Here is a 60,948-nt window from a genome sequence, read left to right on the forward strand (position 1 = left end):
ACTCTTGGAGGTGCATCCAGGGGTGGTATACGTTGATAACCCGGATTAAGGGTTTAAAGATTTGCGCAACCGAGCGCAGTCTTCGCTCGTGGAAGCGGGAGTTCTTCTACATCTCCGCTCGCGCCATCCCCCTTGCCATGAAATTCAAGAATGGGCAAGCACTTCCCAGCCTTCACGCCTCCAACTACCAGGAGGCGGAATGGTTTGCGAAGATATCCCGAGTCCAATCTCCGGTTTACCGGTTTGCGGAGTCCGGGATGGTGATGCTGGGGATGAGCCGGGTGTGGAAGGCTGCGGATGCGCAAAAGATCCCAATCGTCCTCGAATACGGTTCGAACTCTGTTCCTTACGGTATGCTTTGTTTCTTTTTGTTGATTTAGAATCTCTTCTAACTTTTTTCCTGTTTATTTCAGAGGGGAACGACTTGCAGTCGCTCATGTACCCGCGGGAGGCTGACGGTCCCGCTCGGATGGGTACTCGCGCTCTAGACGAGAACGAGTTGCCCATCCTAGAACAAACGGCGGATCGGTTCGTGGAGGTCTACCCGCTAGGCCACGAGATCCTTAGCGCCAGGCGGCCAGGTAAGGCGCTATTCGACCCTCGACCCCTCAATGTTGAAACCTCTGCTGGAATTCCTCTAATCGTATGTTCTGATGAGGAATCCGCAGATGGTCCTCCGTTGGTGCGGAAGAAGAAGGCTGCCGGCGGGAAGGGGAAGGAGAAGGTGGCCTCCACTGCCGATCCGGTGCCTCGGTCTGACTCGGAGACCGAGAGCGAAGAGGTGGCGGGGAATCCCGGTGGTGATAAGACCACCATTCCGGAAGCTGTGACAACTGTCACCGAAGAGCCCAGGATGACAATGGTGAGCGGCGTGAAGAGGCCGGCTCCATCGGGTTCATCCCCGCCCGTCCGCACTTTCAGGCTCAAGAAAACCCGTAAGTACAACTTTAGCTTTTATCTTCATAGCTTAATATCATTTAATACTTATCTTCTTTGTGCAGGCGTGGATGTTGACGCATTCCAGGGTGGAGCGCAGAGGAGTACCTCCCCGCCAATGACGGTAGGCCCGGTCAGCCTATCTGAGGCGACGACCCAGGCGGCTGCGCCTGCGCCTGCTTCCACTGGTTCAGTTGCTCACTCCGTTGAGCCGACTGTTCCAGTTGTGATGACGTCACCGCCGGCCGTCAGTGCGATATTTACCGCATCTTTTACTGAGCCGGCGGTTACTTTTGCTGCGGATTCCGCGGCGGCGACCGCGGCGGCTTCTACCATGCCTCCGTCATCGGCAACGACGGCCGATCCGTCAGGTATGCATGGGGCTTTTCGCCAACCTCTGCCTCCTTCCCATCTGCCTGACCTCTTGGATGGATTTCCCTTGGGTTCAGGTGATGGGTTTGGCGGCTATCGGCCTGTTATTGACCCTACAGGTGCGTAGGGTTCTTTTGGCCCATTTTATATTTTTTTATATTTTTTTTTATCATCTTTTCCTAACTGTTTTTTGTTTTTTGCAGTGTCGGATTCCAATGAAGTGTATGTTCCACGATGGAACATTCGCCGAGGAACAACCCTTCGCACCCCTGTGGAGTGCGTGGAGTGGGCTCGTCACGCTGCTCCCAGTGGTGCGTTGGGGGAAGCCATGGCTAGCTACCAGGAGGGTAGGCTAACCAATGAGCTTCGGGTTCTCCTGGCCCGGATGCAGCCGCGCGTCGAGCTGCTTTGTCGTGAAAACGACAAGTTAAAAGCAGCTCGCATTAAAGAAGTGGCTCAGGCGCGGGCTGTCCGGGAGGAGAACCAAAGGCTTACCGCAGCTGCTGCGGAAAAGGAGAAGGCCTTCAAGGCCCTCGAGGTTGAAGTTCAGGCCCGGCTCGAGGCCCGTTCCAAGGCTGCCCAAGCTGTTAATGAACAGCTTCGGCTGGCTAAGGAAACTGCAAGGAACGCAACCGAGAGGGCCACCAAGGCTGAAGCTGTTGCTGAGCCTCTACGCGTGGAGAATGAAGAGCTTAAAGCCAAATTAGAGGCTCTCCAGCAGGCTCATGATGCCTTGGCGATGGAAGACGCCAAAAAGCTCCAGGAGATCTTGGACCAGAGGGGGGTGCTTGACCATACTGAGCGGAAGCTAAAGGGCGTCGAAGAGGCTGCGGCTAAAGAAGTGTTGCTTGCCAACCTCAACAAGAGTGAAGCCGAACGCGCCCGTAACGAGGCTCAAGCTGCCCTCCAAGAAGCTCTGGTTGCCAAGGAATGGCTTCTTCGAGAAGCGTTGTCTCAGGTATGCTTTTCATGTCTTTACGCTTTTCTTTGTAAATAGAAAAGGTTCTGATACTTGAATATTTTCTTGTAGGTTGTGCATCGGGTCTTCACGGAGACGTCTTATGACGATGCTATGAGCGCAGCCCTCAACGCTTCTCATGAGGATGGGGAAAAGGCCGGCTTCCTGCTTGGTCTAGGGTTCGTTGAGAAAGGCATCCCGCCTTCCAACTTCCCTTTGTATAATGTTGATACTGAAGCTATTTACGACCAAGCAGTGAATCAGTACGCCGCCTTTCCGCATCCGGTGGTGGAGAAGGTGAATCAAGTTGCTGCTGCTGATGATGGGCTAGCTATCCTTAAAGCTTTCCTTGAACCGCCACGTTCTACTGATGGTGCGGGTCCAAGTGGAAGTGGCCCTGAAGCCTGATCCTGAAGATCCCTTCCCACTGCTAGGATAGATTTAGCTTGTATAGATTTATTTTCTTGTAGGCGGGTAGTTACCCGGCCATTCTTGTAATGAATCATTGTGAAATATAAATCTTTTTGCGGGTAAGACCGCTACTTTTATTGGAATCCTTGCTTTGTAAACGTTATATGACTTGCATACTTTAGTTTAAATTAGCAATTTTCCAAGTGTTTAGAATAAGTTAACCTTTGAACGTGGTAGATAATAGGTTGAAGTTTTGCTTCCTCTTTCGTGATTGTGCGGGTAGGACCGTCACTTGCACTTAGTAGGATGGCTAAACTTTACCTATATCTGACCTGCGTGTAGGTTTTCCTCATCTTTTTTGAAATTTCTAAGTGTTTAGGATAAGTTAACCTTTGAACGTGGTAGATAATAGGTTGAAGTTTTGCTTCCTCTTTCGTGATTGTGCGGGTAGGACCGTCACTTGCACTTAGTAGGATGGCTAAACTTTACCTATATCTGACCTGCGTGTAGGTTTTCCTCATCCTTTAGTTAGAAATTCTGTTTTGAATAAGTTAACCGTTCGACACGCGGTTGTCAATAGGTTAGTGTTCAGTTTCCTCTCATGATTCATGCGGATAGACCGGCACTTTCATTTAGTAGGATGACTGAACTTTTCCCCTTCAACTGACCTGCGTGAATGTTTGCCATTTTTTGGGTTTATGCGGGTTTTGCCGCCTTCCCCACGCAACGACTTTCCACGTAATTATGCGGTGAAAACCGGCATATCCGTGTTGAATAAATTAACCGTTCGACGCGTGGTTGTTAATAGGTTAGTGTTCAGTTTCCTCTCATGATTCATGCGGATAGACCGGCACTTTCATTAAGTAGGATGACTGAACTTTTCCCCTTCAACTGACCTGCGTGAAGGTTTGCCGTTTTTTGGGTTTATGCGGGTTTTGCCGCCTTCCCCACGCAACGACTTTCCACGTAATTATGCGGTGAAACCGGCATATCCGTGTTGAATAAATTAACCGTTCGACGCGTGGTTGTTAATAGGTTAGTGTTCAGTTTCCTCTCATGATTCATGCGGATAGACCGGCACTTTCATTTAGTAGAATGACTGAACTTTTCCCCTTCAACTGACCTGCGTGAAGGTTTGCCGTTTTTTGGGTTTATGCGGGTTTTGCCGCCTTCCCCATGCAACGACTCACACTTATGTATGCGATGAAAACCGACATCAGTGTTCATAAAGTACAAATGTAAAATCATCAGCGTCGATGTTCTAAGGAGAATCATTTCCATTAGAAGTGGCTCTGGGCCTTTTCTTTACAAATTTGGAATTGATCTACATGCAAACTGTGTAAGTGAGCTCCCTTCTATGTTGTTGGGATGGGAGTGCCATCGAGCCGATATGCACCTGGTTCGGGATCTCGTTCTTTACGTAGCATGTAGTCTCCACATTGAAGCTGGAAATTTTATTCGTGTTTTCCCCAGCTGGGGTTCTACACGGGTCAGCCTGCTCAGCATTCATTGCGCCACGAGGTGCGCGAGCGTCCCATCTCTGACAAATGCTTCGACCATGTCCTTTACGTCTATGCATTCTTCAGTGTTGTGGCCTTTGGTCCTGTGAAAGTCACAGTATTTGCTCCGATCAGCATTGTGACGATGTCGGATTATTGGAGGCTTTGGCCATGGGAGCTCCTCAGTGGCGAATATCTCGGTGACGCTTTTGGTGAGTGGCGTCCATCTGGAGTTCTGGTTCGACCGTACATTATCCCTTCCGCCTAACCGATGTTGCAAGCCGGATGAGGTGTCAAAGTTTACCCTTGACTGCCAAATGCCTAGCTTCCGCTTTTTGTTTAATCGGGCGGTAAAGACGTTGTCTTCTCTTGTTCTCTGGGTGTAGAGGTTTGTGCTCTGTGGGAGATCTCTACCCAGTTGCCTCTCAGTTTCCGCAAAGCGTTTAGCTGCTGTCATGATGGCATCCCATGTGGATGGCATGCCATCTTTACCCGGTAAGGTGCGGATGAGCTCTGGGTCGTTGGCGCCCTGAATAAAAGCAGCGCGAACAAGATCTTCGCTAATGTTACCCAGACTTAGCTTCTTCGAGTTGAAGCGAGTGATGAAGTCTGGCAAAGATTCATCTTTCTCTCGAATGCATTTGAGGATTGTCCAATGCTCCTCGGTATACTTTCGTTGTTGGCTGAAGTGTTGGCTAAACTTCTGTTGGAAGTCTGCCCAGTCGTAGATGTGGTTGACCGGTAGACGATCGAACCACGCTCTAGCTGGCCCAACAAGCGTCATTTGGAACATGTAACACCACGTAGGTTCCGTCCAATTGCTGACGGTTGCCCCCGCTATGAATCTGTTCAAATGATCATCTGGGTCAGATATACCATCATAAGTGCCGATGTTGGACATCTGTTTGGCACTTTTTGGGGCGATTGCTTCCGCAATGTCCCTTGCAAATTTGGACGTTCCCGCATTTGCAACAGTTGGTCTGAATGTGTTGGAGAAGTCACGTGGACTTCCACCTGTGTTTTTTGGATTGAAGGCTTCTCCAAAACGCCTTCTCGGTTGGGAGTTTTTTTCCTTACGCTTCCCTTTTGCCCTATGGCGAGGGTTCGCGTCGGTGTCGGATTCCTCCGAGTCATCGTCCAAGTATTCTTCGAATTCGTCAGCCTGTTGGACGGAACGCAAGCGTTCGTCCAACTCAGCTTGGAATTCCCTCTGACGTGCCTCCGCCCATGCCTTAACTTCATCGAGTGTTTGGCGGGGGAGTTTTGTTCGTTTCTCTAACTGGGTATCGGTGAATCCCAGTGAGCGATTATTTACTGCACTTGCCCCAGCTTGGGTAACTGGGGTAGTGTTCGTAAAATTTACTTCACTTGCCCCGGCTTGGGTAACCGGGGTAGTGTTTGTAAAGACTGTGTAGCCGGTATTCCCCCCAGTAGCTGGGGTTGTGGTTACCGGAATTTCTTTAACCATCTTTCCAGAAGTTTGAAAAAACTGAAAAGAAATGTTCTAGCTTTATGCACGGATGGCGCCAATGAAGAAACACTAACCGGACCCCGAGCAGATTACGGGTAACCTGGGGGTTAGATAGATGTTTCCCACAAGGGGTTAGACCCGGTAAAGATGGTTCTTCTGATAACCTGCAAAACAGACACCGTGAGCTTGTCACTGAGAAGGGGGGGGGGGTTCCTCCTTGTGACCACCCTCCGGCGTGAGAATCAGACTAGATTGCTCTTTAAATATAAATGTATATTAAGAGATTGCTAGAGCAGATATCAGGTATATTATGATGATAATATGATAGGATATGATAAGATCAGATGATAATACCATTTGGGGTATTTATAGCCGAAGGTAGGTTTCCAAGGAGGTGTGGCCGGCTGCAATAGTATTCCTGTTCCACCAACAGTGGCCTACGCACATGCCCTGCTGGTAGTTGGTGGGTAGGCAGCGGCTGATAGTGACCAGGCCTGCTGTGTACTATTCCTTTTCCACCAACTGCCGGCTATGCACGTGGTATGACAGGAGTTGGTGAGTAGGCAGCGGCTAATAGTGACATACAGTACAGGAGTATGCTGCTCGCCATACTGTTGTCAATAAGCTGTCGTATCTTTAGTCAGATCTTTTGCCCATACCTCGTCAGGTACAGTACAGAAGATCTTCCCGTATCGTACGGACTGGCTTATGGGCGGGAGTATTCCCCCTCCCGCCTTTGTGCGGGATTGACCCCGGCTTTGCTCATTCCTTCAGGTGACACTGAGTGATTCAGAGCTAAGTGCCTTGTGCGTGTAGCCTTGCTGCGCGGGTGGCCTTCCCTGATGGCTTGTATCCGCAGCTGCGGGAACAGGCAGAGTCCTTCACCATTGGGAGGCATTTCCTGCGGGAACAGCTTGCGTACTGCGCGTAAGGACGTCACGTCCCTGAGCATGGTTGGTCCTGCTGATCCAGTTGGTTTCTGCGCAGACGTCCCTCTTCAAGGTGAGTCTTGCGGGTCCAACTGGGCTCTGCTGGGACCTACCTCTTCATGAGGAGAATGAAGAGGATAATACTTTGTCTTGGGATAATTATTAGAGCACACTCAGTTATGTTGACTGTTAGTTTGTTAGTATTATATTATAGTTAGTTCATATTAGTTAGGCTCCTATAATAGGAGGCCATGGCCATGCTTCTATTCATTATCATTGATCGATCATAATAAAGCTTCTTACACATAGTTTTACATACACATACCTGAGTTATTTTACAAACCAATGTATAATCATCTTGATCTGTTTGTTTGTCTACTTGTACCTGACGCATATCCCTTCCATACAAAAAACAAGACTGATATGACTGCCCCAAATCCGAATCCACATAATACGGATTGCCATTCATTTTTATTATCAAATTCTCGGGAATTCGGTGCATAGTTTGGTACGAGTACAATTAAAGGAGCACAAGATCTGCTCAAAGGAAACCCGCATAATCTGTTGTTACCTAAATAGGAAGCATTCTCAAAAGTCTGAAATTGGTTACCCTTTGGGATTTGTCCTTTCAACTGATTGTATGACAAATTAAGGGTAGAAAGAAATGGAAGGCGTGCAAGTTCATGTGGGATCTCTCCGGTTAAATTGTTTGACGACATGTCTAATGATTCCAGTTGATTCAAATCTCCCAGAGATGATGGGATAAAGCCTGTGAGCTCATTATGTGATATGTTTAGAGCATACAGTGCTTTGAGTCGCCCAATTGTGTGCGTTATTTCTCCCGAAAATTTGTTATCTGAGATATCAATGGATATGAAAATTGTCAAGATACTAACTAACTCCATATCGACTCCTTTGGCTGTGACTGTAACTGTATTTTGATAGTAATAATCACTAAGCTGCAATACAGGGAAGCTGAGTGGCGTCTTACTTCCTTTGTGCTCCTCGGTCATCATAGCACGCCATTGCCAGAAAAAGTCTGCTGGAACGGTACCATTAAAACTGTTGTGAGATATATCTAGAATCTGAAGCTTTGACCATTTGTTGGTTTGGTTTTGACCACAATGGATGGAGCCATGGAACCTGTTGGATCGCAGAACAAGGACACGCAAATTGGTGTTGTTACCCAAACGACATGGATAAGTGTCATTAATCATGTTGCTCCCGAGGTTTAACACGTGTAACATTTTGCAATTGATAAGAGATGATGGAATCTCCCCAACCAAAGAGTTCCCATGCAGGTCTAGAGTGTTCAACTCACAGTCGCTAGGAAATCTTCCGCCGATTTGACCAGTAAGACTATTGTTTGCCAAGTTTAGTACACCAAGACTGCTAGCTAGTTCAATCAAACAATTTGGTATGCTTCCGTGTAACTTATTGTTTGACATATCAAGAACTATTAATTGCTTAGCATTGCATATGGTGTCAGGGATCACCCCAGTAACTGCATTAGTAGAAACCGAAAAGTAAAATGCTTGGTGGAGGTTTCCCCCAAGGCTTTCTGGGAGTGATGAATTGAAAAGATTGTTTGAATAGTCGATGTATATGGCGTATTGTGGGGGAATTGGGATCACCCCTCCAAGATGATTCGAATGCAAGTCAAGTATCATAATGTTGTGAAAACTATAAGGCTCTTCAAGGCCGGTTAACCTGTTATGAGAAAGATTCATATATGAAATATACTCGTTCTGATACCCAACTTCCCATATCCATGTTGGTATTTCCCCTTCCATTTTGTTGTTGGAAAGATCAAGAGTTCGCAATCTTGATTTCTTTCTTAGATTAGGAAACTTTAAAAGATTGCAAGAAGCCAACTTCAAGGTCACGATGTTTGGAAGATGATTCATGAGAGTGGCATTATCACCCATTATGATCGACAAGTTATTGAATGAAAGATCCAGAGTCGTTAGATTACTCAAACGATCTTGAAAGTCCGCTATTCTTATGGTCCCACCCAGGTTATTATATGATAATACCAAGACATTCAATTTTCCAAGTTCAAAGATAGATCTTGGAATTTCCCCTTCCAATTTGTTACTACTTAAATCAAGTGTATTCAATGAAGATAACGACGGATTACTGAAATTAGCAAGTGAACCATCGAAATTATTATTGTATAGCAGTATTTGTTGCAGTTTTGGCAAAGAGAACAAAGATGAAGGAATCATACCCGATAAACTGTTATGTGACAAATCGACATGGGTAAGATTCTTACATGTTTGAAATGACGGAATTTGCCCAATAAAGTTGTTTAAGGACAAATCTATGTACTCCAGTTGGGTTAGAACTTGTACAGCTTTCGGTATTTGTCCACTGAAATTACTCTCTGAAAGGTCAATTGTTGCTAAATTCTTTAGATTTCCAATAGATTCTGGTATACCACCAAGAAAATTCGTGCTGCTGAGCAATAATCTTTTAAGTGATCCATTAATTGGAAAATCGGGTAAGAAACAAGAAAGATTCTTATTAACCGATAAATCAAGAAATTGTAACTTCTGCAACTGAAGGACCTTACTGGGAAATGGTCCTAGCAAGTGACAAGAACCAAGATTCAAAACTGTCAGATTCTTTAAACTTGCAAAGAAATCAGGAACTGGTGCACTTAGGTTGTTTAGAGCTAGACGAATTACAGAAAGTGACTGTAATTTCTCAAGGGAATCATCTAATGGGCCTGAAAGTTGACAGTTTGACAAGCTTAATACCTCCAAATTACGTAAAGAGGAAGATAAACTCCGGCCCCAGTCTGATTTTTGTGATGATATATTCATGTTATCAAGATAAAGCCCTGTTAACCTTGTAAAGTTTTTAACAAGTGTATCCAGATTCGGGTTTTCAAGTCTTAGTGAAAGATTTCCGTATGAGAACAACGAAGAAAGATCAAGAATTTTCAATCTTGTCAGCTGCGATAACTCTCCAGGAATCTGACCCGAAAAAAATGAATTCGAAAGGTTTAAATACTTTAAACTTGCAAAACTGCCAAATCTTGAAGAAATCTGAGAGAAACTGAAGTTATTTGCAGCAAGATTCATGCTTTCAAGATTCTCTAAATCGAAGAGATTACTAGAATCATCGATTCCACCCGATACCATTTCGTTGCTCAAGTCTAGGCCGATAACCTGTCCGCTGATGCTGCAAGTTACACCTCCCCACGTGCAACAATCTGTGATATTTGGGTTCCAAGTAACAAGTTTTGTTGAAAGAGAAGAATTAAACTGAAGTGTCTTCTTTAATTGGATCAAAACTGAGTGTTGGTTGGTTTGACACTTTGCCGAAACCAGCATCGTATCAAGCCCAAAAAATATGAGGTAAAAGTACATCAAGTAGCTCAGAAAGCAGAGTCTGGTTCCCATTATAAGCCAGAATTTCTATACAAGAATGATTATTATTATAAAATGCAAAAAAGAAAGCGCTTTTTCTTTCTTTTTAGTTACTTGCGCAAATGTTGATTATATTATGTCTTTCATTTTTTTATCAAATATATATCTATATTATTCTATTTTCTTTTTCTATAATGTGTACATAATCATTCAACCTTGGGGGGCTTGGCTGAGTAGACTCACTAGTTGACTTTGGCGTTTACTTGGAAGTATCCCAGCTGGGTGCCTTGAGCAACATAATAAAAAAATATAATAAAAAATAAAAAGAAAGAAAGAAAAAAAAAACAATTGAAAAATCCTAGCTTTTACATTGTTGAGTGGTTGTATTGAAAAGTCCTAACTTTTAAGTAATTGAAAAGTCCAGACATGAAAAACAAGAACTTACCTAGTAATGAGCTTAATAGAATTGTGTGAATGAAAGTGTTCATACCAGAGTTGGTAAGTGGAGCGGATCCAGTTTCTGCCCACATGTTATTGGTTAGTGGCTCCACAACAGGCCCAATTTTGCTAGCCCATTTGATGCTATTTACACTACAAGCCCAATGCATGTTTATGTGTGGATAGCCCTGTATATTTTTTGTTGGCTTTTCAATTGTTTGGTTCAACACATCCTATAATAATGTTAATCTTTCTTATGTTGATTGCCTCATCATAAATATTATTTTCTAAAACTAACCTTAGTATTAAAAAAGAGTATTTAACGTGTCTGCCTTTTCAGCCATTGAAAAAGCTTAAGTCAACAAATTTATCCAAAATAAAGTTAAAATTAAAGATTTTGCATCAGACTTGGGCCAAGAGGTGTTCTACAAACCACAATTTGGCATATGCTTTGTTTAAAAGTAAAGATAAGTTTATTACAACCCAATGTAGAAAGTTTATGGTTTGGAAATCTTGCTATTTGGTTTTAGTACTGATTCCTAACATCTTAAAGTTATAAATATTGCCTTTTGATATTTCATCTTTCTCTGTCTCATTTGTTCCAACAGATCGAAGAAAAAAGTTTTTTCACATAGCTGCCTTTTGGTATTTTAATCCCATCCCCTCATATTCTATATATATCAATATGCTTTCTTCTATAAACTTTTATTAGAATTTAGTTGCAAATATCCAATGTGTTTAAACCGGATATGTTATAATATTTGTGGATGTTGTTAGTTTGATCAGATACAATGGGAAGCAAACCGGTTCACTTGAAAGTATTCGTCGACAAGAAGAAGAAAAAAGTGATATTTGCTGAAGCGGAACAAGACTTTGTAGAAATTCTCTTTAGTTTTCTCACTTTGCCTCTTGGAACAATTGCAAGACTCTCAAGCAAGCATGAAGGCACAAAGGATATTAAAGTTGGAAGCTTGGATTCTCTTTATGAAAGCGTTGAAAATCTAAATAATAAGCATTTCACAAACGAGCATTGCAAGATCGCACTTGTTAATCCAAACAGTTCTTTGATTTCTCTTTGCCAGAAGCTGAAAGTAAATCTAAACATCATGAACATGAAGCCGGCTGATGCGCGTGTCAGCGATACTCCTAGTGATTTGGTGTTTTTCAGGAAAAACGCATCGTTCATCATCACTGATGATCTTAATGTAATACCTGTCATGCTCGACTCAAGCGTCACACTCCTTAAATTTCTCGGTGTCGAATACATTGATGTGCTGGAAGAAAAAATCATTGACTTTGGCTTAGAAGAGGTATGGTTTTTGTTCCACTACAACAAGTATATGTTTTTATATAATAATTTTTGTATAAGTGACACGTCAGCCTCATCCAAGCGAGGTACAAAATAACCGTTCTAATTAATGTTCTATAATCGATCATTTCAGTTTTCAAGTCTACTCAAATGGTCGTTGGTGACAAATACTCCTTTAACAAATATGGTTCTTGGGGGAAGCAAGCCATGTTCTTGCTTCTTCTCATGTTCATCTTGCATCAAAACTTCTACAACAAGTAACTTACCTTTAATTGCACGTTACTCTTCTCAACGGCAAACGGTGAAACTACTGATACAGAAATCAAAGAAGAAGGTTTTATGTGCACAAGCAGACAACTTTTTTGTTGAATTGCTCTTTAGCTTCCTAACAATCCCGTTAGGCCATGCAAAGCGTTTAACAATGAATAACTCGTCTTCAACGGGCATAGATAATATGTATAATAGTATTTCAAGTTTGGGAGATGGAAATTACTTGAAATCGGAGGAAATCAAGAGCTTGTTACTTTGCCCAAAGCTCGCATCAAATTATCTACGTGTGACTGATCTACTGCCGGTTTATGACAAAGATACAAAACAAGGTAATTTTCTTAAGGCACAAGCTACTTTCATAGTGTCGGATGATCTTGAAGTAACCATCTCGCCGTCTATATCCACTATTTCAAAGTACAACACACTTGGCATTCCTGTTGGTGATATTGAGATTATGGAAGTATACATTGGTGAACAAGAAGTAAGTGTATATACATTGATATAGTGGGGGTGTTTGGGTTTGGTTTTAGTTCTAATTGTATATTGATATGATTATGCAGGCACTTTCAATTCTTAAGGCTTCTCTCACCTCAACATCAGCTTTAACTGACTGCCTCACCTCCTTTAAATCGCTGATTTGAAGCTTGAATTTGGTTTATTGATGGATATGGCTATAGTAATAAGCTGTGATTTATATTTTATCATTTGTAATGTGCACAAAAGCACAATATACTTAACTGTTTGCTATGGAATAATGATTGGTGTTAACACAACCAATTAACCCCACTAATGCAATTAGCATGCCTAGCAATTCAATAACTACTGCCATTCTGTTTTATACAAACCAAACCAAATGCCAAAGTGGCTAAAAGTGGTAACAATTGGGTTCTTTTTATATAAAATTTTCTATATAAAACAATAACAATAATCTCGTTATTTTTACGGGCAAGCAGCCAACTGGACTAGCGATGCACACGTCGCACTAGCTACGCCTATGTGGCCGCACGCCGCACACATGCCGAGTTGTGCCGGCCATCCGGGAGCCCACCTAATTATCGGTAATTAAGAATACAATAAAAATTAAAAAAAATAATAATTAAAATTAGACTTGACAGTTAGGTTGAAGTGTGGCGATATATCCCACTAAATCCTCACGAAGTTTTTTGTGTATTTTACGGTTGTGTATTTGTCATTGGCTATGAACCTTTTGTTCGCTACTTTCTTCTAATCCAATCGTTGCTTGATACTCGTTTTCGTGAAACTAACAAGCCGTGATATGGTCTAAAGCATACATAAATGATATAAATATTTCCTATACTTTTAATAGTTTTTAGGTTGGTTTTTATTTAATAGTACTCATTATTAGTTTATATTTGAATTTTAAGGTTTCAAATGGAAACGGACTAAAACAAGTAAATCAACTCAAATTGGCTTATTCTATGTATTAGTACATGATCAGTGCATTATACATACGCTTTATTGAAGTTAATTATACGGTAAATGCATTGGTATAAATCGTATAACATATACTCATTTATTTGAGAAACTATTTCATCAATTTTTGCGCATATTACAAATGGTTATAACATCTCATTTATTTATTTGAGAAACTCTTTCATCGTTTTTTAGTATATTATTAACTCCCTTGCAATACATAAAATTAACCTCCAAAAAATATATAAAAATAAAAATGAATAATGTAAACAACTCCGCAATATAGGTATATTCATAATTTCTATATTTCATCATCATCATCATCGTACTCAGTAAATCCCACCAATAGCAAAGCTATGGTAGGATCTGAGGAGGGTAAGATGTAGACAGCCTTACCTCTACCCCATAGGAATAGAGAGGCTGCTTCCGGTGAGACCCCCAGCTCGATAGTGGTTTTGCATCAAGACATAAGGCACATAACACTCAACCATTTGGACACCAGCTGATTGGTGCACGTACATTTGTCTTTCGGCCATCAACGACACCACATGATGCCTGATTAACCTTCCGACACTTTTAACGTTATTTTCACGAAAATAGTAAAATAACGTCAAAATTAGTGAAATTTCACTTTTGCCCACCCGAGGGTTCACACATATAAACATTATATGCGCGTACCACAAGCAGGGCGAATAATTTCTATATTTCAAATTTGCAAATAAGATACTGACTTGATGAGGCCCAAGTCAACAAACAAAATAATTAAATTTCAAATTGGGATAGGATCTATCTCTTGACTGGGCTGGACCGAAATAAAAGAAAACTAAGGATTAAAAGGGTTTAGAGTTGGCAATTAATTAATTGGGAGGCTACGGCTGATTTCTTCTTTAAGTGTTTCTGGTGTTTGTTGGACAAGTTATTCGGTTTGAAATCTTAATTTTTTATTATGTTTTTAAATTTCTTGTCATGAACTTTAACTGATTGTTTATTAATATGAGTAGATAATTTTTTTTTACCTAAGGTTATTGATGAAACTTAGCATGTAGTTGAATATTATTACTTGACTTCATGAAAATTTTAGTAAAACTTAAATTTTTGTTCATATATAATTATTATTCATGGTTTTTTTTGTGTGAGTAAAAATTGATAATTAAAAAGGTTAAAATCTAATTGGTTAACATGTTTTCTACGTACAAATAATTTTTTAGAGTTTGCTCCCATATTGGCGTGTTAGAAGTCGGTTGATTAACTGTGAATTAGTGGTTTAAGTCTTCTGTGTCTAAATTGGGGTTGCTACTTTGCTTCATGGTTGAATGACTATTGGTGTTTTCCATGACAATCAGTTCCTCTTCTCATTTGTCTCCAATAAAAGTTTTCTAACATAGTTGTTTTTTTAAGAGAGGTGTAATTAATCACATGTTCACTTTTTATATGTATTAAGTAAATCTAGTTCTGCTTTTATTAGTGTCATTATATTATTTCATAATAAACACTAACTTTTATTAAAATTTTGTTGCATTTATTCAACGTTTTCAGACCAGATATGCTATAATCTCTCTTCATGTTTTTAGTTTGATCAGATACAATGGGAAGCAAACCGGTTCACCTGAAAGTATTCATCGACAGGAAGAAGAAAAAAGTGATGTTTGCAGAAGCCGAGCAAGACTTTGTAGAAATTCTCTTTAATTTTTTCACATTGCCTCTTGGAACTATTGCGGGACTCTCAAGCAAGCATGAAGGCACAAAGGATATAAAAGTTGGAAGCTTGGATTCTCTTTATAAAAGTGTCGTAAATCTAGATAATAAGCATTTCACTGACGAGCAATTCAAGTTCGCACTTGTTAGTCCATACAATTCATCACTTTCTCTTTGCCAGAAGCTGAAAGTGAATATAAACAATATGGTGCAGGTTGATAGTGCCTGCGATTTGGTGTGTTTCAAGAAAAACACATCTTTCATCATCACTGATGATCTCAATGTAATACCTGGCATGCTCGAAACAAGCACCACACTCCTTCAATCTCTCGGTGTCGAATACATTAACTTGCTAGAAGAAAAAAACATTGATTTTGGCTTAGAAGAGGTATGATTTTTGTTCCACTACAACAAATATATGTGTCATATAAAATTCTCTTTATAAAAGACACGTCAACCCTAATGTAGACGGGGTACAAAATAACTGTTCTAACTAATATTCTCTAAATGTTTCAGTGGTCATTAGTGACAAATACTCCTTTAACAAATCTGGTTCTTGGAGAAAGCAAACCATGTTCATGTTCATCTTGCATCAAACCTTCTACTAAATTGTAGAGGTAGGGTATCAAAAAGACCCAAATACCCTTAAATACTATCCGCGGGTCATAGAGAACCCTCTTATAAACCACCCGCGGGACACTTGGGCCACCCGCATGTTACGAGTAAGGAGGAACGTTCTCATAAGACACGCAGAAGCATCCTGGCGTCCTCAAAAGTCATTCGCAAGACAGGACGTACGTCCGCACAAATAACTGGAGTACAGTGCCAGTAGGACAGCTGTCACCATTCAAATACTTTCTAGAAGAAAGGCTCATGATTCTTACTTGGGGAATACGTGACATACTAACCAATGAACAAAGGACACCTGACCAGGTTGTTATAACCATGCACATGGTCAGGGTGCGATCCATCCTATCAGCTGGTGACACGTGTCCAGGTTGTTATACCCATGTACATGGGACGTATAGCCCAACCTATCACAAGAAGACACGTGGCCAGGTTGTTATAACCGTGCACATGGTCAGGGTGCGATCCATCCTATCAGCTGGTGACACGTGTCCAGGTTGTTATACCCATGCACATGGGACGTATAGCCCAACCTATCACAAGAAGACACGTGTCCAGGCGGTTATCAAAGATCTTCTAGAAGAGGACAGCTGCCCCAATCATCTTCCATCATCCTTCGGCTATAAATACCTTGTCAAATGATATGAGGTATTCATTCATTCACTCACATATATTCTGACTACACTTAGTCTTTATACATCAGTACTTCCTTCATTACGAACGTTACTGATTCTCACGCTGGAGGGTGGTTACAGGAAGACCCCCCCCCCTCTTGTCCTTCCTGTAACGAGACTCACGGTGTCTGTTTTGCAGGTTCCAATCACTGGACTTTAGAAAGCCTTACTCATATCGTGGTAGTAGTTATCGTATTGTACCCTGTGGACTCACTGGATCCAGGACCCATACCCGGGGAGTGGATCCTTGTTTCTTCATTGGCGTCATCCGTGATTTGTGTTAGAACAGCTATAGTTTTCGTTGGTTTTTTGGTTCGTTTGATATGAGTAAACTTCCTGAAGGGCCGACGGGAACCCCTGCAACTGAGTCATGTGTAACTAACATAGAAGCACCTCCAGGTCTTATTGTTTTTGCACGCATTACGACTCCAAGTGGCCGTACTCTTGAGCGAGTCACAGCCCCAGGGTCACGGAACATTGACGTAACACATGGGGGTTTTACCCTAGAGAACGTCACAGCACCAACCGGTACCCCCCCCCCCCCGATATGGGACGGACCTCGGCACCGGAAGGTTCTAATTTGGGTAATCTCAGACGGATTACGTAAGAAACTCGCCGAAAGCGGTCAGTGTTGGATCTAGAAAATGATTCAGGTGATTCTGACGTGGCGAGATCTCATAGACGTAATTCCATATCCAAAGGAGCATTGACTCCTGAAGAGTGGCTCCATGTGCAGCAACAAAGTTTGGTGGCTAAATACGAGCGTAGAAAACGTAATGAGCAACTTCACGCCCGCACGTTGGATTATGAGGAATCCCCTAGGGGATCTCCTTCTCCTCCACCAACAGTGCGAGGAAGTCAAACCATTCAATAGACGGAACTAGAGTTTGGCGAACTTCCGAGGCTGCGTTCTCGTCCTCGCATAAATATGCGGATGCCATCTTATTTAGATGAGTTTGACGGTTACGATTCATCCTACCACCCGGGAGATTATAGTATGTATACCGGAGACAGTAGGATGAGTTCTCAGGCAAAAAGCAGCCGCCCGCATGACATAGTCCGCCATACCGAATACCATAGCAATGCGGAACGAGACTTTACTAAACCATACCGCCCCCGCGGCCTTCGCTGAAAAATCAAAGTTCATAGCAAGTATTGCCACAACACCCTTTCCCGTTAATGCTAAGATACCTACATCGGTGGGTAAGTATAATGGTATGACTGATCCAAGTGATCATCTCCAAAACTTTATTGCTGTAGGTGGTGTTAGTGGTTGTACGCTGCCTTATTGGTGTCACATGTTCGCATTGACACTAACAGGGGCAGCAAGAGAATGGTTTGAAAAGTTACCCAACGGTGAAATTTCTAGTTGGGACGATCTGGTGAAAAATTTTTCCCAACACTTCAGTCAACAGAAAAAACATATGCGAGACCAATCAGAAATTTTGGATGTTGTTCGCCGCTATAACGAGTCCATAGAAGATTTTATCACCAGGTTCAATGACGAAAGTTTGAACATCGGTGGAATCAGTAAAGACATGCTTCGTGGTGCCTTCCGCAAAAACGTCAAATGTGACGATTTAGTCCGCACGCTTACGGGCAGAGATGGAATGCCAAAAGAATGGGACGACCGAATGACTGCGGCAAAGGTGTATGCTAATACTGAGAAAACATTGAGGAATGGTAACACGAAACAAAAATTTAAAGTTGAGTTTCAGAATCCGAGACCTAATAGACCGGCGAAAGGCCCTATTTGGTCAAGGCTTCAGCCAAGTGCGGAAGCATCAAAACCATTTAACGCAAGATCCCTCATAGGCAACAAGAACAAAGCGGGATCTGTAAACCGAGGTCCCAACAATTGGACTCCTCTTTCAAAGACTCTTGCTGAAATTCTCACCACAGAGAATATAAAATTTAAAAAGCCACAGCCATTAACAAGAAGATCATTCTTAGATGCTACTAAGCACTGTTCGTATCATGACGACATTGGTCATAATACGAATGAATGTAGAACATTGAAAAATGAAATTGAGACGGCTGTGAAATCTGGAAAACTCAAACACTTGGTAAAAAGTGAAAAACCAGACAATGGAAAAACACCTGTTCGGGACATCCAAGGCCCGAGTAAGAAACAAATTAAAGATTTGAATGTTCATATGATACAAGGAGAGTTCCATACAGGGAATAAGAGAAAAAAATCTGATGATGAAGAATGGAAGAATGAACCAGTGATCTTCCCTCGAATTAAAGGAGGCCCGAACAATAAGAACCCCCTGATCATCACTGCTCTCTTCGGACACTATCGTTCTCATTACGTCTTCTTCGACACCGGCAGCACATCAGATATCATGTATGAACAATGCTTTGATCAGCTTGGCGAAGAAGATAAAGAGAGATTGAAACCCATCCACGCTCCAATGTCGGGATTCGGAGGAGAAATAATGCATCCGCGGGGTGTAATTTCATTCCCAGTCACCCTGAGTGATGGAATTCATTCGAGGACCGAGGAACCCGAATTTCTGGTTTTGCCAGCAACATCAAGACATGATATTATCCTTGGACGAGAAGAGATTGGTGATTTCAATGCTCATCCGTCCACAGCACACGGTGCAGTAGGAGTCCCAACATGTACTGGCATCGCAATAATTCATGTTAACAGGCACTGCTTTGCAACCGAGAGTTCAAAACCAAGCAAGATTCCAAAACAAGCTTTGAGAACTGAACCGGAAAAGTGGGTCTTGAACAAAGATTTCCCTGATCAAACTGTAACAATTGGACCTGCTATCTCCGAGATAGTGCGCGCTTTCTTGAAACAGTTATTATCAAAGAATGTTGATGTTTTCGCATGGCAACCTGCGGACATGACGGGTGTCCCGCGAAACATTGCGGAACATAGACTAAGGGTAAACCCGTTGTTTGCGCCAATTGTTCAAAAACAACGTAAGATGGGTCCGGAACAAACAAAAGCAATGAATGAACAAGTCCAGGACCTCTTGCAGGCAGGAATCATTCATCCAATTCGTTACCAAACTTGGGTTGCCAACCCAGTTATCGTCCCCAAAAGCAATGGGGCATGGCGAATGTGTATCGATTTCAAAGACCTAAATAAAGCATGTCCCAAGGATTGTTATTCTTTACCTGAAATAGATCTCAAAGTTGATGTTGTGGCACCATTCAAATTCAAGTGCTTCTTGGATGCTTCCAAAGGCTACCATCAGATCCGCATGGCAGCAGGTGATGAGGACAAAACAGCATTTCGTACCGATCAAGGCACCTTTTGTTACAAAATGATGCCTTTCAGACTAAAAAATGCGGGACCCACGTATCAACGATTGATGGACACAGCATTTAAAGGACAAATTGGTCGAAACTTAGAGGTGTATATGGACGATCTTGTAATCAAAAGTGTTGAGGAAGATCATATGCTGGGAGATATTGAAGAGACTTTCGAAACATTGAAAGTTATTAACATGAAGCTAAATCCAGCCAAGTTTTCATTCGGAATGGAAGAGGGAAAATTTCTGGGAGTGATTGTCACGGATGCGGGCTTCAAAGCTAATCCAGACAAAGTTCAAGCTATAGCCCGCATGCTTTCCCCGTCCTCCCTCAAGGAAGTTCAGACACTCAATAGGCGTTTGGTTTCTTTGAATCGATTCTTGGCAAACCATGCAGCCAAATCTCACCCATTTATCTCAACACTAAGAAATTGCCTTAAGAAAGCACATTTCAATTGGACTGCGGAAGCAAAACAAGCTTTTTTGGAGGTTAAAAAATGTTTGATGGAGCTGCCCACATTAACAGCACCCTATGCGGGGGAACCTTTAACGTTATACCTATCAGCGTCAGACATCGCCATTGGGGCCGTCCTCCTGACAGATCGAAAGAATATTCAAACACCGATCTACTACGTCAGCAGAACATTATCGGACCTGGAAACAAGATACTCCATGCTTGAAAAACTTGTTTTAGCACTGGTCTATGCTGCCCGACGCCTCCGCAGATACTTTCAAGGGCACCCCATCAATGTTTTCACCGGATACAAGCTCAAAAATGTTCTCAGTAAGCACGAATTATCTGGCCGACTGGCCAAATGGGCCATCGAACTAGGTGAACATGCAATAGAATACAAACCTAGGCCAGCAATCAAAGGGCAGGTGTTGGCGGACTTCGTGACAGAAGTTCCGCATCACAAAGAAAAAAATGTTTAATCGAGCAACAACCACAAGCACCTCCGGAATTAGGACAAATTTGGTCCTTATTCACGGATGGAGCTTCAAGCAATGAGGGATGTGGCGCAGGCCTCAGGCTGGTCAATCCCGAAGGCCATGAGTTTACATATGCCATAAAGCTGGACTTCAAAAGTACCAACAACGAGGCAGAATATGAAGCTTTCTTGGCAGGCTTGCGGATAGCCAAAAAGCTCGGGGTTAAACATTTAGAAGCCTGGGTGGATTTCATGTTGATTGCGGGACAGATCAATGGTACATACGAAGCAAAAAACGATATCATGGCTTCATATGTGTCACAGACAAAGGATTTGATGCTTCAGTTCTCTTCTTGCAAAGTCATTCATATAAAGAGAAGTGAAAACAAATCAGCGGATGCTCTCAGTAAATTGGCCTCAACGAACTTTGAACATTTTTCCAAGGACATCCGCATTGAAGTATTAGATCGCCCGTCTGTTCCGCAACATCAGGTTTTAGTGATCCAACCAGGAGTAGAATCCTGGATGACACCCATTATGGCATACTTGTCATCTGGAGCACTTCCGGAAGGAAAAGCAGCGACCCGGAAGATAAAGCACAAAGCCTTGAACTATCAGACTCTTGATGGTATTTTGTACCGGCGTTCTTTCCTCGGACCACTACTTCGATGTGTGGATGCCGAGGATGCGAATTACTTAATCAGAGAGGTTCATGAAGGCATTTGTGGTCTTCAAGCGGGTCCGCGGATGGTTGTAGCAAAGATAATGAATGCCGGGTATTACTGGCCGGGGATGCATATGGATGTTGTACATGAAATCAGAAAGTGTGATTCATGTCAACGCCATGCTCCTAACACGCTTCGACCAAAAAACTAGTTATTCCCAGTCACTTCATCTTGGCCGTTCCAGAAATGGGAGAAATGGGCAGTTGACATAATGGGACCTTTCCCTGAAGCCCCCGGACGTATCAAGTTCCTGATGGTAGCCATCGACTACTTTACAAAATGGGTGGAGGCCAAACCAGTTGCTTCTATAGAAGCATCGAGTGTTAAAAAATTATTGTGGGAATTCATCATATGCCGTTTCGGCCTCCCTCTAGAGCTCGTTAGTGACAACGGGACACAATTCGCGGACAGTGGGTTGCAAGAATGGTTAAAAGAGTTACACATTTCTCAAATCTTCACCTCTGTAGCCCACCCGCAAGCGAATGGTCAAGTCGAAAGAACAAATCGGACGATTAAAGAAGGAATCAAAATGAGGCTGGGAACAAAACGAACGGGATGGGTGGATGAACTGCCCCATGTACTATGGGCCTTCCGCACTCAAAGGAATTCCAGCAATTCCAAAACCCCCTTCAGTTTAACATATGGCACAGAAGCCATGATTCCCGCCGAGATTGGTATCCCATCCGCCAGAGTCCTTATGATTGAAGATAACGATCATGAGCTCCGGATGAACCTCGACCTCCTCGAGGAGAGGAGGGAAATGGCATCGATCCGCGAGCATAATTACAAACGGCAATTGCAAAAGTATTATGACTCGCGGGTTCAAAGATGTGAATTTGATGCTGGAGATTATGTCTTCCGCAGTAACGAAGCCTCAGGGCAAGAGCCTCCGGGCAAGTTGGCCCCTACATGGGAAGGACCTTATAGAATCCAGAAAGTTCTGTCTAAAGGTGACTATAAACTAGAAAGGTTGGACGGGACAGAGGTCCCTAGAACTTGGAATAGGGCCTAACTGAGGAAATGCTACATTTAGTATGTTTATCTTTTGGCCTGCGCGCCTAACTAGAAGTTCACAACATTTGTAATTTCATTTCTTGTAAGTTGGCTTATGCCCTAGATATGAAAATTTTCATTTCAGTCATTTGAGACTTGTATTATTACTTAATCATTTATTGGCATACAAAGAAGATCCTACTAAACACTTATATTATGACAAAATAAACAAAGTGTAACGGATGCAAAATTAAAACTTCTTTATATACACAAATGGGATTACAACAAAAGATCAAGTTACAAGAAAAAAGAAAATTCTATCTATGGCACGGCATCTTCGTGTTCCACATCGTTACCTCCAACGTCTTCAACATGGTCTTCTTCTTCTTCTTCTTCTTCGTTACTTCTATCAAGTTCAAGAAGAGTCTTTAGTCGCTGAATGCTATCCTCTTCGTCAGCAAGTTCGGATATCTGGTCCGCCAAAGGAAATTTCAAAGAATCAAAGTCCTTTGATTTCTGTTTAAGAATGGCAACAGTATCCTGACCAGCCAAAACGTACTCCTCAGGAAGCTTGGAAGTAGAACCAAACTGATAACCTTCTTTAAAGCCCAGTTGGCGACCAGCTTGCTTCGACGCTTTGAGGAGGATAGCAACACAATTCCCAAGTTCGTCACTGGCCCGTACATCGGCAATGACCTTATAAGACAGTTACACATAAGTAACTCTAAAAATACTGGGAATATTTATGATTAGTATGAGACACATACCTTGGGAATAGCCTCCGCCAACAGCCATTTTTGATCCGCCTTGGCCTGAATAAATTCCATTTTGTGTTTGGCACATTCTAAGGCTTGATCACGGTTTCTGGCATTAAGGTCAGCCAAACGCTTTTCTTTGGCCGCCGACTCAGCCCGAATGGTCTCCAACAACTTGGCTTGTTCAGCCATCATCTTAGACTGTTCATCCAGCTGTTTCTGGAGAGTGACCTTGGCTTCCTCGGCAATAGACCGAGCAGTTTCTTCCGCCTTCAGGGCCCGACTGGCTTCCCTAGCTTCATTCATGGCTTTAAGGGCTTCTTCTTTGGCATCGGAAGCGGAGGCCGCTAGCTCGTCCCATTGCTCAATCATCGTCAACCAGTCCCTGGTTATTTCATGGGTGGTGGAAATTGTGTTCGCCAAATAGTAAGAATGAGAGTTCATCAACTCTTGGCGCACACTAAGACGACGCCTCTATTTTTCACCGCGCGGGAGACACTCCCCCAGAAATTCAAAACATGTGTCCACGTTACCGAATGTCGAATCCCGACGTAAGGACCAGTTAGGTTGATGAAGGGTGGGGTCCTTCTCCTCAGGAGTAGGAGAGGTTCGGGAATAATAGGGGAACGTGCTTATGCCCCCTTGATCCCTGAATTGGTGTACATTGTATGAAGGTGACACCTTAGTGTGAACAGCGGTGTCCGCCTTCTTATTCTTCAACGGAGAGTCGTCCGTCACAACAACCGGGTCCTCAGCAGTATTAGGAGGCGGCGGTGGCGGGCGAAGAGGTGAACTTTTCAATCCGGAAATACCCTCGGAAAGATTATACAGGTTCACTGAAAAACACTAACAATGATTTAACATCACAATAAACAAAGAGAAAAGGGAAGTAGGAACTTTGCATACCCAGCGAAGGGTTCTCCGCATCAAGTTGTTCCAATCGTGCTTCCAAGGCGGAAGGTTTGGTCTTTTTTGACTTCTTCTTCTTTGGAACATCCTTTACAGGATGAATTTTCCGCTTGCCCGCCGCCTTGGAGGCGCCCGCATCAACGGTCGGGCGTTTACCCTAAGCAGTAATATCATCAGGTCCCGGACCCTCGACTTCTGCAATGGTGTCAGCATCATCTGGGCCCGTTGATTGAATAGTCGCGGCTCGTTGACGGGTGAGACCTGCAGTTGAGCCCATAATTTTGTTAACATCAATCGAGCATATTTCTCCAGACAGTGACGACTCCTCGCTAGACGAGAAGAGCACAATCACTCCGCTGGAACTAATAGCAGTCACAGGTTTGGGTTTCAAAGCGCCCTCACCTTTCTGGATGCATTCTTTAACATATGTCTCACCTTTGGCATACATCGCCTCGGAAACTTTGGGTTCCAGGCGGAAAGCTGTGGGAAACACAAAATTAGAACGGGTGCGCTCAAGAAAGGACGCATCCCTTTTATCGATTGGGCGGCGCACCATCATTCCCCCCTTGCGATCCAACAAAGTGCTAAAGGCGGAACCTTCACCTACGAAAAGCAAGAAAACAAATTAGAAAATTCTTAATGACAGAACAGAGACAACAACAAACTTACTCTTGTCGGTCTCCTCGTAGTACGGTTCCAGAGTTGGAAATTGCCACAATCGGCTCATCCTCGCACTCACCATTGCCCCTTTTCATGGATTGGGTGCATGGGAGTCGGTGTGGATATCAGCGTTTAATACCATGCCTGATCTTCATGGGCAGAGACCACAACCACTGGCATAGCCTCTTTCGCCTTCCGTTTATGCATCGCGAAAGGAATAACATCCTCTCGAATCCAGAAAAATTTAGGTTTCCAGCCATGGAGGCTACCGAGCCATTCCATGCCTATAACCCTCTTCTCCACAGTCGCGAAGCTGTACCATCCGTCACGAAAGGTCATCTTGTAAAAAACGGCGAACATGCCAACAGTCGGTTCAAGGTCGTGGGTCTGGCAACAGAATTCGAAGTGTCGAATCCTCAACATCCCTAAGGGATGAATCTGGGAAAGATGAATCCTATAAGTTGTCAAGACCGATTGGACAAATTTGGTAATCGGAATCCGGAAGTTCCCTGTTGTAAAGTGGTCTATGTATACAGCTATTTTCTTTGAAGGCGGACTAGTAGCAATAGAACCACTAGCAGGAAGTTCTAGTTCCCACTCCGTCGTCAACCCATAAACATTGACAACATCATTATAGTCTTCTTCTTTAAGACAAACGGCAACCTCGTCGATAGTAGGGGTACTCTTCTTCTCTTTAGCCATTTTAACTCCACAAAGATCAAGAAAGTCACAGAAAGAGGAAGAGATATTAAAGAAAAATGAAAAACTTCAAACGTTTGAAAGAAAAGAAATCTGAAAGTGATAAAGAGCAAATAGAAGATACAAGGGCCATATTTATACTCATCGCAATTAATGCGATTCATAAAGCGCCAGAGGAGAGAGAAACCGCGGACCGACAGACGACTGGCACGTCAGGCGGGAAATTCAAGATAATGAAAACAAACTGTCGGCAGCGTCATATACGTCCTGTCAGTTACCCTCAAGAAGTTTCTCTCTCCGCCACGTCACTATAGTTATCCAAAACTTTCAAATATTTCAACAAAATGAAGGATTCAGAAATTCCTCTCAGAATTTATTAAAAACAGCAAAAAGATCACAAGAAGTCAAAAGAAATATTCTTCATTAATGATCCAAAAAACATTACAAGAAGGAAAGAAAACTTTTTACAAGTTATAGAAACAGTAAATCTATCCTAAGGGTTTGAAGCGGACGGGTCTTCCGGAGCCTTCACAGAAGTATCTTCCAAAGAATCATCCTCAGAGTCTTTCCCAAGATAGACCTTCAAAAGTTGTAGGCCATCATCTGCGGATGCAAACTCCGGAAGCATTTGCTGAAGCGGAAACAATAGGTCATCATGTTCCTTTACCCGCGTAGCTCGGGCTTTCTTGACATCAACTCCATGAAGAGGATGATCTCTGAATGTGCGGTTGCTCTGAGCATACTTCATCCCTTCATGAAAGCCCACAACACGCCCAAGTGAGGAAGAAGCAGACATTGCATTGGCAAAGCTGTCATTTAGCTCCTTACCTCCTTTGATATGGCGAACAACCTGTTAAGACAAAAACATAAGTCCCCAATATCAAAAGGTACGAGTGAAACAACAAATGATAAAGTGTGACTTACAGTATCAACTCCCCGAGTAAGGAACCATTGACGGTCCTGTTCCGCACGCTCGGCCCGCGCTCGGAACTCCTTTGATTCCGCGATGGATTCCTCATGAGCTTGGAGGAGGGAATCATAAGCAGTCTGGATTTCAACAGAACTTTGATCCTTAAGTTCAGCCCGCTCCTTCTGCAGCTTTAGCTCCGCTTCAAGATCGTGAATTCGCACACCTTGAAGGGAAACTTGGTTTTCTAATGAAGTATTAGCCTCTTGAACACGAGCCAATTCATCCCTTTCCCTCTGAGCTTTAGCTCGAGCAGCCTCAAGAAGGGAATTTTGCTTTTCACAAGCTTCTTTCCATCGTCGGGCAGCCTCAGCATTGCGATCCTGCTCGTTTTTCAAGGCGATTTCCGCATCAGATTGTTTCCATTTGGCGGTTTGGGCAGCAACGCGATGCTCCTCAGCCTCCTTCCTGGCAATCTCAGCCGCCCGACGAGCTTCCCCACCTTCCCGCCTAGAGTACGCCACTCACTTAAGACCTCCTGGCTACCGGCTAAGGCATTAGCCAGATGATAAGCAACATTTGTATGAAGGTCATGGCGGGAAAGATCACGCTGATATGCCATCTCAGCAGGGGGTGTGCAATGTTCAACAAATTCCATACAAGTTCTCGGTTGGGAAAACCGAGAACCATTGGTAATGCCCCATGGAGGGACAAACAACTCGTGTTTGTCACCCAAGCCCGTATCCCCGTAATAACGGGAACCCGAGGGCTTAAGGCGAGCCGGGGTGGAAGAATACTATTGAGGAGGACGTTGGCGTGGAAGCTCGTCAGTCTGAATATGATCCTCCTCAGCAGCAGGACTGTCTTGCTGATCACCACTACCACCCCCACCTTGAAACAAATAATCAAAACGGGTATCACGGCCGGACTGATCGTCCGGACCTCCCGTCGAAATATCAATCGGAGGAGTAGGCATCTCCTCATCCATAGTAACCCCAGCCTGGGGGAAAGTTGGCTGATCCTCCACGTTAGCAGCATCAGGCGGAGTAGATGGTCTATCCTCCGCCCCTCCCCTTGAAAAAGGGGATGATGGTTTCTCAGTATGAGTAGTGGGTGTTGATAACTTCTCAGATATATCTTCACTAAAAATCAACGGATCTACACAACAAGATTTATACTTAACAAAATACTAATAAAAAAAAATAATAATACAGTATTTAAAGGCTGGAATGTACCTTCAACAGTGTCAAGACGGTCAGCAAGGCTATACTGAGGCTTCTTGGGAAAGTGTATTTTCCGTTTTTTCTTGGACGGTCCCGCCTCAGAGTCCGCAGCCTTCTCGTTCGTACGACCTGTCTGGGAAGCTAAGAAAACTCTCCTTTGCTCCAATTCTGCCAATAAATGTGAGACAGAGGAAGGTTCAGAAGTATCGAAATCCTCTTCTTCGGAGGCAGAAGACATAGAAACATTACCACAGTCATCACTTGACGATAAGATGGCAACTATCCCGTCCGAAGTAACGACAGTAATAGGAGGAGGGTTTAGAATATACGCACCTGTTTCAAAGGTGGCATTTGAGATTACAGGTTCAGCCCGAACTTTCTTCGGAAACAGAAATTGAGATTTAGTTTTGTCAAGAATGGGTTGGTTCCCCGCCTCACGGATACCCTTACGGACACAACCCCTATCCCCAAAAAGAACGTTAAACATGGGACTCCGACCTGAGGAAATAAAAACTTAATCATTCAACGATTCAGAATAAAGAAGAAACAAGTATACAAGGGAACTTACGCTCATGCAAGTCTACAAAAATAGGCTCCATGAATTCCGTCGGCCACAGGCGACTCATGCCTGCCACACCAATGCCTCTTCCGGCAAGGCACGCATAGGTGAGGGCTCCATGGTATGCATGCGATACCATTCACGACCCTCATGAGCAACTGTCACTACCTCCGGGAGAGCAGAATTCACAGGGCGGCGAACCATGGGTAGAGGCACCACGTCCTCGGATATCCAGAAAAACTTGTTGCGCCAGTCGGCGGACAACCTTTCAACCTCATTCCCAAGGCTCCGATCGGAAAATCCTAGGCAAGTATACCAGCCATTATGGTTAGCAAGGCGATAGAAAACCGGGAATCGATCTATGTGGGGAACCATATCATGTGCTATGCATACAAATTCATAATGACGAATTCGCATCATAGCACGCGGGTGTAGTTGAGATAAATGAATTCCATAAGCGGTCAGAATTCTTTCTAAAAATTTTGTTATAGGAAGACGAAAATTCCCGTGAACAAAATAATCGGCATACAAAGCCATTTTCCCAGGCGGTGGGAAACAGGCTATGGATCCAGGAGCAGGGAACTCTGGCTCCCACTCCGGTGGAATGCCATAAGTTTTTAGCAACTTCTCGTAATCAGAATAGTCCCACGACACTTCTGTCTCGTCAACCTCAGTTTGAACATTCGACATCTTAGAAAGATTTGATGAGAGAATACAAGAAAGTTCAATGCTTTATCAGAAAAAAAATTAAGAAGATAATCAAAGCAAAAGAGCGATAAAACTTCAAAAAGAAGTAGTATCTCCTTATTTATACACATCGCAGTTAATGCGATGGGATATGAACAGCAGAGAGAGAAAAACATTACCCAACCAGTGACTGCCACGTCACGCGGGAAATTCGAAAAAGAGAAAAAGTTGTACAGTCGGGTACAGTGACAGCCGTCAAAAACGTTCCATCATCTGTTCACGCGCCTGCGAGTACTCAACTTGTCCTTTTTCGTGACTATCCATACAACAGAAGATATTTTCTACCTAACCTCCGAACAACAAAAATCCCCAAAACATACGTTAAGTCCAGAAATTTCACCCGCATAAAGACTTCACGCGGAAGAACCACTGGACTGGGGGGACTTGTAGAGGTAGGGTACCAAAAAGACCCAAATACCCTTAAATAATACCCGCGGGTCATAGAGAACCCTCTTATAAACCACCCGCGAGACACTTGAGCCACCCGCATGTTACGAGTAAGGAGGAACGTTCTCATAACACACGCGGAAGCATCCTGGCGTCCTCAAAAGTCATTCGCAAGACAGGACGTATGTCCGCACAAATAACTGGAGGACAGTGCCAGTAGGACAGCTGTCACCATTCAAATACTTTCTAGAAGAAAGGCTCATGATTCTTACTTGGGGAATACGTGACATACTAACCAATGAACAAAGGACACCTGGCCAGGTTGTTATAACCGTGCACATGGTCACGGTGCGATCCATCCTATCAGCTGGTGACACGTGTCCAGATTGTTATACCCATGCACATGGGACGTATATCCCAACCTATCACAAGAGGACACATGGCCAGGTTGTTATAACCGTGCACATGGTCAGGGTGCGATCCATCCTATCAGCTGGTGACACGTGTCCAGGTTGTTATACCCATGCACATGGGACGTATGGCCCAACCTATCACAAGAAGACACGTGTCCAGGCGGTTATCAAAGATCTTCTAGAAGAGGACAGCTGCCCCAATCATCTTCCATCATCCTTCGGCTATAAATACCTTATCAAACGATATGAGGTATTCATTCATTCACTCACATATATTCTGACTACACTTAGTCTTTATACATCAGTACTTTCTTCATTACGAATGTTACTGATTCTCATGCCGGAGGGTGGTTACAGGAAGACCCCCCCCCCCTTTTTTCCTTCCTGTAACGAGACTCACAGAGTCTGTTTTGCAGGTTCCGGTCACTGGACTTTAGGAAGCCTTACTCATATCGTGGTAGTAATTATCGTATTGTACCCTGTGGACTCACTGGATCCAGGACCCATACCTGGGGAGTGGATCCGTGTTTCTTCATAAATGTAACTTACCTTTAAAGGCAAGTCACTCTACTCAATGCCAGACGATAAAACTACTGATCCAAAAATCAAAGAAGAAGTTATTATGTGCACAAGTAGAAAACTTTTTTATTGAAATGCTCTTTAGCTTCCTAACGATCCCATTAGGCCATGTATTTCAAGTTTGGGAGTTGAAAAATACTTTAAATCTGAGGAAATCAAGAGCTTGTTACTTTGCCCAAAGCTTGCGTCTACCTATTATCGTGTGACTGATCTTCTGCCGATTTATGAGGAAGATAGAATGAAAGGTAGTTTCCTTAAAGCACAAGCTACTTTCACAGTTTCAGATGAGCTTGAAGTAACTGTCTCACCTAGGGATGAGCTCGGTATCATTACTATTTCAAAGTATAACACACTCGGCATTCCTGTTAGTGATATTGAGGTTATGGAAGTAAGCATTGGTGAACAAGAGGTAAGTGTAAATACATTGATTTAGGGGGTGTTTGGTTTTATTTCTAGTTGTATATTGATATCCTGCATTATATGATTATGCAGGCACTTTTAATTCTCAAAGCTTCTCTTACCTCGACATCAGCGTTAACGGACTGCCTCAACTCATTTACGAATGCAAAACCGCTTTAAAGCCCTAATTTGGTTAATTGATGGATATGGTTATATGTAAGTTTTAAGTATTTGAAAAACTTAGATTGTTTTAGTTTGGTGCTATTAAGTTTGTTCTTTTGAATGTGTTTTATACATCTTGAGGATGCTATAGGCATTTGATGTCATAAAAGAACTTACTATGGTAGAAGTTTCATTTTGATATTTTGCTTCAATATGTTTTGAGTTATGTTTAAAAAAGTGCGCATATTAATATGGATAAAATTGTTATAAATTTTCATTTTTATGAGAAAATGGATCTTTTCTTATTTCATGGGCCACTTCCTATAACTTGTTTTGGTTTAATTTGTTTTCCGCCTACTCCACATAGCTAAGATCAAAAGGTCAATACTAATGTGCTTGGTTTATTGCAACTAAAGAACTTCATTTCTATCAAATTTCATGTTGCATGACACCTTCAACTTATGCAACACATAAGACTAGTTTATAATTTCTTGTGGTTGAACCTTACCTTAGTGTGTTCCTATTAGGATATTGAACCTTACCTTTTGGTGTATTATATTCCTAACAAGTATTTTCTAATATAAACTCAAGAGTATCATGGATATTGATATCGAAATTTGTCTTGTTTTCATCCAAGAGTGAGTTATGCTAGTCGCCAACATTTTTGCGTTTTATTTAAGGATGTTGATCAATCGAAATTTGCCGGGCCTCTTAGGATTTTGCAATATCAACTCATTTTTTGCTAAATTTTGAGTTAGTATAAATAACATTATACTTTCAACTTAAAAACTTACTGACAAATGAAATTAGACAAACAGGATGAAAATTACTTGAAATTAACTCATTTAAGAATGCAAAATCGCTGATTTAAAGCTTGAATTTGGTTTTTCAATGATTATAGTTATAGTAATAAGTTGTACTTTATCATATTTATGTGCACGATATACTTAATTGTTTCCTTGCTATGGAATAATGGTTGTAGAACCTTATCAATTATTGTATTATTTTAGTTAAGAAAGTAAAATTATGGTTTGGTGTTACCACAACCAATTATTCTCACTAATGCAATAAGCAGAACTAGCTATTCACTAACTATTGCATTCTGTTTTCTACAAACCAAAGGCCAAAGTGGCTAAAAGTGGTGTAGGAAAATGGTTTTTTTAATACAAAATATTCAAAAATAAAATAATAACAATACTCTTCTTATTCATTCGGGCAAGCGACCAATTGGACTGCATGAGTGATCTAGCTTACAAAACACGCACGCACGAGTCACGACCAGTGACCCGCTACTTCACACTAGCCATGCCATAGTGGCCTCACACTGCACCACATGACGAGTCGCGCCATTTGGCAGCCCGTCAAAATTTAAAATACATAATAAAAATACAATAATAATTAATAGAAAAACATAATTAAAATTACAATAAAAATTAGACTAGCTTGATTGTTCGGTTGAAGTGTGGAGATATGTTCCACTAATTATGCACGAAGATTGTCACACCCTGTTGTGTGTTTTACGGTTGTGCATCTGTCACTCGTTAGCACGTTTTTGTTCATCACTAACTTCTTCCAATCCCTCGTTTTCATTAAACTCCCAAATCGTAACGCGGTTTAAATCTTACATAAATTATATAAATATTTACCATACTTTTAATAATTTGGGTTATTTGTTATTTAGTGGTACTCATATATAATTTATATATGAATTTTATGGTACTTTCTAATGCAAAGGAGCTAAAATGTGTAAATCAACTCAAATCGACTTATTTTGTGTATTCGCACTTGATCGGTGCATTATACATACACTTTGTTAAATATTAGACATATCGAAAATGCCTCGATTTTCATATATAATAAATAGCTTTAAAATGAAGTTAAAAATATACGAACTAAGAACTAAAATATGATGAAATATGAGAAACTGATCAAATGAATGATTAAATAATTATTAATTGTTATTCGTAATATATCAAATTTGTAAATAGGATATTCACGTGAATAGTGGCCCAAAACAACAAACTAAACAATTTTATCGGATAGAATTGCGGTGAGATAAAGACTATAAGAGCATTTGGGTTGGGAAGTGATTTTACATTTTTACGGCAATTAATTAACCTTGGTGACGACTCTGGGAGATCAGGCTATTCGGTTTGAAATCTTTAATAGGTATTTTTTTCTTTTGATTTCTTCTTGTTATGATCAACTTTTAACTGATTGTGTTTTTGTTTTTATTAATATGAGTAACTATGTACTTTTGTCACTCTGTTATTGATATATAAATCTTAGCATGTATTATGTATGTTTGACTTAGTGATGATTTTAGTAAAACTTGGTTTTTGTTCATAACTGATTATTCATATTTACTATAGTAGGTTAACTGGTTTTTTCTTTAAACTCTGGTGTTTTCCACAAACAAAGGTTTTTATATAACGACCGGATGTGTTAGAAATCGATTGGTTGGTTAATTGGTTGATAGCCTTTGCACTGCGGCTATGGATCTGGTTATTAGTCATCATATTCCGTTTCACTAAAAGTTAAAAGGGATCCAATTATAATAACAAGTTACGCCGCAACCTCCTTTTAAACCGTGAATGAGTGGTTTTAGTTTTTGTTTGTTTGTTTGTTGGCTTCATAGCTGGATGATTATTGCCTTATTGATGTTGTCTCATTCGTTTTAAGATTCTGCAATTAACTTTAATCTAGAAGTAATTAAACCTTTTACGAAAAGGAAGTAATTAATCCTTTATACGGAAAGGAGTAATATATTTTATCAATAAGCTTTCTTCTATAACATATTACTTTTTATATGTATACTAGTTTTTATCCCCTGTATTACAGTGGTTCTTTTATATTGTTTGTTCTAATATTTATTTATTTTTTGAATTTATATTTTTTATTATATGAAAGTTAATAATATACTTATGGTTTGATAATAAATTGTTTCACAAATAAATGAGATGTTATAACCCGGTTTAAAAGCTATATGGTTTTGATGATACCCAAGATCCGTTTATATTTTTACTATATAATTGGTTTTTTTAATTATAAATAATATTTATGAAAGTTATTAATATGCTTATGGTTTGATAAGACCTAAGACCCGTTTATTTTTTTTACTGTAAAATTGGTTTTTAATTTAAGTAATATATATATATATATATATATATTATAAAATAAATATGATATTAATTTTTAGTATATCCTATTTATAGGATTTTTACATCAATAATTTGTTGAGAATAATTTTTTATTTAATGAGATGTTATAACCCGTTTAAGGAATATCTGGGTTTGGTAAGACCATACCCATGAATTCGGGTCAAATGCATGAAAGCTTCCATTTAAAAATCAAGCAAATCTGGTAACTCCAAAAAAAAGGGGAGCGACCACATCGCGACACGTAGGATTTTTATGTCTTCGTTTATATATATTATAGATTATCAAGTAGCTAGATCCAGTTTTGCTATAGTGTTAATATTATTATTCCATAATAAATACTTTATGCAAACTTTTGATAAATTGCAAATATCCAAAGTTTTTTTAACCAAATATGTTATAATCACTTTTGATGATTTTAGTTTGGTAGGATACAATGGGAAACAAGCCGCCGGTTCGCCTTAAAGTATTTATCGACAAAGAGAAGGAAAAAGTGATGTTTGCAGAAGCACAAGAAGACTTTGTAGAAATCCTCTTTAGTTTTCTCACTTTACCTCTTGGAACAATTGCAAGACTCTCAAGCAAGTATGGAGGCACAAAGGATATAAAAATTGGAAGCTTGAATTCTCTTCATGAAAGTGTCACAAATCTAGATAATAGGCATTTCTATAACGATCGATGCAAGAACGCACTCGTTAATCCATTCAGTTCATCACTTTCTCTTTGCCAGGAGCTGAAAATGAATATGAACTACGCGACGCTGGCTGATGCGTTTGTTAGCGGTAAAGCTGGTGATTTGGTGTTTCTTAAGAAAAAAACATCTTTCATCATCACTGATGATCTCAATGTGATACCCGGCATGCTCGAGACAAGTATCACACTCCTTCAATCTCTCGGTGTCGAAGACATTAACTTGCTAGAAGAAAAAATCATTAACTTTGGTTTAATAGAGGTATGGTTTTTATTTCACTACAACAAATATATGCTTCATATAAAAATCTATTAAATTATACATGACACGTCAACCCTACTGTAGACTAGGTACGAAGTAACAGTTATAATTAACATTCTCTAAGTGTTTCAGTTTTCAAGTCTACTTAAGTGGTCATTGGTGACAAATACTCCGTTAACAAAGATGGTTCTTGGGGGAAGCAAACCATCTTACTTCCGCTCAAGTTCATCTTGCATCGAACCTTCTACAAAAAGTAACTTTCCGTTAAATGCAAGTCAGTCTACTCAATGTCAGACGGTAAAACTACTTATACGAAAATCAAAGAAGGTATTATGTGCACAAGTAGATAAGTTTTTTGTTGATATGCTCTTTAGTTTCCTAACGATCCCATTAGGCCATGTGAAGCATTTAACAATGGATAATTCGCCTCCAACGGGCATAGATAATTTGTATAATACTATTTCAAGTTTGGGAGCTGAAAACTACTTCAAATCTGAGGAAATCAAGAACTTGTTTCTTTGTCCAAAGCTTGCGTCTATCTATTTTCGTGCGACTGATCTTCTGCCGGTTTATGAGAAAGATACAAAACAAGGTAGTTTCCTTAAGGCGCAGACTACTTTCACAGTTTCAAATAATCTTAAAGTGTCTGTCCCGCCATCAATGTCTATTATTTCAAAGTATAATGCATGTGGCATTCCTGTTGGGGATATTGAGGTTATGGAAGTAAGCATTGGTGAACAAGAGGTAAGTGTATATACATTGATTTAGGGGTTTAATTCTAGTTGTTTATTGATACCCTACATCATATGATTATGCAGGCACTTTCAATTCTCAAGGCTTCTCTTACCTCAAGATCACCTATAAATGATTGCCTCAACTCATTTAAGAATGCAAAATCGCTTTAGAGCCCGAACTTGGTTTATTGATGGTTATGGTTTTATGTAAGTTTTAAGTATTTTTTCATTTTGTGCTATTAAGTATGTTCTTTTGAATGTTTTTTATACCCTTGAGGATGCTACAGACATTTAATGTCATAAAAGAACTTACTTTGGTAGATGTTTCATTTTGGTGATTTTGCTTTGATATGTTTGAGTTATGTTTAAAAAAGTGCAGATGTAAATATGAATAAATTCGTTATAATTATTTTAATTTTTATGAGAAAATGGATGTTTTCTTATCTCATGGACCAGTTCCTATAACTTGTTTTGGTTTTGTTTCTGCCTACCCAACTTAGTGTGAGATTAAAAGGTCAATACGAATGTGTTGGTATATTGCATCCATGACACCATGATTAGTTCATAATTTTGTTGTGGTTGAACCAGCTTACCTTTCTGCATTCTACAAACCAAAAGCCAAAGTGGCTAAAAGTGGTAGGAAAATGGGTTCTTTTTATACAAAATATTCAAAAGTCAAATAATAACAATGCTCTTGTTATTCAGACGGACAAGCGGCCAATTGTACTGCATGTCTGACCTAGCTTACCAAGCACGCATGCCTGACCAGTGACCCGCTAGTTTGCACTTGCCACGCCTTAGTGGCCTCACACTGTACCACATGCCGAGTCGCCATTTGGCAGCCCTCCCCGAAATTTAAAATACATAAACAAAAACAAAAATACAATAACAACTAAAAAATCATTGGATTGAAGAGTGGCGATACGTTCCACTAAATATATATGCACGAAGATTGTTGGTGTTTTACGGTTGCGTATATGTCACTTGTTAGCATGCTTTTGTTAATGATCACTAACTTCTTCAATCCAACTGCCGCTTTAAACTCGTTTTCATTAAACTCACAAATCGTAATATGGTCTAAATACATAAATGATATAAATATATTTCTATAAATTATAATAGTTAGTTTTATCTAATAGTACACTCATTATTAGTTTATATTTTAATTATGTAGTTTCAAATGAAAACGACTAAAGCGACTAAATCAACTATAGTTAACTTATCTTATGAATTCATGCTTGATCGAGGCATAATAATTAATACAGACGTTAGTAAAGATTAATTACATTGTAAATGCTTCACCTGAAACCGTATACGTTACATTTCATTATAATTTATTGTTTTTCATAATTCCATATTTCAAATTTGCAAATAGAAGATATATAAGAGAATTTGGGTTGGGTTGGGTTGGGTTGGGTTGGGTTAGGATCTATATATCTCTTGACTGGGCTGAACCGAAATAAAAGAAAATTACTAGGGTTTAAGTGGTAGACTACGGCTGGTTTTTTTGCAACGATCGACTCCTGTGACAAGTTATTCGGTTTGAAATCTTCAATTGGTTTTTCCTTTTAATTTTTTTTGTTATGATCAACTTAACTGATTGTGTTTTTCTTTTTATTAATATGCATGATTAACTAAATGATTTTCATCACTAGGGTATTTGATGAATTATATATAGCATGTAGTTGAATGACCATTTCTGATAGATGATTATTCATATTAATTTACTACACTAGGTTAACTTGTTTTTTTCTTTTAAACTTTCATGTTTTCCGCAAACAAATGTCTTTAGTAGGAACTGAATGTGCTAGAAATGGTTGATAACATATTGCACTGCATGCAGCTAGGGATCTGGTTATTTAACCGTGTATTATTAATTGGTTTAAGTACTCGTGTTGTGAATTTGTTAGTTGAATGATTATTGGTGTCGTCTACGACAACAGTCTACATATATAAGTAGTTGGATGCATCATCTTTCTTTATACCAACTTTTGATAAAAGTTTGTTGCAAATATCCAACGTTTTCAGACCAGAGAAGTAATAATATATTTTGATGTTTTTAGTTAGATTAGATATGATGGGAAACAAACTGGTTCGCCTGAAAGTATTCATCAACAAGGAGAAGAAAAAAGTGATGTTTGCAGAAGCAGAACAAGACTTTGTAGAAATCCTCTTTAGTTTTCTCACTTTACCCCTTGGAACAATCGCAAGACTCTCAGGCAAGTTTGTAGGCACAAATATAAAAGTTGGAAGCTTGAATTCTCTTTATGAAAGTGTCAAAAATCTAGATAATAGGCATTTTTGTAACGAGCAATGCAAGGAGGCCCTTGTTAATCCATTAAGTTCATCACTTTCTCTTTGCCAGGAGCTGAAAATGAATCTAAACGACGCGACGCTGGTTGATGCGCGTGTTAGTGATAAAGCTGGAGATTTGGTGTTTCTCAAGAAAAAGGCATCTTTCATCATCACTGATGATCTCAATGTGATACCCGGCATGCTCGAGACAAGCATCACACTCCTTCAATCTCTCGGTGTCAAAGACATTAACTTGCTAGAAGAAAAAACCATTTATTTTGGTTTAATACAGGTATGGTTTTTGTTTCACTACAACAATATATGCTTCATATATAATAATCTCTTTAATTATAAATCACACGTCAACCCTACTCGGAAACTAAGTATATGCTTCATATATAAAAACCTCTTTAATTATAAATGACACGTCAACCCTACTCGGGTACAAAGTAAATGTTATAATTAACATTATCTAAGTGTTGCAGTTTTCAATTCTCCTTATGTGGTCATTGGTGACAAATACTCCTTTAACAAATATGCTTTTTGGGGGAAGCAAACCATCTTACTTCCGCTCAAGTTCATCTTGCATCAAGCCTTCTACAAAAAGTAACTTTCCGTTAAATGCAAGTCAGTCTACTCAATGTCAGACGGTAAAACTACTTATACGAAAATCAAAGAAGGTATTATGTGCACAAGTAGATAAGTTTTTTGTTGATATGCTCTTTAGTTTCCTAACGATCCCGTTAGGCCATGTGAAGCATTTAACAATGGATAATTCGCCTCCAAGGGGCATAGATAATTTGTATAATAGTATTTCGAGTTTGGGAGTTGAAAATTACTTGAAATCTGAGGAAATCAAGAACTTGTTACTTTGCCCAAAGCTTGCGTCTAACTATTTTCGTGTGACTGATCTTCTGCCGGTTTATGAGAAAGATGCAAGCCCGGGTAGCTTCCTTAAGGCACAAGCTACCTTCATAGTCTCTGATGATCTTGAAGTAGCCTTCTCGCCATCAATGTCTATTATTTCTAAGTATAACACACTCGGTATTCCTGTTGGGGATATTGAGGTTATCGAAGTAAGCATTGGTGAACAAGAGGTAAGTGTATATACATTGATTTAGGGGGTGTTTGGGTTTGGTTTTAATTCTAGTTGTATATTGATACCTTGCATCTTATGATTATATACATGATTATGCAGGCACTTTCAATTCTCAAGGCTTCTCTCACCTCAACATCACCTTTAACTGATTGCCTCAACTCATTTAGGAATGCAAAATCGCTTTAGAGCCCAAATTTGGTTTATTATGGGTTATGATTTGTAAGCTTAAGTATTTGTGTAACTAAGATTGTTTTAAGTTTTGTGCTATTAAGTATGTTCTTTTGAATGCTTTTTATACTCTTGAGGATGCTATAGACATTTTGGTGATTTTGCTTTGATATGCATAAAAAAAGTGTGTATGTTAACATATATAAAGTCGTTATAAATTTTAATTTTTATGAGAAAATGGATGTTTTCTTATCTGAAGAAACACCAGTCGAACCCCGACAGATTACGAGTAACCTGAGGGTTAGATAGACGTTTCCCACGAGGGGTTAATTCCGGCAAGATGGTTCTTCCGATAACCTGCAAAACAGACACCGTGAGCTCGTCACTAAGAAAGGGGGGGTTCCTCCTTGTGACCACCATCCGGCGTGAGAATCAGTCTATATTACTCTTTGAATATAAAAGTATATTATTAATACTAGAGCAGTTATCAAGTAAATTATACAAGATATTAGATGATGAAATGATAATACCATTTGATGTCTTTTATAGCCGAAGGTGGGTTTCCAAGGAGGTTTAGCCGGCCTACTACTCTGCCAACTGTGGTCTACACACGTGCTCTGCTGGTAATTGGTGGATAGGCAGCGGCTGACAGTGACCAGGCGTGCTGTTCACTTTTCCTTTTCCACCAACTACAGGCTAGGCACGTGGTGTGGCAGGAGTTGGTGAGCAGGCGGCGGCTATTGGTCACAGTGCTGTGGCGTGTTGTCTGCCATGCTGCTGTCAGTGAGCTGTCGTATCGTTGGTCAGATCTTTTGTCCATACCTCGTCAGGTATCACACAAAAGATCCTCCATTATTATACGGACTGGCTCACTTAGGCGGGAGTTTTCCCCCTCCCGCCTTTATGCGGGAATGTTCCCGGCTTTGCTCATTCCTTCTTCAGGTGACTACTGAATTATTACGAGTCTGAGCCTTATGCGTGTAGCCATGCTGCGCGGGTGGCCAGTCCCTAATGGCGGGTATCCGCACCTGCGGGAACAGGCGGATACTTGGAAACCATAGGGAGGCATTTCCTGCGGGACCAGCTTGCGTACCGCATGTGAGGTCGTCACAACTCTGAGCGTGGTGGGTCCTGCGGGTTTGGTAGGTCGCGGCGCAGACGTCCCTATGGTGAAGTCTGCGGGTTCAACTGCGCAGACGTCCGTTTAAGGAGTCTTGCGTGTTCAACTGCGCAGACGTCTCCTTTTAAGGAAGTCTTGCGGGTCCTAACCACCTCTGCTGGGACCTACCTCTTCAAGTCCCCCCAGTCCAATGTTCTGCTCATGAATGTTTAATAAAGTGAGGTGAACTTTTGGACTTAAGCAAGGGGTTTTTGAAAAGGGTTTAGTTTTATGGGTTTTCCGCGGGAAGTCTTACCCACAAGTTTCCCAATGTCACGCAGAATTTCCCAATGTTCTGCTTGATCTCTGGGATGATGCGGATAGGTCTGTAACCTCCCCGCAAGTCAGGAGCGTTTAGAACCTTTTGTGTAGATTCTCCATGAGGTCTTGGTGGTTTTGAACATAGTGATCAATCATGTTATAACCACCAATTCCATCCTGAAGTTTCAAACAATCTAGTTCTTGACGTTCCCGCTATGCGGGGATGTTAATCCCGTTTCTGCAAGCATGGCCCAGAAGATCCTTCTTGGTTTCAATTCCCATGGAGTGCTCGGTATGCGAAGGGTTTTGCCTTGACGCTGTACCCGCACTTCGTCTTATTAGTTACTTTACTCCCAAGGTATCCCTGGCGTTAAATCCCTGCAGGGCTAGGTGCGTGAAGGGTTTTGCCTTAACACTGTACCCGCACCTGACTTATGGTTGCCGAGGTGTTCCTGGCGTCTAATCCCCTGCGGGCGCTAGGTATGTGAAGGGTTTTTCCTTAACACTGTACCCGCGCCCGACTTACAATTGGGTGCCGAGGTATGACTTTTTACGGGTGTTAGGTATGTGGAGGGTTTTGCCTTAACACTGTACCTGTGCCCGTTTTGTAGTTGGGTGGAATGCCAAGGTTTTCTCGGCTTCACTTCCCTGTGGGTGCTAGGTATGTGAAGGGTTTTGCCTTAACACTGTACCCGCACCCGGCTTTATAGTCGGGTTTTTTCCGGTTTCCGTTCCCTGCGGGTGCTAGGTATGTGAAGGGTTTTGCCTTAACACTGTACCCGCACCCGGCTTCATAATTGGGTTTTTCCGGTTTCCGTTCCCTGCGGGTGCTAGGTATGTGAAGGGTTTTGCCTTAACACTGTACCCGCACCCGGCTTCATAATTGGGTTTTTCCGGTTTCCGTTCCCTGCGGGTGCTAGGTATGTGAAGGGTTTTGCCTTAACATTGTACCCGCACCCGGCTTCATAATTGGGTTTTTCTGGTTTCCGTTCCCTGCGGGTGCTAGGTATGTGAAGGGTTTTGCCTTAACACTGTACCCGCACCCGGCTTCATAATTGGGTTTTTCCGGTTTCCGTGCCCTGCGGGTGCTAGGTATGTGAAGGGTTTTGCCTTAACACTGTACCCGCACCCGACTTCATAGTTGGGTATTCTTGGCCTCTGTTCCCCTCGGGTGCTAGGTATGTGAAGGGTTTTGCCTTAACACTGTACCCGCAGCCGTCTTACGGTCAACTGGATAGCCAGGGTAAGGGGTTTTTCCCGCTTACTTTTCGAATCTTTTTGAATCTTTGAAATTTGAAAAGTTGGTGAAAGGATAAGAACAGTCGTCGTGCGACGGTTTCTTCTGACTGTGTCAGGACGTGCTGGAAGTTATGGTGACGTGACATTATATGGTCGTTTCAGACGCTTTTAACGGCGCGTGGGCGCGATTTTTCGGGCGCGTGGCCGCAAAATTAAAAGCACTCGTCCTTTCAACAGCTGTTGCCTGCTTGCCTGGTGCCACATGTCACGGTTTCATTGCACCTTCAATTTCTCTCTCCTCCGCATTAAATTCATCGCATTAATTGCGATCACTATATAAAGGGGAAGAGGGTCCTTTGTAATTCACACCTTCACTTCTTCTCTTCATCTCTAAGGCGATTTCTGGTGAATACTCCCTTATTTAGTTGAGCATTCCTCCGAAATCGTTTCTTCTTCCTCTGCAATATGTCTTCCCATGATGCTGAAGCTGTAGCCGACGATAGGAGTACTGCTGGCGAGTGCCAGTGTGCTCTACCTGTCGATCTGTACCAGTACGTCGTCAGGAAATTCATGCTTGAGTCTCTTGAGCCTGAGTTTCCTGAACCCCAGCAGACTGTGTACGATGTCCCCAGTGGCAAGATCGGGGTATATGCTGCATTTTTTGTTTATGGGAACCTTAGGTTCCCATTGACAAAGTTTGTGTACCGTGTCCTGGAGAGGCACGGTGTGCACCTGACCGAGGTGCATCCGATGGCGATTGCCAAGATTCGGCACTTCGAGTGGGTGTGCCGAATTCTGGGCATTGAGCCCTATGTGGACCGCCTGATGACCTTCTATACTTGGAGGTGCATCCAAGGGTGGTACACCCTGACAACCCGGATCAAGGGTTTGAAGATTTGCGCGACCGAGCGCAGTCTCCGATCGTGGAAGCGGGAGTTCTTCTACATTTCTGCCCGCGCCATCCCCATTGCCATGAAGTTTAAGAAGGGGCAAGCGCTTCCGAGCCTTCACGCTTCCAACTACCAGGAGGCGGAATGGTTCGCGAAGATATCTCGGGTCCAATCTCCGGTTTACCGGTTTGCGGAGTCCGGGATGGTGATGCTGGGGATGAGCCGGGTATGGAAGGAGGCGTCTCGGTTTCCCATCCTTCTCGAATACGGTTTGAACTCTATTCCTTATGGTATGTCTTGTCTTTCTTGCTGGTATGAGTTTGTCTTCTAACTGTTTCTTTTCTTTCAGAGGGGAACGATTTGGAGTCGCTCCTGTACCCGCGGGAAGCTGACGGTCTCGTGCGGGTGGGTACTCGTGCTCTAGACGAGAACGAGTTGCCCATCTTGGAACAAACGGCGGATCGGTTTGTGGAGGTCTATCCGCTGGGCCACGAGATCCTGAGCCACCGGCGGCCAGGTAAGGCGTTATTCTCTCCTCCACCCCTCAATGCTGTACCCGCTGCTGGAGTTCCTGACATCCTGTCTTCTTCTGAGGAATCCGCAGATGGTCCTCCGTTGGTGCGGAAGAAGAGGGCTGCCGGCGGGAAAGGGAAAGAGAAGGTGGCCTCCACAGCTGATCCGGTGCTTCTATCTGACACCGAGTCAGATAGTGAAGAGGTGGCGGGGAACCCCGGTGGTGAGAAGACCACTGCTCCGGAGGCTACGACTGTTACCTCCGGAGAACCAACGACGACGACGGTGACCGGCATCAAGAGACCGGTTCCATCGGGCTCGTCCCCGCCCGTCCGTACATTCAGGCTCAAGAAAACCCGTAAGTACAAACATCCTTATCTTTGTAGATTTATCACTTTATAAATTTATTGAAACACTTATCCTTTTGTGTAGGCGTGGATGTTGACGCATTCCAGGGTGGAGCGCAGAGGAGTACCCCTCCGCCGATGACGGTAGGCTCGGTCAGCCTACCTGAGGCGACGACCCAGGCGCCTGCGCCTGCTTCCGCTGGATCAGTTGCTCACTCCCTTGAGCCGACTGTTCCAGCTGAGATGACGTCACCGCCGGTGGTAAGTGCGATTTTTACAGCATCTTTCACCGAGCCGGCGGTTACGATTGCTGCGGATTCCGCGGCGGCGACCACGGCGGCGACCACGGCGGCCGCTACTATGCCTCCGCCACCGGCAACGACGGCCGGCCCATCAGGTACGCGCGGGGCTTCTCGCCAATCTTTGTCACCTTCCCATCTGCCCGACCTTTTGGATGGATTTCCCTTAAGTTCAGGCGATGGGTTTGGTGGCTATCGGCCTGTGATCGACCCTACAGGTGCGTAGGGTTCTTTTGGCCTTATATATCTTTTCATCTTTTTCCTAACTGCTTTGTTTCTTTTGCAGTGTCGGATTCCAATGAAGTGTATGTTCTGCGATGGAACATCCGCCGAGGAACAACCCTTCGTACCCCTGTGGAGTGCGTGGAATGGGCTCGCCACGCTGCTCCCCATGGTGCGTTGGGGGAAGCCATGGCTAGCTACCAGGAGGGTAGGCTAACCAATGAGATTCGGGTTCTCCAGGCCCGGATGCAGCCGCGCGTCGAGCTGCTTTGTCGTGAAAACGACAAGTTGAAAGCAGCTCGCGCCAAGGAAGTATCTCAAGCGCGGGCTCTTCGGGAGGAGAACCAACAGTTGGCCGCAGCTGCTGCGGAGAAGGAGAAGGCCTTCAAGGCCCTCGAGGTTGAGGTTCAAGCGCGACTCGAGGCCCGCTCCAAGGCTGCCCAAGCTGTTAACGAACAGCTTCGGCTGGCTAAGGAGACTGCGAGGAACGCAACCGAGAGGGCCACCAAGGCTGAAGCCGTTGCTGAGCCTTTACGCGTGGAGAACGAGGAGCTCAAGGCCAAATTAGAGGCTCTCCAACGTGCTCATGATGCCTTGGCGATGGAAGATGCCAAGAAGCTCCAAAAGATCCTGGACCAGAGGGGCGTGCTTGACCACACCGAGCGGAAGCTTAAGGGCGTTGAAGAGGCTGCTGCAAAGGAAGTGCTACTTGCCAACCTTAACAAAAGCGAAGCCGAACGCGCCCGCACCCAAGCTCAAGCCGCCCTCCAAGAAGCTCTGGTTGCCAAGGAATGGCTTCTTCGAGAAGCGTTGTCTCAGGTATGTTTAGCTTTACGTCTTCACGCTTTTCTTTGTACATAGAAAAGGTGTTTGACACTTGTATTTTCTTTGTAGGTTGTGCATCGGGTCTTCTCAGAGACTACTTACGATGATGCCATGAGCGCAGCCCTCAACGCTTCTCATGAGGATGGGGAAAAGGCCGGCTTCCTGCTTGGTCTAGGGTTCGTTGAGAAAGGCGTCCCGCCTTCCAACTTCCCTTTGTTCGATGTGGACACCGAAGCTGCATATGACCAAGCGGTGAACCAATATGCCGCCTTCCCGCATCCGGTGGTGGAAAAGGTGAAGGAAGTCGCTGCTGCTGATGATGGACTTGCTATCCTCAAGGCTTTCCTTGAACCGCCACGCTCTACTGATGGGGCGGGTCCAAGTGGAAGTGGTCCTGAAGCTTGATTCTGAGGATCCCTTCCCGCTGCTAGGATAGACTAGATTTTGTTTTGTAGGCGGGTAGTTACCCGGCCATTCTTGTAATATATCTTTTGTGAAATACAAATCTTTTTGTGGATAAGACTGTTATTTCCTTTGGGTTCATTGCTTTATAAACCTTATATGACTTGCATACTTAGTTTAAATTAGCGATTTCCCAAGTGTTTAGAATAAGTTAACCTTGAATGTGGTTGACAGTAGGTTGAAGTTTTGCTTCCCCCTTTGTGAGTGTGCGGATAGGTCCGGCACTTGCACTTGGTAGGATGGCTAAACTCTTCCCCTTTAACTGTCCTGCGTGAAGGTCTTGTCATTTTCTGGGTTTATGCGGGTTTTGCCGCCTTCCCCACGCAACAATTCTTCACTTGATGCGGTGAATACCGGCCTTAGTGTTCGAATCGACCGTTCAACGCGTGGTTGTTAATAGGTTAGTGTTCAGCTTCCTCTACCAGGATTCATGCGGATATACCGGCACTTTCACATAGTGGGATGGCTGAACCTTTCCCCTTTAACTGACCTGCGTAAAGGTTCTGTCGTTTTTTTTGGTTTATGCGGGTTTTGCCGCCTTCCCCACGCAATGACTCTTCTTGATGCGATGACTACCGGCATTAGTGTTCGAATCGACCGTTCAACGCGTGGTTGTTAATAGGTTAGTGTTCAGCTTCCTCTACCAGGATTCATGCGGATATACCGGCACTTTCACATAGTGGGATGGCTGAACCTTTCCCCTTTAACTGACCTGCGTGAAGGTTTGATGCTTTTGGGTTTGTGCGGGTTTTGCCGCCTTCCCTGCGCAACGATTCTTCACTTGATGCGGCGGATACCGGCATCTCCATGTGCAAAGTTCATAAAATATAAATGTAAAATCATCAGCTTCAATTTGAAGGAGAATCGTTTCCATTAGAAGTGGCTCTAGGCCTTTTCTTTACAAATTTGGAATTGATCTACATATAAACTGTGTAATTGAGCTCCCATTAGGCGTGGCTTGGATGGGAGCACCATCGAGCCGACATGTATCTTGTGGTTGAACCTTTACCTTATTGTGTTCTTTTTAGGATATTGAACTTTACCTTGTGGTTCATGATCTTCCTAACAAGAATTTTGTAATATAAATTCATAAACAATATCAAGGACAATGATATCGAAATTTATCTCGTTTTCATCCAAGAGTGAGTTTTATATGCTAGTTGTCAACAATTTTGAGTTTTATATCCAAGAATATTGATGGATCGAAATTTTGATGGGCCTCTTAAGATTTTGCAATTTCAACTTAAATACATATAACAAATGAAATGAGTCAAACAAAATGAAAATTACTTGAAATTGCATTGATCATCTTATATAACCTTGACAATAGCATTATTAAACGATATAAGCCTATTATTTGTTATTATAACTATTATATCATTTTCATCAATTACTTATAATATTACAAAATAATGACGCGGAACCAAAAGTATTATTCACGTGACAATATTATAAATATCTTAATAAGTTATTATAAACGATTATTTAAAGCGTAAGATCACGCACACGCCTCCTACAAACTCAAAGGTTAAACACTTGTTTCAATGAAAACCACATGACTATAAACATGTTTAACTCTTTTTTTTTCATAACTATTCTTTTTATTCTTCACCTTGTTCTATGGTGAAACTCGAACCTGTGTCTTCACTGGGTGACACCAACACTTTTACCGGCATATAGAATAGAAGAAGAGGTAGGATGCCATGTTACATTAAAACGACCAAAATCTAAATCATGGATAAAAATTCGAAACAATTGACAAACAAATATGCATGTTATGATGTTATCCATTTGTGGGATTGACAAGTGTAAAGTGTCACCAAACAATGTACACAATTAATTTTATAAAACCAATAGTAGACCCCCAATGGAACATGTCATCGAACACATCGTTACCACACACGTGTAAACCCCCAATCCTCACTCGTGTGAAACCTGGTTTGAACCATGGTCTACCCATAGGCTCACCAAACCCTCAACTGCCTAACGGATCACAATAATAATATTTCTTAATTAATAGTAGGAGTGTGTAATAAACTTGAAAATTAAACTCATCGTGATCGAATAGAAATAAATACCGACGGCTTGGTTCTATGTTTTTGTAAATACTAAACCGAACCAAATCAAATTTCTATATTTTGGTTTTTTATTTTTTATTTTAAATAATCTATAACAAATTAATAAATATATAAAATATATAATAAGCAATTAGTTAATAATTAACAAAATTATTTATACATAAATTCATTATTTTTGACCAATTTTTTTCCGGCATTAAATTTACAAGCTCAAATAACAAAAATAAAATAAAAAACGAAACCAAAAGGAAATTTGAAAAACCGAAACTGAACGGTTTCAAAAATCCAAAAACCTTTGGTTTTAGCTTAAAAGCTCCCCAAATCGAACTATGCATACCCCGAAATTCATTATTTTTTACCAACCTTTTTTTCCTAAAATTTCAAGCTCAAATGGTAAAAACCAAAGAAAACAAAAAAAATGAAAAATAAAAAACCGAATTTTGGTTTTTGGTTTGAATTTCGACCCAAACCAAACCATATAGACTGTAGTTAATAATAGATCACAATAATAATATTATTAATATTATATAAGAATTTAATAAATATGTAACTCAAATATTTTTGTCCAAATGTATAATAATCAATTTAGTTAATAATTAACAAAATCATTTATACCTAAATTCATTATTTTTAACCAATTTTTTTTGTCTAAATTTTTAAACTCAAATGACAAAAACAAAAAAAAATCAAAACCGAATCAAAACCAAAAGTAAAATTTGGAAAATCAAAACCGAACAATTTCATAAATTCAAAAACCGAAGTTTTAGTTTTTTACTTAGTTTTAGTCCAAATCCGATCCAAACCGAACTCTACACGCCCCAAATTAATAGTTGGCTCAAGAGTCAAGCTCCTAAGCCTAAAATCGCATAAGAATTATCGAAGACAAACACAACATAATAATAATAATAATAAACCAGTGACGATCTTCTCGATGCTGCTACTCTCTCTCCTCATTTCTTGCCAATAAATCTCTCTTATTTGCTCTGTTTCTTCGCCCCATTCGGATCTTTTGAGATACCCGTCTCTCCAAACTCTTCAATTTCGGATCTTTATTGTCTTTGGGATTCAATTCGCCAGGTAATTGTTATCAAGATTGTAACTTTATGCCTTCTTGAACTCTTGATTGATGAATGGTTGGTGGGTTTTTTTGTTAATTAGCTTATCTTGGTTGAATTCTAGCTGATTTTAGCTCAATTTGGGTATTTGGTATTCAAATACTTATAGTAAAACCATGATAATTAGGAGCTCAAATTTGGATGCTATTGAATTATTATATACTTTTGTTAGTTGGTTTATTAGTGTTATTATTATTATTATTTAATTGAAATGTTTCAAGAAATCATTTGCATCTTTAGTATTGAAGTTATTGTTATTATATGTAAAGAGTATTATTATTGGTTTAGATCTGTAGTTCATGTGTTGGTGATCTACAATAGAATGAAGTTAATCTGAAATGAATAAAATTTGAGTTTCTTGACTTGAATATGTTGTATTTTTAGCAAGTTTATCCAGTGTGATGTAATTTGTTTGTCGGATTTTATGAGAAAAATAAATGTGGGATTTGGTGGGAGTATGTTCAAATAAAAATGCTGACTTTTGTTATTATTTATATATAAAATTATAAATATATCTAAAGCTTGCTTCATCTTGAATCTTGATGTATATTTCCCCTGTTTTTAATAACTTCTTTGACTTTTTTCTGGTCAATTAGGGCAAGAATTTGAAAACATGGCTTCGGTAACGCAATCGCCGGTCAATTTGTCGGGGAGTTTGTCTTCTGCAACTTCGGCTTCGGATCTTCTTCGAAGCTCCATTAATGGTGTTAATGGTGTACCGCTAAAAACGTTAGGCAGAGGGCGTGTGGGGCCCGGTCGAAAGCGTTATAATATAGTTGCAAAAGTGAGGAAAGTGAAGAAACATGAATACCCGTGGCCTCAAGATCCGGATCCAAATGTTAAGGGCGGAGTTCTTAGTCATCTTTCGCCGTTTAAGCCGTTGAAGGAAAAACCGAAGCCTGTTACTTTGGAGTTTGAGAAACCGCTTATGGATTTGCAGAAGAAAATCATCGATGTAAATATATTATTTTAATGTTTTAAATGTGATTACTTTGTAGTGGTCTAGATTTAAAGAATATGTTTAAAAGTTCTTGTTTTTTTATGTTGTTTTCAGGTGCAAAAGATGGCCAATGAAACTGGTTTAGATTTCAGTGATCAAATTATTTCTTTAGAGAACAAATATCAGCAGGTATAAAGTTACTTCTTTTCAAATGATTTTTTTAATAATGTGACTTGTTGGTTTATATTGAACATATTTTGCTTCTAATTGTCTGATTATTTTATCAGTTTTGGGCTATAAGTATCATACTAACTGAGTAAATGCAATAGAATTGACTATAGAATGGTAAAATGGCATTACCTTTTCAATTTCTGGTTGACCATGTTCCCAGAAAAAAGATACTTATTTACCCTTTTAACCTAATTTGAGAGAAATTATGGGCTGTTTTTATTTTAAGATTGAAGGAAAATATATTTTGATTATGAAGCAAGACATAACTCCTTTTTTCACTTTTGGCCATTTTATGTAATAATTTTTAAATAACCAGAATTTACCGAAGTCAAACATCTGATGATTATCTAATTATTTCAACTGATTATCTGGTTCTAAATTATCAAATTCACATAATTACTTTCGGAACACAGATCCCGTTTCAAATATAATTTCCATAGTATAGTGCGTACGGAATATGAATCCTGTTTTCACGTATTCACCTTTCTTTAAATTTATTTTTTAATTATAATGCTGTTAATCCATCATTTCTTCCGTTTTTCTTATATATTTGTTTTGCAGGCTCTTAAAGATCTCTATACGCATTTGACTCCCATTCAACGGGTCAACATTGCACGACACCCTAACAGACCAACTTTTCTTGATCATGTATTCAACATTACCGATAAGGCAAGTTTATTTATATTTATATTTTTTTTACTTTTTGCTCTTAAAAGTTACAATTCTAACTAAATATGAAATACCCTTTTCTGAAAATTTGAAATTTACAGTTTGTTGAGCTTCATGGTGACCGGGCGGGATATGATGATCCTGCAGTCGTGACTGGAATTGGAACTATTGATGGCAGACGGTTTATGTTTATGGGCCATCAAAAGGGTAGAAATACTAAAGAAAACATTCAAAGAAACTTTGGAATGCCTACACCACATGGGTAAGATTATGGGGTGTTCGGATGTGTGTAAACGAACCGAACAAACACAAACGGAGCATGTTCTTGTTCTTTCGTTTAACTTCAACTAGAACAAACGATTGAACACGACAATTAAACAAACGGTGTTTTCTTGTCCATGTCCGTTTGTTAAAATAATGAACATGAACATGTTCGTTTAGTTCATTCGAATATTAATAAACAGTACACTAGCGTGAACAATAGAATATAACTGAACACAGATGAACGAGCATAACTGAGAATAGTGTGCAGGCTTAAAAATTTTTTAAAACTAAAGTAAGTTGTAATGAACATTCACGAACGTGACATGTGCTCATATTCGTTTGTTTAGCTAAATGAACAAAGCTTTATGCTCATGTTCACTCATTTATTATACGTATAAACAAACTGTTCACTGAACGTTTGGTTCATTTACATGCCTATTTATAGTCATTTAGTTATCTATTCTTAAAATTTGATACTATTTTATTTATAGGTACCGTAAGGCTCTAAGAATGATGTACTATGCGGACCACCATGGGTTCCCTATTGTGACATTTATCGACACTCCGGGAGCATTTGCTGACCTTAAATCAGAAGAATTAGGTCAAGTATGTAAACTTTTATTATTATTATTATTATTATTATTATTATTATTATTATTATTATTATTATTATTATTATTTGTATCATTGTTAAGAACATCAGTTAATTGGTTGATTTATTTGTATGTAGGGTGAAGCTATTGCTCACAATTTAAGGACTATGTTCGGTCTGAAGGTACCGATCGTTTCAATTGTGATTGGTGAAGGTGGCTCTGGTGGTGCTTTAGCCATTGGTTGTGCTAATAAGTTGCTAATGCTTGAAAATGCTGTCTTTTATGTTGCCAGGTGACTATAAAACTTGATCTCATTTTATAAAAATCTAGATTAGCGCATGCGATAATAATAATTGTAGAATCATTTTGTTTAAACCACTAGAGACCTTTTTTATGTGTCAAAAGCGTAACTGTTCCATCTATTTTCGCACAAAAGGTTGAAAACTTAATAGGCAATTTCATTGTAAAACTTCAAAATTACATATTTATGTATTTTGTAATATTATGGTTCACAATAAACATCATGGAATCAGGTTACTTATAACTGAATATTGATTTTTTTCACTGAATAAATGAAGATATTGTTATAAGCTTAACGTTGTTTTTTTATTAATTTGTTCAGTGAAACAAAGTTGGCATAAGTAACTGATTTTCTCTTATTTACTGTGCAAAGGGTAAATATGATATATGAAATTTTGAACTATTAAAAAAGTGTGTATTTTTTTTTCTAAACTTCATAATTTCGTATTTACCATTTCAAAATGCTAAGAGTATTTTATTTATCTAAGCTATAGGAAAATAAATTATTACTGTGAATAATCTCAGCACATAATATTCTCTTTTTTTATTTAGTGAAAAAGGTTGTTACTAGTTATTAGTATAATTTTATTGAATATAAGATATAAAATATGATAATTCAAAATACTTAAAGGGGTATATAACTATATATTGTGCTTATTTAGTTTATTGACTTATTCCTTAATTTTATTTAATTTTCCATGGTATAGCCCAGAAGCATGTGCAGCAATTCTGTGGAAGACTGCCAAAGCCTCACCAAAGGTGGTGAAACGGTTCTATTTTGTTTTTATTTGTTTACAAAATATCGTGAAACACTCAAAATTTTTACGTATATTTTTCTTTTCATTTATAGGCAGCTGAGAAGCTCAAAATCACAGCTAATGAGCTTTGTAAGCTACAAATTGCTGATGGCATCATCTCCGTAAGATTCTTCCCATATCTCATTTGATTTGGCCATTTAAATAACACAAGAATCCATAAATCAAGAATTAAGAGAAAATAAAGTTTCTTGAAATTTATTAGTTTGAACGATACTATTATATTTTAATATAAAGTTACGTCTTTATTTAAAAGATATAAGCCGTTCGGTTTGGTTAACTTTTATAATGGTAATTTCAGGAACCGCTTGGTGGCGCACATGCAGATCCACACTGGACCTCACAACAAATAAAAAAATCCATTCTTGACTCAATGGATGTAAGTTTGTGTAATTTCGACTCGGTTACTTGTAAACCAGTCAATTTGGATTGTGGGTCAAACGGGCAATATTGAAAAAAAATGCCTTGAAAATCAAACGGGTCAAATAGGTCATAAGTCAACCAAAGTGTATTCTAATCTAATGCATAAGACCTCTTAAATCATTTTAGTAGAAGCACTAGTTATTTATTAAAAGTTTTGACAAAAAGCTTTTCGGGTCAAATAGGTCAAAAGTCAACTAAAGTGTATTTTTAATATTATTATTAAAATAACATAATTACTTTTATCATATTTGACCCACTAATTATTTATTTTTGCGTATTGGACAAAGTGTTTTGGGTCAACCTAAACCTATCCGGCCCGTTTCAACCTACCCGTTTTTTGAACTCTTATTTTGTCAATGCTTACATTATATTGTATATATAGGAGCTCGAAAAAATGGGGACCGAGGAATTATTAAGACATAGAATGCTGAAATTTCGCAAGATTGGCGGGTTCCAAGAAGGTTTGCCTGTTGAGCCAGAGAAGAAAGTCAACATGAAAAGAAAAGATGAACCAAGACCGGGTCTTATTTCAGACAAAGTGTTGCAGGGTGAAGTTAATAAACTAAAAGAACAAATCATGAAAGCAAAAGAATCATCTTCAATAGATATGGATCAAAACGGGCTGATTGAAAAACTTAAACGAGAGATTAATTACGAGTTTTCCGAGGCAGCTAAAGCGCTAGGTATTGAAGAAAAATTAAGCAAAATGCGTGAAGAATTTGCGAAAGCGGAAACCGAAAAATTGACTTCCGATCAAATCGAGAATCTTGAGAATTTGAAGAACGAGTTTAATGAGAATTTAGCTTCGGCTCCTAACTATGGACGGTTGAAGTATAAGCTAAGCTTGTTAAAGGAAATAACCGAAGCGAAAACCTTTCCTGAACATTACAAAAAGACCCTTCTTTTGAAGGCGAAAGTCAACGAGAAGTTCAAAGAGGTTTTGAAAAAGTCAACCCTGAAGCAAAAAATTGAGAATTTGAAAAAACAAGTTGAAGAATCTGGCGTGTCTTCCATTGAAGAACTTGATCAAGAACTTAAAGAGAAGGTTCTAGAAGTTAGTGAAGAAGTTGAATCTGAATTCGTTAGCGCGCTTGAATCTTCGGGAATCCACGTGACTTCAAAGTTAGGTCAAAGTTCAGTGTCGGTGATTAAAGCTAAAATTGATGAACTTAATGCAGAAGTTAACCAGATAATTCAAGATGTTATTGAATCTACACCTGATTTGAAGAACAAGTTTGAGATATTGAAACTTGAGGTGGTAAAAGACAAAACTGCCCCTAGTAAGGAATCAAAGGCAAAGATTGAGGCTTTGCAGAAGCAAATTAAGGAGGGTGTTGCCGATGTCATGAGTTCTGCGGCAGTTAAAGAGAAATATGAACAATTGCAGGCTGAACTCGCTGAGCTTTCCGGTGGATCGGATGGAAGTTTGATCAAGGAACCGATTAATGCATGATGTAAGTTTAATATTTCTCGTACCCTTTTCGGTTTTGAAGTTGACTTTGACTTTAAAGTCGGATCTTTATATAAAAAAGTTTAGATGGTTATTAGTTTTAGACAAAAACCCATATTATCAGTATTTTGGTTTTCTAGTCTTTACAATGTGATTCTTGTAGACAAATAAGTAAAAAAGTCAATACCTTTGACCTCAAAAGTCAAAAGGGTTCCTCAAAAGTCAATAACCAATTAAGTATTTATTTTAGCAAACCCATATTTTATACATCTTGAGTTTCTAGCCTTTACAATTTGATCACCATATTCAGTTAAATCAGTGGCTCTTGTAGACAAATAAGTCAAAAAGTCAACACATTTGACCTCAAAAGTCAAAAGGTTTCTTCTTCTATGTTACAAATAACCAATCAAGTATTTATTTTTGCAGTTAATAAAATCTGGTGACACTACACTGAGTTCCGGAACGTGGATTAATGAGCTTTAATTTGGATTATCTCAATCGTCACCGCGGTTAAGTTAACCATTTATCATATTTGGGGCAAAGACCTGGCTTCTTTAAAAGTGTGCTGTCTGAGTTTAGTTTTTGTTATTTTATCAACTTTTATATAAATTTTTCTTGAATTTAATATTGTGGTTTAGTTTCATAACAGACAATTCAATGAGACAAGAATACCATGTTTTGTAAATTTTTCTTCTTATTACCAGGAAATGCCAATAATTTGCCCTCTTTTATTTATATTGAATCTTTGTTGCAGAAGTGTTTATGATTTGCTTATTGAAAATGATTTTTGTGATAAAAAAATTAACTTTTGTGATTATGTGATCAAAAATTATTTAACAAAATAATACAAAGTGTAAGCGTATATTCTTTCGAAGCTTCGACTTTTCGTCCTTTAATTTCTGAACGGGTAAAATAACCAACCGTCCATTATTGAAAAGGACGTAAAATGTTCAAAATAAGAACATAATGGATGATATCTGTTATTTCCTTCATTTAAGGACGAAAAGTGCAATTTGGCGGTATATTAAAATAATGAAAAGTGTAATTTACTCTAATATATAACTTACATTTGAACATAATGGAGAGTGCGTAGCCTAAATACAAGAAAGTCGACGTTCTAAAAATATATATATAACTTACATTTACACAAGATTGAAAACATCTCCCCCTCTTCTCTTTAACCTACACCTTTATATCACACAACACTCCACCCTTGATATTAACACAGTTTGTACAACAAACATATATCACTATTGTGATCTCCCTATCTATAAAATGCAACTATTGCATCATGTTATGAGGTTCATTTGGATCTTTTTTTTTCTCATAAAAATCTAAAACACGCGCTCGCCCGTAGCAAAAAGGTTCCAAAATACGGCTGTGGCAAAATACAGACTGGCTGTCACGGTTAAAAAAGCTTGAAATGATCCCAGCCATTGCACAAAGTAACCTGTCCCGATCGTGCTGATTATTGCAGCCAATGTCCCAGCAGAGTTTGAAATTCCTGTTTATTTAATATAAAAATAATATTAATAAAAGGAAATCTAATTCTGAATCATGATGTTGAAATTTTAAACTACATACCATGAAGAAACCCTGCATATTGAGGTGCAATATCCTATGAAAAAAAAAGGTACAATAGTGTTAGTATCAAATTATAAATCTGAACGGGTCTGATTTTGACTTTAGAATGAAACTGTTGACTTTCAAAAGCGAGAGTTCGAGAAATGAAACTTACTTGCATATTTAACAGGAATCCAGCTTGACTGAAAGAGCTCAAGCTGAGTGCAACTGTAATGAACACGGATGCAACTGTCGGTGACGTGGCATAGTTTAAGCAAAGCAAAGCCAATCCGGGCCCAATAAAACCAATCGACTGCAAAGTTCAACACGATCAAATCAAATTTAGATGATTATTACATCAATATATAATATGATTTTTTGGTTCAACAAAAAAAAATTGGTCAAAAGACTCAAAATTACCTGCATGACTTTTCGAACAAAAGTCAACGAGTATCCCGCTCTTATTAAATAATCAGAAGCAGCACCCGCAACATACCCTGAAAACGCCATCGTTCCCCATGGGACTGCGCTAAACCAAGCTGCTTGCTTTAAGTTTACATTAAATACCTATTTATAAAAAACAAAAATCATATCTTAATAAACAAGAATAGACACGTGTCAAGTGGGATCCACTTGGTGGACCCCGCTCTAGCGAGCATTATTCATTATGAATCAATAATATGTAGTAATAATATTTCGTACTCACAGTTTTAAAATAAACAGGCATCCATGAGAGAAGAACAAAGTATCCCTGACACGTTAAACATGACATTATTAAATTTTGAACTTTCATAAGGATATATAATCTGCTCAACAATATAATAAAAATAAACTTACCCAATTGTTAGTCATATTAGCAAAAATGATGGCCCAAGTGGGCATTTTAGATAACAAAAGGCGTAGAGGCGGGAACTCCCCCTTTTTTAGAGACGGGGCATTTGATTTCCCGTCTTGAATTAATCTCAATTCTGAACTGCTTATCGAACGGCTTTCTTGTGGATCGTTTGCGACCCGAAGAGCCCATGTTGTTAGCCATAGAAGCCCGATAGACGAGAAGAGGGCAAACGGGCCTGTAAGCCCAATTGATGACATCACTATAGGTGTTAGTACTAACCCCACAACATTACCAAGATGAAATCCTGCCATAGATAAACCAACCGCGGTAGCCCGTTCGTTACATGGAAACCACCTAAGAAAATATATGTGCACAATTTTTAGAAATTGGATTATAATATGAAATTAAAGTATTGAGAAAATAGAAAAGTATTTACCTTGATAAAATAATGTTCATTGAAGGCATAGCAACGCCTTCTGCGAGCCCAAAGAAAGCACGGGCCGCTAAAAGGCCCATTGTTGAATGGTTTGCGGCCCATGGCGTAACAAGTGTTGCTAAAGACCACAAGAATACTCCCCAAGCTATCACCCGTTTCCCACCATATTTATCCACTAATGCTCCGCCGATAATAGATGAAAAGATGTATCCCCATAAAAAAGAAGACTATTCAAGACACAATTACATAATTATCGGTTAGTTTTGGATGTTTGTTTCCTTATACATGAAATGAACTTGGAAAAAAATATATTGTTTTTGTTTTCGGGTTTTCATTATTGGTTTATCCCTTGTTCTATAATATGAGCGTTCATGTAAAGCACTAACGGTTACTACGTAAAGAATCAAACTTTCACATGAATTATATATGGTTTACTATATATGGAGGTCACTCAACTATTCAACTTTTTTTCATTAAGGTCACTCCTCTGTTAAGTCTACTTTATAGGTCACTCAAGGGTATGTAGTTGGTTTAATTTATACCACTTTTAGCTAAAAACTTGCCAAATGACGCAAATGCACTTAAAATGTTGAAAAGATACATGCTTGAGACTTATAAATTAGTTTTAGTATTTGGGTTGCCTTGATTAAAAAAAAAAGGTTGAATGTCACATAAAGTATCCATTTATCAGGAATTGTATCATAGTACATGTTTTAGGTCATATGATTGAGGCATAAATAAGTGTCATAAATCAAAAAGGTTCTTTTCATTGTGTTTAATGAGTTTGTATATTGTGTTTAATGAGTTTGAATAAAAGTGGAATTGTACTTGGTGATACAATAAAAGTATACAAAACTACTTAGGCCTATGAAGATGTAAAATGTCTATATATTACAAGGCAATGGTTATTCACACACCCTTTTTGAATATTCACACACCCTTTTAACACATATATTATCTCTATATACACCTATAAAGGGTGTATGAATAACACATCCCTACTACAAAATAGGGATGAGCGAAATCGGGACCGGTACCGATTGGTAGCGGTACCGGTACCGATTTGGTACCGTCGGTATCGAACCGGTACCAAAGTTTTAAGTTTCGGGATCAGTACGGTACCGGTATTTCCCCATTTTTTACATCCGGTACCGGTATAATCCCGGTACCGGTAACGAACCGAATATTTCGGTACCGGGACCGGTACCAAGAATTAAGGATTTTTGGAATCGGGACCGGTCGGTACCGGTCCGGTACGATGCTCATCCCTCCTACAAAAGGTGAGGGTATGTAAAGACTAAAGTGGCACTATCAGTTCTAGAAAATTATTCACATATGTAATGTTGGTGGGATCATATAACTTAAGTCCAACTTCCACTCCTGTCTTGACACGTGTCTCAACTCCACATATCCCACAAGTCATGGCTCCTAATGACTTTTTCAAATTCTTAATTACAATAATTTCATGTTTATGATGTCACATACTCATTTTTGTGCAATTATTGATGGAATTAACAATTGTTTACTAGATCTTATATTTTTGTCAAGGATAGATGATACTTTTAGTTTATTATATTTAATAACAAGCATAAAATATTGCAAATTGCAATTTTAATTAAACTATTATATGCTTGGACCCAATCTTTCATCTCTTCAGATTTTTCTTAGTGGTTGCCACCAACTTTCTCAAGTCCAACAACCACAAAGATTTGAATAAAGTCAAATACACCCCACTATATACCATGAAGCAATTAATGCATACATACAAATACATCAACAAGATATCTTAATGAATTAAAACACAAACCAATTCAAGTGCTTGGTATATGATTATGCAAAATAAAACATGATCAATGATTCTTTTTATGAAATTTAATAGGAATCCCAAATTTTAATAATTATAAGTTTTTATTTATAACTATAACATATTGACCGATATTAATTCATACTTACACTTCGACCGATTATTATCCGAACATTTACTTTCTATTGTCAAATAGAAATCCCAATAGCAATATTGGTAGCATAATCATCATAGATTTTATACTTGATTTTCACTCGAACGTAAAAGTGAAATCAAGCATGTTACCGGCAGGGGCGAAGTCTAGTGAGGACCAGGGGCCACCCCAATAGTGCAAATTTATCCGTTTTCGTCCAAAAAGTTTTATATGTTGTGTAATTTTTACCCATTTTCGACCGAAAATTTGAGCCCCCTCCCCGGCGACGTTTTTGTTCAACTTTGACCACTGGTTAGATTGCTCTTGATAACAAAGTGAAAGTTATGATTCTCATTGGTGAAACTGTAAGTACCGATTATTACCCTATCATATTTCGGATTATTAAAATTTTATTTTTCTTATTTAATTATACCTGCACGATTCCCAAGAAAGAACTATTCCAACCATGTTTGGCGGCAAGAGGAACAACAGCAACCGACATAACAACTCTATCAGCGTTACACAAACACATCGCACACGCCATTAACGCCACCACCTTCAACCTTTCCGGCATAGCAAAATTACCCTCTTGCCCTCGTCCACGTCCACCCAGTAACCCTCTCTCTATCCCCTCCGCCGTGCACTTCACCACCCACCGTCTCTTTACATTTACAGCCGCCTCTCTGCTCTTCACACCACCATCTTGCACCTCCAAATTACCATATCTCCGGTTAATATTATACCGTAATCCCAAAAGGGTTTTTCTGGAACATATCGAATTCAAATGGGTCGTTGTTAGATTTGACGATCGTTGAGTGTACGCTGAGAATTTTGAAGTGATTGCAGCTGCAGCCATGGCGGAAGCTTTTTTGATTAAATGAAGATGATTTGGTTAATTAATATGGAATTAATTAAATATGGATACTGGGTTTGCTAATGTGATTAATCTTGGTGCCATTAATTGTATAAATGGGAAGAATTTGAATGAATTTGGTGGGTATGAAATATATGAGGAGTTAACATGTAATCGGTCACGAATCCGACGTGGCAAGACGTGTCAATGGGGTCACATCATGCTACCAAACTCTTAATGCTCAACTACCCCGTTAATGCTCGTTAGTTGGTGCAAACGGAGGTGTGTTACATACCTAACCTAATGTTATTGTTAAGAGGTTTTGGGTTGGTTGTAAGTTACTTTTGGTATGGTTTAAACTTTAAAAGCATGGTATTGTGTGTGTTCAATTTGAACTTACATACAACCTTGTTTTGGCTCTTATATTAGTTAAAAAGCCAACTTCATTCCGTCGGTGTTTTATGATGTTTATAGATATGTTTGGCAAAACTAGTTGGTGGCGGGTAGCTATAGTTTTATATATATAAATATTTAAATGTTTAGCAGAGTAGCTGAAGATTGTAATAAAATATATAAAATGACCAAAATCGGCATAGCTAAAAAACATAATACTAAATGTATATATCTTGAAAGATATATATACATTTAAGTAATTTAAATACTAAAAGTTTGTAGTTTTTTTTAAACGCTACTAGTAGGAGCGTTTCTATATGAAGCCTTTTCTTTTAATCTAAAAACTTTAAGCTCCTCCAACCAAACAAGTTTTATATATGACATAAGTTTTTATAGATAATTTTGTTCGTTTAGCTTGTGGTAACGACTTTGCAACATCATGCCACATGTATAGAATAGGCTGTAGGGACATGTGATCAAACGTTGAGACATTGTCTTCAAAATGAACTTGATCTCCATGAGTACAAGGACAACACTCTAATCTAGACACCACACACTTTTCACGATTTATAGCGTCCAACATTTCAAGCATGGTGTTGGTGTTCCTATGTTATCATCTAGTTTAGAACATCTAGAAAGTTATTCTAAGTTTCTAACATTAACAATCTAGGGATTTGTGTTTAATATTTACAACATTGGCATACTATCA

At 40.0% G+C, this 60,948-nt stretch overlaps 4 protein-coding genes across 8 annotated transcripts; 2 read left to right on the forward strand and 2 right to left on the reverse strand.

Moving 5' to 3' along the window:
* Positions 1–6,929: 6,929 nt before the first annotated feature.
* Positions 6,930–9,986, reverse strand: LOC143570567 (uncharacterized). Its single transcript, XM_077056189.1, has one exon. It carries the CDS (start codon positions 9,984–9,986, stop codon positions 6,930–6,932), a length of 3,057 nt encoding a protein of 1,018 aa, XP_076912304.1.
* A 996-nt stretch (positions 9,987–10,982) lies between these two features.
* Positions 10,983–39,359, forward strand: LOC143570572 (uncharacterized). Of its 5 annotated transcripts, none has more exons than XM_077056194.1 (4): positions 10,983–11,036; positions 11,169–11,701; positions 11,834–12,451; positions 39,059–39,326. In XM_077056194.1, the coding sequence occupies exons 2-4, from the start codon at positions 11,183–11,185 to the stop codon at positions 39,143–39,145; spliced, it is 1,224 nt and encodes a 407-aa protein (XP_076912309.1). In that variant the 5' UTR covers positions 10,983–11,036; positions 11,169–11,182; the 3' UTR covers positions 39,146–39,326. The 5 variants fall into 5 exon arrangements, with proteins under 5 accessions (XP_076912309.1, XP_076912308.1, XP_076912311.1 ...); XM_077056193.1 differs by lacking the exon at positions 39,059–39,326 and adding an exon at positions 30,653–30,901; XM_077056196.1 differs by lacking the exon at positions 39,059–39,326 and adding an exon at positions 12,531–12,813.
* Positions 39,360–48,284: 8,925 nt separating this feature from the next.
* On the forward strand, positions 48,285–54,957 carry LOC143570574 (acetyl-coenzyme A carboxylase carboxyl transferase subunit alpha, chloroplastic-like). The gene is made up of 12 exons (XM_077056197.1): positions 48,285–48,499; positions 49,134–49,492; positions 49,592–49,666; positions 50,270–50,377; positions 50,479–50,639; positions 51,133–51,247; positions 51,372–51,526; positions 52,242–52,293; positions 52,385–52,453; positions 52,651–52,728; positions 53,155–54,226; positions 54,649–54,957. Exons 2-11 carry the CDS (start codon positions 49,151–49,153, stop codon positions 54,223–54,225), a joined length of 2,226 nt encoding a protein of 741 aa, XP_076912312.1. The 5' UTR covers positions 48,285–48,499; positions 49,134–49,150; the 3' UTR covers position 54,226; positions 54,649–54,957.
* A 376-nt stretch (positions 54,958–55,333) lies between these two features.
* LOC143570575 (putative anion transporter 3, chloroplastic) lies at positions 55,334–59,890 on the reverse strand. The gene is made up of 8 exons (XM_077056198.1): positions 59,427–59,890; positions 57,057–57,283; positions 56,623–56,974; positions 56,492–56,536; positions 56,206–56,352; positions 55,961–56,098; positions 55,807–55,840; positions 55,334–55,726 (listed from the first exon to the last, which is right to left on the reverse strand). The coding sequence occupies exons 1-8, from the start codon at positions 59,847–59,849 to the stop codon at positions 55,557–55,559; spliced, it is 1,536 nt and encodes a 511-aa protein (XP_076912313.1). The 5' UTR covers positions 59,850–59,890; the 3' UTR covers positions 55,334–55,556.
* Between the last annotated feature and the right edge of the window lie 1,058 nt (positions 59,891–60,948).

This window comes from Bidens hawaiensis, unplaced genomic scaffold, assembly GCF_021521415.1.
Source record: "Bidens hawaiensis isolate Kalapana, Puna unplaced genomic scaffold, B.hawaiensis_p1.1 tig00025010_1, whole genome shotgun sequence".
NCBI lineage: Eukaryota > Viridiplantae > Streptophyta > Magnoliopsida > Asterales > Asteraceae > Bidens > Bidens hawaiensis.

Bases quoted from the DNA above. Each gene is read 5' to 3' on its own strand.
- LOC143570567 (XM_077056189.1), bottom strand. From the start codon at position 9,986: ATGGGAACCAGACTCTGCTTTCTGAGCTACTTGATGTACTTTTACCTC.
- LOC143570572 (XM_077056192.1), top strand. From the start codon at position 37,619: ATGTTTTTAGTTAGATTAGATATGATGGGAAACAAACTGGTTCGCCTG. The intron at 38,153-38,345 runs GTATGGTTTTTG...TAAGTGTTGCAG, and splicing joins TTTATTTTGGTTTAATACAG to TTTTCAATTCTCCTTATGTG. The intron at 38,958-39,058 runs GTAAGTGTATAT...ATGATTATGCAG, and splicing joins TAAGCATTGGTGAACAAGAG to GCACTTTCAATTCTCAAGGC.
- LOC143570574 (XM_077056197.1), top strand. From the start codon at position 49,151: ATGGCTTCGGTAACGCAATCGCCGGTCAATTTGTCGGGGAGTTTGTCT. The intron at 49,667-50,269 runs GTATAAAGTTAC...TTTGTTTTGCAG, and splicing joins TAGAGAACAAATATCAGCAG to GCTCTTAAAGATCTCTATAC. The intron at 52,729-53,154 runs GTAAGTTTGTGT...TTGTATATATAG, and splicing joins CCATTCTTGACTCAATGGAT to GAGCTCGAAAAAATGGGGAC.
- LOC143570575 (XM_077056198.1), bottom strand. From the start codon at position 59,849: ATGGCTGCAGCTGCAATCACTTCAAAATTCTCAGCGTACACTCAACGA. The intron at 56,537-56,622 runs GTAAGTTTATTT...TTAACGTGTCAG, and splicing joins CTAATATGACTAACAATTGG to GGATACTTTGTTCTTCTCTC. The intron at 55,727-55,806 runs GTATGTAGTTTA...TTAAATAAACAG, and splicing joins ATATGCAGGGTTTCTTCATG to GAATTTCAAACTCTGCTGGG.